General features: G+C 37.1%; 4 protein-coding genes across 6 annotated transcripts; 2 read left to right on the top strand and 2 right to left on the bottom strand.

Annotated features, from left to right (window-relative positions):
• Positions 1-9094: 9094 nt before the first annotated feature.
• LOC145780992 (heat shock protein beta-1-like) lies at positions 9095-12968 on the bottom strand. The gene is made up of 4 exons (XM_082592684.1): positions 12813-12968; positions 12380-12535; positions 11478-11655; positions 9095-9994 (listed from the first exon to the last, which is right to left on the bottom strand). The coding sequence occupies exons 1-4, from the start codon at positions 12921-12923 to the stop codon at positions 9831-9833; spliced, it is 609 nt and encodes a 202-aa protein (XP_082448810.1). The 5' UTR covers positions 12924-12968; the 3' UTR covers positions 9095-9830.
• Positions 12969-15492: 2524 nt separating this feature from the next.
• On the bottom strand, positions 15493-20216 carry LOC145781118 (adenylate cyclase CyaB-like). Its single transcript, XM_082592874.1, has 3 exons — positions 19956-20216; positions 18549-18785; positions 15493-16522 (listed from the first exon to the last, which is right to left on the bottom strand). Exons 1-3 carry the CDS (start codon positions 20115-20117, stop codon positions 16376-16378), a joined length of 546 nt encoding a protein of 181 aa, XP_082449000.1. The 5' UTR covers positions 20118-20216; the 3' UTR covers positions 15493-16375.
• A 5652-nt stretch (positions 20217-25868) lies between these two features.
• LOC145781004 (uncharacterized) lies at positions 25869-32551 on the top strand. Its single transcript, XM_082592701.1, has 9 exons — positions 25869-25886; positions 26042-26239; positions 29291-29441; positions 29558-29682; positions 29776-29942; positions 30068-30224; positions 30303-30450; positions 30595-31252; positions 31366-32551. The coding sequence occupies exons 2-9, from the start codon at positions 26061-26063 to the stop codon at positions 31977-31979; spliced, it is 2199 nt and encodes a 732-aa protein (XP_082448827.1). The 5' UTR covers positions 25869-25886; positions 26042-26060; the 3' UTR covers positions 31980-32551.
• Positions 32552-36211: 3660 nt separating this feature from the next.
• On the top strand, positions 36212-61476 carry LOC145780522 (heterogeneous nuclear ribonucleoprotein U-like protein 1). 3 transcript variants are annotated; one of them, XM_082592148.1, is made up of 21 exons: positions 36212-36247; positions 38194-38313; positions 39098-39144; positions 39322-39346; positions 39832-39878; positions 40991-41060; positions 41175-41282; positions 47511-47580; positions 50220-50325; positions 50748-50864; positions 51449-51661; positions 52092-52250; positions 52972-53088; positions 53651-53773; positions 53945-54061; positions 54476-54647; positions 56212-56355; positions 56690-56809; positions 57407-57509; positions 57857-57977; positions 58529-61476. In XM_082592148.1, the coding sequence occupies exons 1-21, from the start codon at positions 36235-36237 to the stop codon at positions 58679-58681; spliced, it is 2265 nt and encodes a 754-aa protein (XP_082448274.1). In that variant the 5' UTR covers positions 36212-36234; the 3' UTR covers positions 58682-61476. The 3 variants fall into 3 exon arrangements, with proteins under 3 accessions (XP_082448274.1, XP_082448273.1, XP_082448272.1); XM_082592147.1 differs by lacking the exon at positions 36212-36247 and having other exon boundaries at positions 38139-38313; positions 39101-39144; XM_082592146.1 differs by lacking the exon at positions 36212-36247 and having other exon boundaries at positions 38139-38313.
• Positions 61477-72089: the final 10613 nt, after the last annotated feature.

Raw genomic sequence — 72089 nt, 5'->3', positions numbered from 1 at the left:
GAAATTTGCTAGGTCTCCGAAGTTTTTATTGCCATTACAGCTTTCCATAAAACGTCCTAGATAGATTGCGCTATTAGGCTATATTGCAACACTTTATTTTCCTTATAAGCTACATTTGTTTAAATTCTTTTCTTTTTTATACAAATAATTTGCGCCACAAGTAGATTTGTAGAACTAGGCCAACTTATAAATTTCTTTCTATAGCTTGCCAAACGATCAGCATCTATTACTATCATATTAAAATGCCTAAATTATTATAAGCCTACATTTCATTTTATTTGTTTTATTTTTTCAATATAACGTTTTCTTATAAATATTGCCATGACTATAGCTAAGCATAGACTCACATTTTTTTAATGTGGGCAAAACCTAACCTAAAAATAATTTTATCCCTTAGAAGAAAGATCATAGACAAAACTTTGGCTGAGTCGTTCGTTAAAGAATATTGTCGTTTAGATGAATCCTTTTTGAGTAAATATTAAATTGCTTTATCTGGTCTAGTAAAGTAATAAAGTAATCAATATACACAGTGCACACCGTTTCGGCCTTCCAGCCTCCGCAGTGCAGTAGGTACACTGAATACGGCCACGGAGATAGATAACGTTTTCCCATTTTTGAAACCCAAGCTGTTGTGGAAACAGTGTGCACTGTTTGCAGTTATGTATGTATGTAACAATAAATATTATTAATACTACAAAAAGTGCTCAATGCTAAGCAGAACGAATTACATCAAATATATATAGTTACTGTATTACTTTCTTAAACCTCTACAGCCTGTTTCACCTAAAAGGGGGATCCATCAGAAGGTCCTTATTTAAATAGAAATATTACGTATGTATGTAAAATTTACGCATCCCTGATACAATGTTATTCTGGACGTACACGCCTGATGTGTCTGCTTATTTATGCTGAATTTGTTGAATTGTTCTTTTCGCTTCATATGAATTGCAAGGTCTGAAATAAACGCTTAATAATAATTAATATTAGGCCTATTATAATTCAAAAGCAATGAAACAAAAACTATTATCTACAGTAGCTCAAACACTGATATAAATCAATCTAACCAATGCAGACTATCATTGAATCAATGTAGGCAAAAAGCAATGACATAGTTTTTAATTCATGAACATGAGCGTTTGAGCGTAAAAAATTCCATGACGTAGTGCATGACCTCACGATGTCAAATTCTTTTGCTGACGCAGCATGGCCGGAAGGTCACTGCTTTAGGTTTGCGAGAGTTGATTAAATTGATTGTGTTTTTGAGTTTGCTAGGCAACTTATTAAAAATATATTATATAAAAAGGCAAACAGAAAAAAATGAAAGAGTTAGACCAATTTTGGGTATTGATTTTAGAGACGTGGTATGATCCATTGAAACATAATCAAAATTGTAACCAGTCTTACTTGTCACATTAAGCCTAAACCTTGGGCAATTTTTATAGGAAGACTGTAATGTGCAAGTAATCTAAATACTAGGTGAAGGTGGTCACAATTGTGGCCCCAACCTCAAACATCCAGGTTGGTGAAGCCTGCACATCATATTATTCTCATTAGTGTTATTATTATTTTCATCATCATCACACGTTTGCTGCCTGGATCTTCCTTGCCTGGGTCTACGAGTAGATATTATTGAATTCATTAAAACTCATTAAAAAAAAACTCCTACAAAATCTTAATTCTGATCAGTTCAATAGGTGGATTTTAGTTGAGTAGAAATACTTATGTTGAATTAAAAATAGATTGATTAAAATCTAATTCGTATTATGATTACTATTTATTTTCTTAATCCACTTTGATAATGATAGTGATTTCATTTATTTTCATAATTAATCAATCAATGAAGTTTTTTTTTTTTATCATTTTGTGGTAGAGTACAACAAAAAAAGCAAATCTATTATGGCATTTGAAAACTGCAAGCTGTTTGAAACAGTGAAACCTAAAGCAATGTCTAAATTGCAAAAATTGTATCAGCAGCAAATAAGCCACATCAAAATATTATAACTTCAATCTAATCTTTTTTTAAATCAGTTTTTTTGTAAACACCAATGATGAATACAGTTTAAAACATTGCTAAAGAATAACCATTTCGCAGCCTACGAAATTTTACAAGATTTAGATAAATAATATTTTTTCAACCATTACGCTTAATGCGCACCAGTAGCTTTTTAATGCAGTTACCTTTCTCTGAATTATTGTGTATGATGTGGACTGTTGAACTGTACAAGCCTTGATAATCATTTAACAAACAGTTTACCAGCTTGGTTTAAAAGAAAATGAAGCGTGGTAAATGAGGTAAACTGTTTGTTAAGTGATTAACAAGGCTTATACTACGATATAGCCTACGAGACAGTCTACCGCTTCAAGTAGGCTAAGGACAGTTGGCTGGGTTGGTTTACAGAAATAAAGAGGTTTTATTAGACACTCTAATTATTAGAGTGTTGAACTGGTCAGAGTATAGTAGCTTATTAATCACTGTAGCCTACTGTCTTATTCTTTTTGGTAAATTTAATCTTAACTATTATTTTTTCATAAGATGTAGATAAAACTACTGTATATTTTCTACAGTATTCAAAACTTTCAAATTTATTTTATTTTTTATTTAAAACATTGACATATAGCCTACATGCGATGAATTCAGAATGTAATTTCAATCAGAACAATAGAGAGCTAGGCCCGAATAATCTAGTCTTGCAACTGAAGCTTTGGGACCCGGAAATTATTACAAATGTTGAGGTTGTTTTGGAACTTTTATAGCGTTGGCTTTTTAACATCAAATACATTGTTTACATTAGACGGAGAAATCGGTTGAATGTGACAGACAAACTTGGCTACCTCAAATTGACAAATAAACGCCCCGAAAAGTTATCATATCCAACCACATGATCCCAGCTTCACTTTCATATAAGTGTCTGGAGTAGAACATCCATCTCTTTGCCATCCCAAATTGATTACATCGAAAAGCTATATGGGAGCACAAGTTTGTGAACTTATTCAAGACGCAAAAGCCTACTCAGAGCCGTTGAGAGGATAATTTGGGCCGGTACCAATGAGCTCCAAAAGTAACCAAAGAGTGTTTAAAACAGAGAGAGACTGTTCACCAGGCATTTGGTAATAAAATTAGTTTGCGTTCTTCTGGTGACTATATACTAGGTTACCTCGTGATGTTAAAGATGATAACTAGCTTTTGTCGGAAATACTAAAGCTAGTTATCATCTTTAACATCACGAAGTAACCTAGTATATAGTCACCAGAAGAACGCAAACTAATTTTATTACAAAGAGTGTTTTTTATTTTGTTGTATTGGTTGTTAGGTTCAGTCGTCCCCGCATGGCTTCATCAACTGGCACACCTCCAGTTGCTTTAGGTATGTGGGGTCAATTGGTTCTTTCAACTAATTCATCTATTTTAAACTGTTAGATTTGGTGGTTGTGCTTAATTTACTTTCATCTACGCAACCTTTAAAATCTGCATCGCATGCACATTTTAAACGTCTGTAGTTTTGCCATCTTTTCCTTTTGTTGGTTTTGTTCCCGTTCACTATTTGTAACTTTATCATTGTTGTTGTTTTCCGACAAAGAAAAATAAATTGAATTGAATAATATTTAAATAGCCATAGACATTTAAATATTTTTTCACCACAAAAATAAAAATTTGCTCCATACAATTGTTTTTTTGACCACGACGCCATGGGATCTCAGCTTTATGTAAAACAGTTTGATGGAGTTATTTTATTTTGGAAATATTAAGTTCACATGTGTTTTTAAAACAATATGTGCCATGACCGCACCTGTCAATCAACTTGTCATATTTCACACGCAATCTGCAGATTACAGGCTGCCGGCACAGCACAGCTTTATTTTATTGAACAAAGGAGATATTCGTTCTCCCAGTCGTTCAGCATTTTGCGAGAAACGTTTGGTGACCTATGTCCTATCGTAGGCTACCCAATACCCATCTTCCAACACAAAAGCATCCGAGGTCTACAAATGACATAACTTGAATTAATTTATCCTCTTAACCTTTCACACAAGAAATTATTGATACAAGTTCTTGAGGTCACTGATCTCTGGGTACTGAGGTCGTTGGCCAGACATTTGTAAATACGAAGTAAGAATTGTCTGAGTGCATATTTATTGTACAGGGATTTATTTATTCGTCTGGTCTGAAAAATCAATATTAGATCAAAACGATATTAACGGTATTTTGACAATGGCGAAAGGTTTCAATAACTCTGCTAGGCAACGAAAAATTCATTGCAGTCTGGCCTTTCTCGTTTTCCCTTGCCTGCCTAGAAGTAGTGTAAAAATTAAAGCAATAATGGTAATAATTTAATTGTAAACTTGAACCTTATTCTTGTTTATTTTCAATAATCTTCACACACGTATAGCCTGTGGAATCGACCGATATGAAACCACGTTTAAATGTAGATAATGAAACTTAGTTTCATTCACTATTTTATTTGTTTATTTGCATCAGACGAATGTCTATGTTTGCAGCACAACACGCAAAACAATGTACGACTAATCACAGCAGTGCAATTAACAGGCTTGCATTTATGAAAAGTTGTAAAGAGATTTGCGAAGTAAATGTATCAATAGTCAAGGTCAAAATATTTTCTTCAACTATAATAGTGCGAGCACTTCCATTACGTGGCAAGCCATGCAACAAACGAAAGGCACCGCTGTTTGTAAATCGCCAATGATTAATGGGGGCACGAGAAAAATTGCACCAAAATTATCCTGCATAAAAACAAACAGAATGAGCTTGCGAATCTGTGACAACACGTTTTTGACAGAATTTGTGCACTCCGAGAAGTTTTCTTTTAATTTATATCTAATACAATGAAGGTGTCGTTTGAGGCTCACTTCGTGTTTTCTGAGCGCTTCGTGTTTTCTATCGCTCAGAAAGCATGCCTCATAGCTGAACCATACATACTATAGATCAGGGATCACCAACCTTTTTTTCACGCGGGCCATTTTGGCACTAAGGAGAGCTGTGGCGGGCCGCACTAATAAAATTTTAGGTAGGAGTATGGTGTTGTTACTTCGCTTCACAAAAGATATCTTGCAAGTTGCAATTAACAGCTTCAGTACACAAGGAAATGTTTGACACGTCGCAATACAGGCAACACTAGTGACCTGCAAACATATCAGCGAAAAATAGGCTTCAATAACAGGGAGAAAGAAACCAGGCACCGTGAAACAAACGCTTGTGGAAATCACCGAAAAAACGCTTCTATCGTGACTCATGAACAGTGGTTCCCTCTAAAAAAGCAATGAGTTGGTTTTTCATCCTTTTTGTGAGAGTCTATAACAACGTCTTTCTTTGATCATTAGACAACTGTCACTTGCGGTGCTTATCCACATGGCAAGAATTGTTGATTAACAACATTTTGCAGTACTAAGCTAAATATTTTCATAATACAACCAGAAAAAGTCTCTAAATTTATACACAATATTTTGCCAATTTATTATAAATTGAGTTGGCACACCGACCTATTTTGCCAACAAAAACTTGCATAAAGGGAATACTGCTCGTGAAACACAATAAACGTGAAACGCACACTAGTGATTACATGACATTTACAAACTTAAAATAAGCAACCTTATATGCTCACAGACAATTTCGAAATTCGAAAAAATACGTTTTAGTTAGCCACTGGGACAGTGTGGCTGGACATCGCATTGGAATAACTATAAGCGACCCCCACCTAAAACAACAATCTGATTGATCGGTCGGTGAAATCGTATGCAAAGCAAAAATATGCTTCCCGAAAAGTATATTTTGCCTTCATGCTCTTTAACTCCTCAAGAAAAGTATTGTTGGTTATACTTGTGCGCTGATACCTTCCGCGGGCCGCATTCGGCCCGCGGGCCGCCAGTTGGTGACCCTTGCTGTAGATAAAGGTGTCCTTGGCATCGTCACAAGAACATATGCGGTGGGATGGCGCAATGGATAAAGCGTTGGCTTTCAATTATGTAAACCTGGTTTGACTCCCGTCTTAAGCTGGTTGTTGAAAACACCGCTCACCTCTATCTAAGGCAAGGGTCTCAAACACGCGGCCCGCGGGCCGCATGCGGCCCTCGAGGACTTTTGGTGCGGCCCGCGATGCCTTTTTAAACTTTGAAATAATTCATAATCACAGTAAATATTTTTCTCTATAGAAAGATAAAATGCTCAAAAAACCTGAAAATGCCCATCAAACTTCAGACGACTTTTTAACACTATACTGTCGCGCCATTTTTGCGTACGGGAAACTCGTATTGTTACATCGCAATCACATTGCTTATTCACTCATTGTGTCATAATTGCAATAGTGTAGTAAGTTTGGCACTTGCTGAAGTCAATTCTTGAACAGTTTAGTTCTTTCCGCGTTTTTGAAAGTTGATTGCAAGATTTTAGCTCTCCAAGTCCGTCGTTTCGTTTGCGTGTTTTTTGTTTCTCTTTTTCGTTTTTTTTTGCGTTGGTACAACGTTTTTCATCTCTTTGTTCTTACTAATTTTTCTTGCAATCTAACGTTCTTGGTGTGTTCTTACTACTGTACAGTATCTGTTTTATTGCGTTTTCACTGTGTTATTTTGTTTATTGGTTTGTTTTGAATCTTTACCCTCGGACTAACAAAGCCTTGATAGGTTATTCCTGGTAGTTTCGCATACTTGTAAGAGGCTCTTGACGCAGGGCCGGTTACCGAGATTGTCAAAGTGAAGTTTTTCGATTGTTGAAGTATTGTTGTCGGAAATTGTTTCATCCATTAGGTGCCGCTGAATGGAGAGCAGTCCTGAAATGTGTTGTTTAAGTGCACACCTCGAGAGTCGAACCTGCGCCGCTTGATCTTAAGTGGAGCGCGTAACTACTGAGCTAACGGAGAGACAATTGACTTCTTATTGTGTGGTGCGGCCCTCGAGTCGATTTACAAGTGTTCATTTGGCCCTCAGTGCAATTTGAGTTTGAGACCCTTGATCTAAGGTGTAATAAATTGGGTGGGCGTAGTTACTGCAGGAAAGGCGGCCGAGAAAAAGGTACCGGTCACCCTACTCTCCTTAGTGCCAAAGGCTTAGTATAATGAGAACCTTATCTTTTCATACCCGACACTTGAATCAAATATGGAACCACGTGTCCACCTTTACCTTTTTAAATGTGTCTTGTTTGTTTGTTTGTTTGTTTACGACAGTGGGGTAATGATGTTTTGAATAGATTTCGCTTTTCTCGCCTTTTTTCCTCTATTTGACATCTTCTTTCTTTTTCCAGTGCTATCATCACAGGCCTATCATTAAGAATTTTCATAAACAAGTTTTCTGGGTTATTTTTTTGGGTTTTTTTTGTTTTTTTTATCTTAGCCATGTAGGCTAATAGCCAAATTCAGACCATGCTTAAACCAAAACTTCAGTAGTCAGCATTTTCATTCTTTGGCTCGCGAAGCAGATTAATCAAGTTAACACCAAGTTAGCCATCTTGGTGTATCAGATCATTTATTTAAATGTATAACACTTCATACGCAATAGGCTACACTTAATCTTGTTTCATACAGTATTCAAATAGAATTACGGAATTTAAGGAATGCAAAAACAACAATGGCGATTTAATATAACAAATTCACAATTCAATAAAAACGTTTTTGTTTCTAGTAGGCTAAGATGTAACCTACTACTGACAGTCGTTGTGCAAAGTCTAGCCTCCAATAGCAAAATCTTGAGTTTAGAAATTTATAAGTTTTATGTGCTCCCTGATGGTTGGGATTAATCGCCTTGATTGTTGGAAAGGTTGCTATTGAAATTTAAGGCATATTTAATCCTTTTATTTTATAAATGTTTGAAATATTTTATTGCCCGAATTACGTAATAACAACTGATCAACTTTTAATTGTGCACGAATACACCGCAAAACCAAGCAGTTGTGATTCAGCTCCCGGGATGTGCCTATGAGTCCCTCATTTCAAAAATTATTCTCCATTCAGCGATTCCTAGTAAATGAAATAATTTGCAGACAACAACACTCAAAAAAAAAAAACAGAAATTGCACTCTGTCGACTTCGGTGATCAGGCCTGCAGCAGTGGTTCAAATTTCAACAAGTATGTGAAACTACCAGGGTTAAGCTCTCAGAGAAGCTTTCTCAGTCCTTAGATAAAGATTCCACCAGTCATATCAGAGTGGTGCCATTGTGTCAACTTCAAAGTCAACAACTTTCTGCCGATCGTTTTCTCAGACGCTTTCTTTCCATGTGTTTGTATTTGTGATAGGCTACAATTCAAGAATGTCCAAGACGTGGCGCGCATGCCCAATGCGCATTGGGCACTCGGCACCAGTAGCGTGACAGAGGATTCAGGGGTGGGCCTACCTTTTGACTTGGGCCCGAAATGATTTTAGGGGTCCGGAAAGTATTCAAAAACCATCAAATTGTTTTCTTTTGAGTGGTTTGGTGACATGATGGATTTGCTTTCGTTCCAGATATTTTTGTTTTAGCGGAAAACTATCTCTTTCCTTGATGAACTTTCTAGCAATTTCCTCTTTATTGAAGTGGTGTTCTTTTTTTTGCATTTTTTTTAAATTATTCACTGTAGGTTAACTAAAATTGAAACTTTATTTCCGTTAGTTCAAACTGTAGCCTACTTTTCATATTGTAATTAACTCATATTTAATACCAGTGGCGTTCCCAGGGTTTTGCAACGAGAGGAAGATCATTTAATTCAATTTTAAATTTTTAAAAGAAGAGTGACACTATCTACTGTGTCATACACATTGCACAGGTTAAATAAAAAAAAATTAAAAAAAACATCAAAAAGAATTACAAGGGCTAGGCCATGGCCCATGACCTTCTGCGTACACCATTCTGTGATACCATGTCAGCCGGTATGGGATAACCAAAGATGGCTATGACTGCTCGACACCAACCCTGATGTCCATCTCAAGTCATTGCCACCGTCACAAGAACGTTAGAATTCACAGTTACTCGATCCTTGAACTAACAAAGGAGGAAAGTTTCACATAACTATACAGTAGATAAAGCTGGGTTTTCGGTCCAGCATGTAATCTGCATACCTCACAATATTTCAATAATCGGATAAATTAATTGCTGGAAAAAGCACAATCCTTTTTGTTTGTCTGATTTTTATTTGAAGCTGCAAATATTGTAAAATCACCAAAAAAGGTTGATATCGCCAAAGATTGAATACAATTTCAAGCTAAAATGGTATAAGTCATGGATAGCCAATGCAAAAAAAAGATGAATCCAAACGCTGATGATGATTCCTTGGTTGATGGAATCAAATAAAACATTTAGGTTAACTTTAATCGGAGTAAATTGCTATAAAAAATTGCATCAAAATTATGTAGGCTACTCCAGGATGCAGGCTAGAATGTCGTAAATTAATCTGAGGATGCTTATGTGTTAGAACAGCTGGATGTACTAGCAAATGTTATCACAGAAATTGTTATACTTGTTTTTGGTAGCAGAACTGAAATATTAAGCTTTAGTGTTTTTGATACTTTTTTTAAAATTAGTATTAAAAGCGAATTTATGCATTTAAAATCCTGCCATGATTTCTATACTTTCAAAGATTATGAAGCAAACTTAAATTTACACTTGAGTTAGGCTACATTATTATCAAATGGGTTAAGTACAGTTACAACAAAATGTTCTAGTTGGCTAAATTAGACAATGAGAGTTGTAAAGGTTTCGTATTTATGTCCTTGCAATTCAAAGCTACTGGAAAACTAACGCAAGTAGACAGTATTTCTATGACTGGCAAATGACAATATAGAAAGTGAAAAGCGTTTACTTATATCGCAGCGAATAGCTGTTAGATGTTTTTCAACAAAATGAACCTCCTTCCTTATTTTTTGGCATCAACGCGAGCTGGAGCTGATGAAGAATCGGTCTTTTCATGCTGAACTTGCAGCTTAACCGGACCTTCAATGGCTTGTTTTTGAATTGGGGCTTCAACCGTGAGAAATCCGTCAGGAGACAGCGATGATGTCACAGACAAAGGGTCTACGTCTGGAAAAAACAAAACGTTGCATAGGCTACATTTCGGTAAAGTTTGATAGGAATACAACAGGCTATAATATATAACAGGTGGATAAAAAGCTAACATTCTTTACATTGAAGCATTTTTATTGTTGACATAAATGTTGTCCGCTTTTTTTACTTGAGTCATTTTGTAAAGACATTGATGAGTGTTGAATATGAATACGAAAAGAAAACCACGCACTAGGTGATTGATGGGGCTTGTTGAAGTCAAAAGTTGAACATGGGTTCAAAGGGTTATAGGCGAATTCTTCGTAAACAATTCTTCGTAAAGCAATTCTTCGTAAGCAATTCTTCGTAAAACAATTGTTCGTAAACAATTGTTCGTAAACAATTGTTGGTGAAATGAAATCCGTAAAAGAATTTTTTGTAAAGCATTTCTTCGTGTACATCAAATCTCCATTGCATGCACGAATAAATGCTTTGGGAAGAATTGTTTTACAAAGAATTAACTTTACGAAGAATTGTTTTACGAGAAATTGCTTACGAAGAATTGCTTTACGAAGAACTGTTTACGAAGAAAACGTCGGACACCGGTTCAAAGCATTGTTGCGTTATCAAGCAGTGTATGTTAACAGCCTTGTCACGTTTTTTTTTTGAGTAAGCTAAGTTTACTAGGTCAAAGGTAAAGTCCAAAAGTTCTCTCACTAAAGTTTACACACAAAATAAATAATTTAAAGGTAATTGTAAAGGATCGATTAGAATAGATAGGTCGCTTATCTAGAACAAATGGCCGGTGGTTATAAAGGTGGCCGGTGGTTAAAAGGCTTGACCTTCCTGGACTCGGAGATCACCTTCTTTACCCTTTTACTTATTTAAACCGGATTTTCAACCACCAGGCGTAGCCTAAGTTTTGTCGCCACAAAAAATAGAAAATGATGAAAAAGATTATGGGTAAATTTTTAGCTTATGAACAAAGGTATATTTTTCTTGAATTTGACCAATAAGTTGTTTCTGATAAAGTATGGTTATCTGAAAGCTCCGTCGCTTTTTGCTCCTGTTCATTATTTAGGCCTAATATTTTTCTGTAAATTCGAGTGCCGTGATGTTTGAAATAGTTTTAGTCATTTACAAACACTGCTGAATTAATGGATTTGAACCCGATGATGAATTTTGTTCGAAGTCGAGCTCAATGACTTTGTAATAACATAGTTTTGGAAGAGAGTTTGCTTTTTTGGATCAAAGACAGGCAAGACACAATAATACAACAAGGTTGAGCATTGTAACAACATATCTTACATATTTACAAATAATGTTAACAGTCGAACGTTTTCGGCTTTACCTAAGCCCTATTCAGGAATGGGAAAATATTTATAAAAATGCTATGCCAAATTTTTTTTTACTTTGTTAATAAACCATGTTTGCTGACAAGCTATTGTGCCTGTAATTTTATATTTTGGCTATTCGATAGTAGCCTAAGATACAAGCTACAAGTAAGGTAAGCATCACGTACTCGACGGAATTGTATATTTTCGGGTGAAGTCACGTGATATCACTCCGTGGTCGTCTTTCTTTTCCTCATGCTTTCCATGAATTTCGATAAAATTGCCAACAGTTTTAACCGTGATTTGTTCCGGCGTAAAGTGCTTCACATCAAGGGAGACTTTGAACTTATCGCCTTCTGTTGTCACCTGAAAAAAATCACACCGTAGGCTATCATTAAAAATTAAAATTATTAGTTTTTGCCAAGGGGCAAGCATAGCTGAAATCACACCACTAGCCATATTATACAAAATGTTTTGAAGCAGAATAGGCTATGTAAAATGAGACGCTTGATTGCACCATTTTCAACCCACCTAACGAAGCCGAACGTTTACGTGTTTTGGATGATGAAACTAATTAAAAGTCTGGCTCAGTCTGGCTGCAGTCTTTGTATAGCCTCTTAACGTAGGCACTAGTACGGTAAAAATATCGTCAACCCTTGGTGTAAAAAGAGGAGAGCCTCAGCCACAGAAGATCAGACGAAGAAGAATAGAGACCCTAATTTATATAGTTTTCTTACCAAAGGGCGGCCCTCTTATACGTCAGACACGCCGTCTTAACGGCTATACCAACTTAATGCAGCTTAAACGCGACGAGGTAAGCCATCATGCATTGAAGAAGATACAACGTTGACGTGTGTTCCATAGAGCGTCAATGTGCCGTATATTACTCCAATATTGCAATCAAGTCTTCTTTACAGGTTGTACCCGCTAGATATTTACCTTACTCTTTCCATTAGTTGCAAAATCGTTTAGTAAGCCAATGGTGTCATGTAGTGGAAAATAAATTTCGTGCACAAGCCACTAAAGGCGGTAAAACTGCAAATAGAATTAAAATACGCTTTCTCCACGTGCTTTCAAAGTTCAAACTCACCTGAGACAAGCCACCACTCAGCTGTCGTGTCAAAGCTGGTCCTACTCGAGGCACAACCACGGGTGACGGCACAGGAGTAACTCTGCTGCTCCAGGGATCACGAAAAAAACGTTGTCTCGAAAGCTCGACATCTGGGTCAGATACCATTCCAAAGTCCTAAGAGGAAGTCCAGTAAGAAAATCTGTTCGTTTTTACTTTGTTAACCATCTACAAACGTTAAATCAATGGTCAAAAGGAATGATTTGCAGGCTAGGAAGGTATGCCAAGATATCTTTTTCGAAACATTTAATGTTTACGAATGATATCACAGCTGATGCTATGCTATAGAGGAGACATGCAAAACGATCATTGTAAAAAGATCTTAAAAACCACTAATTAATGTGCTATAAACAAAATATCGCATCCACAATGTAATCGTTTATAAGTTGCTAACCTGATCGAAAACTGTGCTTCTGGGCCAATCATGGAATGGCTCCCAACTTTGTCCTCTGTAATATGGGTTAATTTGGACGTGCCTCTCTGTACGCTGCCTTTGTTCAGACATTTTTTGTAATGTTTCTCAGATTTTTAACAAAGTATATGAACATTAGATTCTGAAAAGTTAAATTCATTTTCCTTTAGTAAAGACCATTAGAATATATATACTTCTAATGCCTTTCGTTTTCATAATGTAACCATCGTAGCATCCGATAGCTCAGTTGGTTAGCGCGTGACTTCGTGAACGAAGAAGCTTCAAGATCAAGCGGCGCTGGTTCGACTCTCGGGGTGTGTGCTTGAGCAACGCATTCTAAGGACTTCTCTCCATTCAGCTGCATCTAATGGATGGAATAATTCCTCGGCAACAACACTTCAACAATCGGAAGACTTCACTCTGTCAATCTCGGTAACCGCCCTGCGTCAAGAGCCTCTACAAGTATGCGAAACTACCAGGAATAAGTCATCATACTCATCAAGGCTTTGTCAGTCCGAGGATAAAGATTCATAAACCAACCAATCAACCTAGCAAAATCAATACAAGCCGAAAGCTAGTAGAGATCTACAAAAAGATCGAAGAGACAAAAACACAAACGTTAGACTTGCTGGAGATTGATATAGGTTGCTAAGTAAGAAAAATCCCGCGTTCGCAACACTTACCCTTACAACACTTACCCTTACCTTGGTACATAGTGAACACGTTTTGCGAATTTGTGTAGCTTATCAATACAACATTACAAACCAAATCAATTTAGAGACGTAAGCATAGCCTATAGTTTTTATGGGGGGGGGGGGGGGGGGTGTCAATTTCATATGATTGCATTTTGGTAGGTACTTTCGTATGCAATTATGGCACTCATTTTAATGCTGATAAAGCGCTTCGACAACTGTGTTACTACCAAAGTTATAGAAATATAGTTACCATTCGATACTCTTTCACTCGTTTCGTTATGAGATTATTTTTGGGTTAGCCTAAACATCGTATTTTTTTCTTCAAAATTTGGGAATTTAGCCAGTATAACAATTCAGAAAAATCATTGATATGACGATTAACTACGACACATCGGATGCACAAATCATGAGCAAAAGTAACGTTAATGACTTCAAAATCAAATGTGTCTTCGAGTGATTGTGTTGGCCTTGATTGTTTTTTTTTACCAGATTTGCGTTTGCTGGACTGCTGTGGAAAATCTCATCACTGGTATTTTGCTTTTGTTTGAGTTGGAGGCTTCTTAGAAAAATTCTTCTTCTTTGTATAATTTTTATTTTATTTTGCATATTTTTACGTTTTTGTTGTGTTTTTTTTTCGTTTTATAATTTTCTTTCCGGTTTATGTTTTCTGTAAAAAAGCAGGCCAGCACTTAATACATTCCAAAATATCTTACAGCCTAATTTATCCTTTTCCATTAGAAAATGAGACCAGTAGGCCTATTTTCATCATTATAAATCAATTTCAAAATCGAAGAAATACGAGATATGAAATGAGTGACTCAAACGTTTACACTTTGTTATAAAATGTTAAACATGTAACCATATAGTTTGGCATTCTACTTATTGTTATTTTACGTCTCAGCTTTTATATCGTGATCTTTTGAAGGTCAAGGAGTAACTGAAACTTGTTTAACATGCTTGTCAATCAATGCTGTTTTTGTTTGAAATTGCCGGGTTAAGGCTAACTGTATTGATTGTATCATAATAAGACGCTATACTGTATACAGTCTGTTCTACATAGGCCTACAGTTTAATAGTAACTTGCATGCTAATAAATCACATATTTGTAAAACTATTGAGGATTATAAACATTGAATTGACCAACCATACTATGCCAATATTTGCTTGTGGAAGAAACCACATAATCGACGTTCAAAATATATGATTGAAAACAAATTCTCAAATGTTATCTAAGCAAAGATAAATCTACAAAATTCTATATCGCCTGCCTTTCTCTAATTTCAAAAGTTATTCAGTTGCATGGGTAGGTTTTGTTATTTTAAATTCAGCTATTGAAATTCAAGGCCTCACTTAAATTGAGTCAAATGCTCAGATAATTTTCGGGAATTCTGAATAGCACCTTTTATCGGGACAGTAGTCCGTGCATTTCAGCAAAATTAATCCTGGCTACAACCAAAGTGTATTATGCTTTCACTTAGCCTACAATCTCCAGCCTCAGGAATAACTAATGATAACACACTCTGCAGTAAGCGATATGATAATTGACCGGCACGCCGCAAATCGATGTTTTAAATAGCTCTCAAAAACCCAGAGGGTCTTGTTCATCGCTTTAGCAGCTATGATAAGAAGATGACCTCATGCAGCTGTTACGTAGTGTTCTTGATAAGGCTCTTTTGACGCAAGGACGATGACATCATCGACCACAAAGTGATTCTAGAACATTGTGAGGAGTGATGGCATTTTTAAAATCTAATCTTTCAAAACTTCTAATAAAAGACAGCCTTTTGAAAACAACAAATATACAATGAATTTTGGATTAACATTAGAGGCCCGCATTGCTTGTAGGTTAGAAAGTAGGTTAATCTGCTGCTGTGCGCTTTATGTCTAAATACTATTTCGAGACTTTAAATTCTAAAATTATATTCATGTTTTGTGATTCATCTTAAAAAAACAATTGACAGTTGCAAGGCTATACAAACAATTTTATTTAAAGCGATTTGAACATTAATAAATGGAGTAGTGAACAGCATGGCAGGCTACGTCAGAAAAAAATGTCTCTCAACACCAACAAAGAATTGCACCAAATAACTTTTTCATTCAACAATTTTTACATAAAAAAAACTTTTAAATCATTAAAAAACACAATTTTTTATAATCTGACTTGAATTAACTTTGGAGATTTCAGGGTTGCTTTTATAGTAACGTTTTTCTAGATAGACAATTTTTCAATCGCTGAAATAAACAATTTTTACAACTTTTAAAAACACAAATCTATCCAACTGAATTTAGACATTTTTGGGCCTTTCAGTGACGCTCATCTATGTCGGCTACATGGCCGAGTGGTTGGAGCCCTGGTTCGATGTTCCAAAGGGTGCTGGTTTGACCCCGCTCAAGAGCATGTGATTGTGACTTTGGCAAGACATAAATCTGAATAGGGCCTAACGACCGTGAAATTGAAAGCTAGAAGCCAAATGGAACGAATATGCGCGACAAAAATTAATAAAATTAGTTTTGGCTTGTTTATTACTGAAGTAAAAGGTGTAAAGCTCAGAAAGATGGAAATCGACACACGATACCGTAACAACAAAACGTTCTAACACACATACATAAATCTCATGCAAATGAAACAAATCTGAAGCAATAGGAGCAGTTTTTTTTTTTCGAAACTCGTAAACAGCTGCGTTAATTTCCACGCGTCTGTCTGCATAGTGAATTAATAGGTAACAATCTTAACCATTTGATTACCAACCACAAACAATTATTGAAGTATTATCATGAACTGCTGAACAACAACAACAACGTATGTTGAGCGTGGCTTAACTGACACACCGCTGCAATGAAAAAGAAATGTCAATGCGGATTGACTTGTTCATTGTTCATCAGCAAATCAAAATATGCACCAGTAACAAGATCGGCTGGCTCAATTCCCAACTTTCCCATCAAATCATCAGCAATGATAGCTCCATCTTCTGGTGTTTGTTCATCTTTTAATACAACCTACAGAGAGCAATACACTTGTTTAAAAGTTATGAAAAATAGCTACAATACACGTTTTTAATTTATTTGTGACTTGGTGGAAAATTATTCCGAGGAGGTTTTCTCTTGGACATAAGAAATGCTTAGATATCTTATTACAGCAAATAGCCACGTAATCGTTTTTTGAATTTCGAATTGTAATTTATTAATTTTTTTACTTTTATGTGTCAGATATGTTGTTTATCAATGTCTATCTTCTAAAACTAATCAGACAAATTTCCAAAAACTTAGCTGTCAGAGCGAGAGCTTGCTCGTAGAGTCTGAAAACTTAAAAAAATACGCAATAAAATAGAACCACATGAACAAATAAACCCAAACTTAACCCACACGCAACTGATACGCTGAACTTACTGAAGACTATGATGTTTATACTGTTAGCTTGTTTATTTGTGTTTGTCATATATGTCATCTGCGTTGTTATGGTTGTCTAATAATAAAAAAGAAAAAGACTAAATTTTATATAATAGTTGGTTAGCACGTGACTTCATAAACAAAGATACTTCAAGATCAAGCGATGCTGGTTCGACTCTCCGAGTGTGCGCTTGAGCAACGCATTACAAGGACAGCTTTCCATTCAATGGCACCTTTGGATGGAATAACGAATAAGTCACAGACAACAACAATCAGAAACTTCACTCTATCAGACTCTGTCACTGGGCCTGCGTCAGTGGTTTAAATCAGTGGTTCCAGACCTATGGGTCGCGATCCAAAGTTGGGTCGCCTAAAAAGAAAAAAAATTTGGGACGCTTGTTTTTTTTCAAACAAGAAAAATGTTTAGTAAAAAGTAGCTGTTTGTGTAATATATTGCAATAAAGCCAAATCCTACAACAGGACTCTAAGCTGTTTAATTTTCCGACGACCAAGCATAGACTACCAGAGCTTCTTCTCGTCGGACAAATTCTCGCGTTCGGCAACTAAAATAGAAAATTCGTAAAAAATTTGTGTTTTTAAAGATGCATTGAACTGTTGGTAAATATCGTGTTTTTGCATTAATTTAGGAAAAAAACAAGGCCCTGAAACATATTTGCAGTTGTAGCCTATTTAAATGCATTGCTTCCAAAGTAGGTGTAGCCAAGAGCTAGACTTCGAGCATGGACTTCTAAATAGTAGCATCTGGACTGGAAACTCAGTGGGCAACATGAGGCCAAACAGTTGGTACAACAGTTGGCCAACAGTGGACCAACAGCCAAGTAACTAACCCTGTTGGCCCACTGTTGGCCAACTGTTGTACCAACTGTTTGGCCTCATGTTGCCCACTGAGTTTCCAGTCCAGATGCTACTATTTAGAAGTCCATGCTTCGAGTCTTCATGGGTCGATGCTTTGCCTTATTGCAGAACTTTTTATCAGCAATATTTTTTGACGGCGTGTAAGAGATTTGGCCTTATTCAAATGTCAACAAAGTGCAAAATGTCGGCTTGTGGAAGCTAGCGACCAAACATCACCATGGTCTACCAGCGCGGTAGTTCCGAAGGCAATTTAACGACTTCTCGGCGGCAATGGCCGCCTGGAGCTTAGAGGTCTGCTAGAAGTGTAGCTGCGTTTATCGATCGTTCTTATTTTGCAAGTACCTTCTTTCATTCTTTTGGCCGATCTAAAACGCTATCAACACGTCGTGTTGCCATCCATCATGTTTTTTTTTCTGGATGCCTTCAAAGGAAGATATTAGGTGATGCTTGGGTTGCAAAGTTTTCTAAACTTCACTTTTTAGAAAATTTTGGTCTCTTCAAAAAAAGGTTGGGAACCAATGGTAAAGCCTTCAGGTATGTAAAACTGCCAGGATTAGGCTTTCAAAGGAGCTTTCTCAGTCCGAGGATAAAGATTGCCTCAATCAATTGACAAACTGACTGTAGGCTATGATTTCTTAACACACAACTCATGTGGATCCCAGACAGCAAATCAACCGTTTTTTACATTGATTCCACGTCTGCAGACGTTGAATCAATGTAAAAACGGTTGATTTGCTGTCTGGGATACACCACACTATACCTCCAGTTCCATGTAATTCCCAAGACCTTCAACCTCGTCAATATGCAATCGTGTTTGTCCAATCATGAATAAAATTCTCTTTTTTGTAACGGTTCCTTTCCTTCCGACCGATGCCGAAAGTACCCGATCCATTCCATCGGGATCGGTAACTTGAGCAATTTCACAATCAGATGTTTTCGGACCAGAGTGATCATCACGTCGATAAAAAATTAGTTCACTGTATCGTCTTTGATCATCCTAATAATAATAATAGCATTTATATAGCACTACACCCATGATAGGCTGAATACCACTATGTGTTACTATTCGGAGAAGCCGACTAGGAGAAAACCCTGTTCGGAGATAGCCTTTTTCGGAGAATTCTAAAATTCCACAATGGCATCTGTTTATTCAAAGGAATTACGTTAAAATAGAGGTTAACCAATTAAAGTGCCAGCGAAAAAGTCTCAACTAAAGTTATCAAACGGCGTTTCATGATTAACAACGGTGGTTAATTAAATCGGTATCTGGGCAAATCAATGTTTAGAATTTTTAACATTCTACCAGTTTAGTAACTTTGTATATTCGTTTATAGTGTTGTATTTTGTATGAAACACATTAACATTTTTCTTTGCATGTAAAAAGTAGCATCGACAATTTTGGAAAATTTTGTATTGCAATTTGGTCAGAATGTTAAGTGTTTCAATTCAATATCTGCAGAAAGATGTAAAATAATGCAATTGGCGAGCTGAGGTAAGCTTACTACCTAGTACCTACTTATTAGGATATAGCCTACAAACTAGCAGAAGCGTGGGAATTATATTTTTTCTCTAACTTAGGAGGGGGGGGGACTGAAGCTGCGGCAGTGTTAATTGTCAGCTTCTGAGAAATAGTTCCCACGCCACTGGTTATTAGACTTACACTACCTCACAGATTGTGATTAATTTTGCGTTTGTGGATACATATTTGCAAAGACAAAATCAGGGCAAATTTTTAAAAAACATTGGGCACATTTTGAAAATTTTAGGTAAATTTTGTTTGCCTCCCCAAAATGTTTTTGTCTCCCACGGCTACGTCAACCGCTACTGTCGTTGTCAAAGCCAACCAAACACGGTGCCACTGCGCCATCAAAGCAATCCCACAGAGTATGGCCTAAGTTGTCATTTTAAATCGTTACAACACAAATGCCAACTTTTGCTGGCTGAGATTAGGTCTCTTTGCAAAAAAACTTCTTCATTAGCTTACCGTATGTTATCGCTTAGAATTAAAAAAACTTAGTAGTTTTCATAATAATGCACAGTGCGTAAAATTAAATACATTCCACGTAGGCTAAGCATAGGGGAAGCTTGTGCTCAGCTCAGCTAAGGCCACTGTTCATCCTGAATGAAAATAAAAGTGTAAACTTTCTAAAATAATTTTCGTGTTTACCTCTGTAGTTGTCGTTCTTAGCTTTAGTCGTCCCTTTTGACAATGGTAAAATATATCATGTTGACGAACAACAGCAGGAGATTCCTTGCTGAAAAGTTTAGCTATTTTCATCAGTGCAGGTAAATCTTCAACCAAAGCTTTTATTTCGACGTTTTGAGGCATCTTTAAGAAGCTTTTCGTACCTCAATGGTGTTCTTGCTACAGTCCCAGAAGTTTACAAATAAAGATCAGCTAAAATCAGTGCTGTAATCGTAAAGTGAGCACAGGGTATACTGTCAAATTTTCCAAAATGATAAATAATACACAACTTGCAAAATACTAATCTTTATTCTACCATAACATGAATTATATCAACATCAAAATTGGACGAGAGATACCAAATTGTTTGTTTTTCTTTGAATACATTCCAAACAGCCTGCCGAAAGGAATCTACATCTTTTTTCTCTTTACAAATTTGAGATCTAGTATCCTTAGCTGATCGGTGGTTTAGCAGCCAGGATCTTACATATTTTTAGCGGTAAATTGAGCCACAGGTGGTCCATTGCAATTAATAAATATTAAACAGCTCACATTATCAATGAGCATTGAGCAAAGATGCTCTTAAACCTGTGATAATATTATTCATTAAACTGAAACCACGTTAACATTCTGCTGTCGAACAAGGTAAAGTTAAAATAGCTGTCAAGCGAGACTTCAAATTATTGGGCACAATTTCAACTTTTTCACTAAAGTCTCTTAATCCTTGGATTGACTGTATTTCATCAATGTCAAAGCGTTTACAAATTCTTCTCACCTCTGCTTCTTCATGATGCAAATTTCCTTCTATCATTTTTTTCAGGTTGCAAGTTAGCAATATCAACCAGTAGCTGACCAATGACCATTGTCAGTGTCGGCATTAGTGCAAAGTCTCATTTGCATTCTGCTAACAATGCTCTGAATGAATTGATTCGCGTTAACTGGCACCATTTTAGAATTCTGTATCAGAGGAATATTTCTGAACATTAAATTATCCTTCGCAGCTAAAGCCAACTGTGTTTTTCTCCAGGATTTTCCTTGAAACTCTCAATAATTCGTATTGTCCTTTTTATTACAAGTTCGGCTCTAGGTAAAGTTGTACTTAGAGACTGAAGTTCAATGGATAACATGGATAATTCTTGCAGAACATCATACATTAGAAGAAAGGATAGCATAGGCACTCTCTTTGGAAAACCAGAGGGTATACTATTAATTGCTCGAAAAAGTAGAGAGTATACTGCGTATACCGCCGTATACCCTCGAATACAGCACTGGCTAAAATAAAATATTTTGTTTCGATAAAAAATTTTAGCCATCGTTTCCTTTCGAAAAGAAAAAGCAGTTTCGTTTTATTGTAAATTTAACACGAAACTATTTGACGAATATTCAGGAAGCCAACTGCCCTAACTATTACGAAAATATTCAAATGTTTTTATTTAAATTACAATCTTATTGTAGAAAATTTTTTATCGCTTCTACCTTAAAAATACCAAAGGAATAGAAAAAGGACCTTATCAGGAAAGCGAACCGCCCATGTTGCCGGACATCACTATGTCTAATAAATTATTTTAACGTTTTCAGACAACGGTTTAATGCGAAAAGAATGCCATTTCATTTGCTGGTGATGCACTCACTGGCAGTCTGCTTCTGACATCGAGTTGTGAATAAATAATGCAAATAATACAATCTATTTATCATCCAATTATCATAAATGTTCGTTGTTTAGCAATTGTCATCACAAAACATAAAAGAGAGAGAAAACTTTTATTTTGTCTGTTGCAACAATAGCAAGGTACAATTATACACAACATGAATAGAATAGAATAAAGAGTTTGATATACTCAAGATAGAGGATATTCACCGACTAGAACTAGGAAAATTTATGTTTAAAATTCATCATAATATATTACCGAATCATTTTGAAAACATGTTCACAAAATCTAAAGACATTCACAAGTATTCAACCAGAAGTGCGAAGAAAGAGTCTATTCAGCAAATAAATTCCAATTCTGGGAAAAAATGCATCAAATATGCTGGAGCAACCTTGTGGAATAATATCCCAAAGCAAATCACAATGTTGTCGTTTTCTTCTTTCAAAAAGGAATATAAAAAACAACTCATTTCAAATTACTAAAGCTGATTTTTGACATTATTTACATCTTAAACTGATTTAGGCTACTACTTACTGACCCATTCAAGTGCCTTTCTGTGATTATATTGTTGCTTTAGGCTACTGTTGTTGATAACTTCTCTCCTTTTTTGTTGTTGTTGTTGTTGTTTTTCTTTGTGTTTGTGTTTTGTTTGTTTTTTTCCGTACTATTAATCCAATTATAGCCTATATTGTATCCAGTAAAACATCCCTGGGGAAAGGCCTGTGACAGTGCACTGGATCCATTAATAAAATTACAAAAAAGGTTATAAGAATAATTACGAAACAAAATTACTATGCTCACACTAATTTTTTATTTTTCAAAATGAACATCTTGAAACTAAAAGACATACATAACATTGAAATAAAAAAACATATGTACAAAGTTCATATGAATGAGTATCCGTCTACGTATTGTGATTTATTTACAAATGCTTCATCTATTCATCAGCATAACACAAGATATCAAACAGGCAACAATTATTTTATAAACAGATCAAACACAGAATTTGGCAAGAAGTCCATGCAGGTATTGGGACCAACGCTCTGGTCAGAGGTTCCAAGTAGGCTAAAAAACTTATCATTTCATTGTTTCAAAAAAGAGATCAAAACGTTAATTTTACAAAGCTACAGTGCATCGTAAGTGATATGTTATGGAAACCAACTTGTCAGTTGCTTCGGAAACTTTATTATTCTCTGCTTGCTTCATGGAATTTTGTGTTTTGGCCTACGTTATCATCAATATGTTTTTTTTTTGTGCATATGCTGTTGTTGAAGCGCGGGAACGTTTCAATTATTATTTTTCTCTTGTAAGCTTATTTTAAATGGCAAAATCATAATTTCCGTAGGGTGGCAATTGACTAGTAGACCGTATGGTCGTCTCGTTGTCTCCCTGTCGGTATGGGAACTTGTGTAACTTTTGTACTGTGTATATTGCATATTTCAAACATGTACCTATGTTCCTGTTACTGACAAATAAAACATTGATTGATTGATCCCATGTGGGGGGCACCTTGACTTAGATAACCGCATGGTTTTTTCGGTGTCTCCATGGTGTAGTTTCCATATCAAAAAAGCGATTTGTTATATCTACTGATGTGTACATTGAAAATGAATGTGGAGCTATACCGAAATAAACTTGATTGATGATAGCACCATAGCCATCTAGGTACCACAACAGACAGGATTTTATAGTTAAAAAGATTTATAGTTCTTCTGTCTTCCAAAACTCAAGGGAGTGTCCTTTTCCAATTTCATAGACTTATTGTTTAACGCCTTAAAGATGGTACTGCTATTTTGCGTTCATCAAATGCTGGCATTTGCACAACAATCTAACCTCTTAGTGTTATTTATTAAGTAAGAATCGATTTCGCTATAGTAATAGCAGTCATGTGTGTCATGCGTATGATCGTTGCATGCAAAATAGTTATTTCCATTTAACTTGAACCACTGATATCATTTACCGTTTATAAACCGAAACTATGGGCGTTTCAAACCAGCGCATGAGGAACTAGGACATTTAAATTTAGAACATTGTTTACATTTTCAAGGTTCCCCCTTTATTTCAAACTGCTATTCAATACCAATGACGTCATTGTCACATGACAAAATTGAGACTTAGATATTCATCCACGCAATGGTAGTCAGAAATTTATTATTTAAAACAAATGATTAAACATATTTTTAGACCTTTTTTTATTCAATCAATACAGATGGATATGTCTAACAATTTCATTTTTAGATATTTACATTCATTTGAAAATAAAAGAAAACTATTTTCTTTCAGCGGATGAATATCACATGATGAATGTTAGACTGAATCGCCACGACGCCATTTCTCAATGAGAACTCAACAGAAACTAGTTTCAGAAATCAAGGATTATTAAGAAAAGAGAGCATAGTTGCTCAGTGAGAACAAAATTTAACACTTTTTTTAAGCTCGCCTTACCTTTTCTATTTTCGACTGACTGTTAAATTTCTATATTTTGGACTGAAAACGTTGAATTGAGCGAATTTCTCCACAAAGTGCTGACATTGGACAAACTGATTGTCCGATGACGTCTCATCGCTAGGGGCGAGTCAATTTTAAAAAAGTGCGGGGGTAGAAAGAATGATAAACCAAATAGCCCAGTGCCAGAACTAGCGGTTTTGTTTTTGAATCTTTATCCTCGGACTGACAAAGCCTTGATAGGTTCATTCCTGGTAGTTTTGCATACTTAATCAATCAATCCCTTTTAACGCAGGGCCAGTTACCGAGATTGACAGAGTGAAGTTTTTCCGGGGATGAAATCGGGGTACGGTACGAATTGTTCAGGGGATGAAATGAGTTGCATCCCTATTTCATTAGTATTATTTGAAATGAGTAGGGTTGCCAGATTGGGTGCTTTTACGCCCAATTGGGCTACTTTTTTTTAAGTATAATATAACTTTTTATGTAAAAATTGTATCATGTTTAAGATTTTTACCTAATTCGTAGTTATTTCATTCAGGAGCAGCATTTTTGGAGGCCTCGGTCAGGCAGGGTTACCAATTTGGTATAAAGATGCCAATTTTCAAAAATGTGCATGTTTAGGCTTTAATATCTGGCAACTTGAAAATGCAGTGGACATCAGTTCAGATTTGTTTTTATTTCTGACCATCACAACGAAAAACAATATATATATGTCAAACATAGCAGGGGTCTAGAAAAAAGTAGAAGCGACACAACATGGACGCTATAACGTGCATGATGCCAAAGCAGGACAATCAGTTACGGCATGGTTTGCAAATGTAGAGAGATGAGAAAAAAAAGGCTAGTGAAGGCATTTTTTGTGTTTAGTTACCGGTACATGTTTGTAGTTATTTAACAAACAGTTGATTGATTGATTGAATCTTTATCCTCGGACTGGAAAAGCTTCTTGAATAGCTTAATCCTGGCAGTTTCGCATACTGGTATAGGCTTTAAATTACTGACGCAGGCCCGGTCACCGAGATTGACAGAGTGAAGTTGTCGATTGTTGAAGTGTTGTCGCCGGGGAATTATTCCATCTATTAGGTGCCGCTGAATGGAGAGCAGTCCTGAAAATGAGTTGCTCAAGCGCACACCCCGAGAGTCGAACCAGTGCCGCTTGATCTTGCAGCTTCTTCGTTCTTGAAGTCACGCTCTATGGCTATGCGCTAACCAACTGAGCTATCTGGTGAATGCATGGTTGCCAATCTGTTTGAAAGATGTAAAAAACTGGAAAAACACTTAAAATTTGGGACTGATGATCAAGCGTTCCAGAAGAATTTTGTATATTAGCCTATCTCTTTGCTTGGGCTCCATTTTAGAACCCCCCAAAAAATTGGGCTACTTTTTGCATAAGCTTGGGCTCTTTTTTATATTAACCTCTGGCAACCCTAGCAATACGAAGAATGTCACTAAAGCGTTATATTTTGGCAGTGGCTATTTGACTGGCTCCGGTCTTTGAATCTGAAACACTATTTGACCGGTCATGACGTCACTATATAGGCACTTTTTTCTTTTTCTCCTTCAAAGCAAAAGACGAGAAGAGTGCCTATATAAGTTCTAAATTCGACAATTATGTTCAACTGATTCGGTGGCGCGTAGGATACGTCTCGGGCTGGTGTTCAAATGGTGACAACAAATTCTTCATTTTTGACAAATTGTGACAAATTCTTCATTTTTTTGTGAGCGACTGAAGTACCGCTAAAAGTAGTTGCAAAAATTCAGATGGATACATGAAAAATAAAAACAGTTATTACTAAAAAACCGTCAGTGTCCGCAGGTTGGTGAACCCACTGTAGGCCTAATGTTTTTAGTTACCGTTCATCAGAAATTTATCAAGTTATCCTAGTAAAATGAGAATCTTGAAAAGGGTTCATTTTAATTTGCTTGATTAATACAAAATATTATCCTAAGTTTTTATTTTTTGTATTTCAGGTGATTTTTAAAATTAATAATGGTAATTTCACAAATGACAAGTGGAAATTTTTCAATGTTAAAGCCTGTTGGCCATTCTTCTCGTTATGCATCTTCAACAAATATGACAGCACGTGAGCTTTGTGAAAATGATGATCTGGCAACTTCGTTGATACTTGATCCATATTTGCGTTTTACGACTCATAAAATGAATACAAGGTAACTACAGATAATTTAAAAAATTTTGCCTTTCAAGTGGTAAAAACTTTTTGGCAGTGGCTATGGCTATTTGACCAGCTCCGGTTTTTTAATCTGAAACACTATTTGACCGGTCATAATGTCACTATACAGGCACTTTTTTCTTTTTCTCTTTCCAATTTCTCTTTCCAAGCAAAAGAAGAGAAGAAAAAAAGTTCTAAATTCGACAATTATATGTAACTGGATCAGTGGCGCGTACAATACTTCTCGGGCTGGTGTTCCAGCATAGGTGCCAACTTTTCAAAAAACCTTGGGGGTTGAGAAAGGTGATGACGTCATAACCGTAACGCTATTTTACTGATATAAAATAGTCTTTGATAAAGCTTAGTGTCTTGTTCATATTAACCATGTTCATATTAACACCTAGGTCGCAAACCGAATTTATTAGAACCGCTGCTTGAAAGGATTAGTTTTACGCATGCAGTAGGCTACGTCTAGTCGAAAATTTTTGATATTGTTAGCTCATAATTGGAACAGTTGGAAAACAAGCTGATTTATTTCCTTTTTGTGCGAGTGAATAACAACGATCAAGACAGTGAAGTTATCGAAGTAAAACGCAAAAAATCATGATCTCAAGCAGAGTGAAAACCCGCTGTCAGTTTCGTTTCGCTTGTTTTACTAATTACTTTCAAAGTGTTAACAACGGCGAAGTGTTTTCTCTTCTGTTTTTTATCGAAAGTCTTTATAGTCTTTTATTGAATACAGTAGGCTATACTCCAGTAAAAGTCGAGATGTTGGCAAGTGATTTTCACCTCAAAAGACAAGTTCAACTAACACGGGACAAGCTGTTGTCTCCAGCTCTGCAGTTTTCAAAATGAACGCACTTAAAATCATTGTCGACGTAGATTATCGAGTGTGAAATCGCATCGGCCAAAGTAAAAGTTTTGAATACGTTTATTTGCAGTGATTCAAACTTAATTTTCAAATTTAATGATTTCTTGTCAATTCTAAACTTTATGCATTTGTTGAGCAATATGCAAAGCTCACAAGACAAAACAACGGAAAGAGCTGTTTTAAGAGATCACTTTATTAATTTTTGCGTGTAGGATATAATCGTTCTTATTATTACGTAACATTCCATGATCGTTAAAGTCGATGTCAAACCTTTGCGGCCGCATAAAACAATGATGTCAGGTTAGCTAGGTCATAATAGCGGTAAGAGACGTCATTAATGCAGGCAATATCTGCGACCAAGACCATTAAACACCTTTTCATTTATCGGTCTTCGATTTAATTCTCACACATTGTGAAGAAAACAATGCGTTCTGTTGAATCATAATTGTCTCACAGCGGGAAGACCTTGAAGACCTTGTTAAAAATAGCGCATCTAATTTAGCTGGTTTGCTTAATATTGCTGTGAATAGTTACGTGACCATTCCAGCAGCGTAAGTTACTCTACCATCTACTTTGAAATTTCCATACCGAATGAGAAAGCCATGCAATCAGCTGAGGTTTTGCGGACAAGAGCAATGTAGGCTGTTTTTTGCTTTCGGCATTCTTTATGTCCGTTTAAATTATCTAAATGTCTTTCGCAGAGTGTTTTATCTTTGAAACACCACTTGAAATAACCATTTTTGTTGCCCCTCAACCATAAATTTACAGGGAGCGCCGGTCCCCCCGGAAGTCGGTGCGTATGTGTTCCAGGGGGAATGAGTTTGCTACTACACGGAAGCGTTCTTTTTTTTTAAACTAAACTTTACCCGAAGTGACTCAATCGTTAGGCTGCTGTATTTTTGTGGTCAATTTTTAATTTAGGTAGCCTACAGCCCAATTTTTTATGTCTTTAAATTACATTTTTGCTCTCAACAAGTTAGAAATTCAATAGCATTATTCAACTGAATTAGCGGCGCGTACGATGTTTCTCGGGCTACTCCACTATCCCCAAGGGTATGAGTTAGATACTATACTACCCAGAAGCATTTTACTTCAAACTAAATTGCTTGCTAAAAAACACTGCCTAAAAGTAAAATTGTCATTGATGAAACCATTTTTTTTTTTTAAGAAGTATTCTATATAACTTTTTACAGCCATCAAACTAACTTGTTGAGAGCAAAAATGTAATGCGTCGTTCGGCAAACACGGAATATTGTCGCCAGAAATAAGCTTAGGTAGGCCGTGCTTGGCTGCTTGCTGCCTAAAAATAGTGAAGTTTAGAGACCTGCCTTCATAACTAATCTATCACTTATATCTAGAGAAGTGATTGATAGTAAACAACATAAAGTTTTACCAGGGTTGTCAACTTCCCACGCATACGGTAAAGTAAGGAAAGAGTAGAGAATTTGAAAACCGTTTTCCAGACCGGAAAAAGGTCTGGAATTTTGTGAAATCTCCCTCTTGGTATTGAAAAAGTATGAAAACTTTGATAACTAAATTGATAAAAAATCATGCAATAGGAACTGGATTAAACCGGTTTCAGTTTCGATCTTTTGAAAAAAACAGTTTTTTGTTCATACAGGAATCTTCTATCTACATTATTACTTTTTTCATACTGATTTGAATCTAGTAGAGTTTAGATATACAATTTTAAACCTGTGCATGATCGTGTTTAAAAATAATACAGCACAGAAATTACAATAATACAGCACAGAACAGCCTCATTCAATTTTCAACAGAAATTTTCATCGATTAAGCACTGTCAATGCCCAATTTTGATCGAAATTAGGTAGGGAATTTTTAAAAGTTGGTATTAAAAAGGTAGGGAGTTTGTTTATAAAAAAAATGTGTGGGAACCCTGTTTTACTTGGATCACCGCTAATTTAGGTTATATGTGGATTAAGCTATTTTGCTTTTTATTAAGCTCTCAAAGTGAGTTGCTTTGGTAGATGCAACACTTTAACCATTTTTTTTTTAGTAAATTGTCTAATAATTTGATACATACAGTAGATATTGATCTGTTTCATTGTATTATGTTTGATGACAATTGATGCGCTTTTAGTTGCTTTTGTTACATCACATTTTATATTTAAAATTGCTGATTCCTGATGATGATTGTTTGGTATTGATAAATTTTAGATTTCGCCCAGTCAAGGGAAGAACAGAAGAGATGGCTCACATCATTACGGAATTTCTTTGTTTATATGACTATCAGAAATGTTATGAAAAATTAGTATCAGCAGATTGGGCAAGAATGTATTTTATGAACAAAACTTCCAAGCAAAAGCGAGTAAGTCTCAGTTTGATGTTTATATATGATATGATAAATGATAATAATTCAGTTGGCCTTATTGCTGTCACAGTAGACTAAAATATATCATGATTTACTGAAGCTTATGTGTGCAGGTTTTCAAAGATCATATTTTTCGATATCTTGGTATGTTTGATCCGGAATGTGGGTTTGAAATTCAACCATGCAAACGATACACATTAGAAGATGGTGGAGCAAAGATCGTTTCGACTAGACAATGGTAAGACAAGAAGTCCTGCAGCATGCAACTTTTTGCTACAAATGTAGTAGGTTGTGTTCAAGCGGTTTTCTAACCCTGATGAATTTTTGACAGGTTTAAGAATGACAAGATGAATTTGTTGGTTGGCTGTATAGCGGAACTCACACCAGAAGATGAGGCTACTTTATTGGTGCCTGGAAGAAATGATTTCAGTGTCATGTTTTCTACAAGAAAAAACTGTGCACAGCTGTGGCTCGGGCCAGCTTCTTTTATCAACCATGGTAAAGTTGCTATTTGCTTTGTAGTAAGAGCCATTTTACAATGCAAACTATTAGCCTCTCTGCCTATAAGATCTTTGTTTTATTTGTATCAAGTAGATTACTATTCTCATGTTTTGCGTATTTAGATTGTCGACCCAACTGTTGCTTTTTATCCACTGGTAGAGATACTGCTTGTGTAAGAGTTCTTCGAGATATTGAAGAAGGTGAAGAAATCACGTGCTTTTATGGAGAATCCTTTTTTGGTGACAAAAACTGCTTCTGTGAATGTGAAACCTGTGAAAGGTACCTCTATTAACAACACTGGATTATATAATGTTGTTTTCATTGTACACACTGTATAATTCATCACACCTGGAACAGGCGAAAAACAGGAGCGTTCAGTCCAAAAGATGGCAGCGCAAGAACATCTGAGATTCCAATGACTTTTTCCAACAAATACGGTTTGCGAGAAACGGATAAACGATTGCATCGCTTGCAAAGGAAAAATGCTTCCAAGAAAAATAACAAGGTATTGATGCGCGGTTAGTTCGCATTGTACTAAACGACGCCTAACACTGATTGAACTCATCAAAATGTACTTGTTTGATGCTCATGGTGCGGACTAATTACTTACGTAGTGGTGAAGGGTTCTAATATGTTTCTATCCTTGCAGTTCAACAGTATGTATTTGAACGACCATCGCGGAATACACATCGAATCCACCCCAGAACGAGAATCGTCACCTGCATCTAGTGAATATTCTTTGAGTTCTGTGGATAGCTCGGAATACTTTTCATGCATCAGCGAATCCGGGAGTTACGCCGACTCTGACGTTGTGTCTGTCTCTTCTGACGACAGCAACAAGCAACAGATTGAAATGATATCTTTTTCGTCCATCTCTAATTTCAACTCAAACTTAATCCCACTACGGACGGCAAATGAGAATCGTCCAGTCTTGAGGCCGCAAAAGAGAAGCACAACTGATCTCAATTTACGAAGTAACAAACGCCTGAAATTAGACCAGCAAGCTTGTTCCAATCTATTTGACCCATACTATAAAGCTGGATGCGACAAGAAACCTTCAGTCTTTATGCAAAGTCATGTTCATCGACGTAAAAACACTGCTCCAGTAAAGCTGATTTCTCATGCTCGCAATGACAGAGACCGAGTTAACTTGTTATCAAAGAGAGTTAATTTTGATGCAGTATCAACGAAATTGCTACAATATGCGTCGCATGCCAAACCCACACAAAACGAAGCAGCTGAAACTTTTAACATTCGGAGGAGTCCTCGGTTTTCCCTGCACCCAGAAACGCAACGCAAAACCACTTGTAAGTATGGCTCATTTCTAAGTTTTGTTTAGCTTTGATTGTTTCCAAACCTGCTATTTTTCATTTTCTTACAGCGTTGGGAACTTTAACGCTCACGTGATTCTTTTTCACAGTACAGCATTCATCGGAAGAGGAAGATTGTGGCCAGCCGAAGTTTAAAACGAGAGGTCGGAATACATTTCCTGCACAAAGCACGTCAAGTGATTTTACACGAAAGAAGGTTTTGTTGGATTATGAAAAGCGTGGTAACAAGTTGTTGGAAGACGTAGGGCACACGTTTCAAATGAAGCTGCGAAGTGGAAATTGGTTTGAAAATGAGGGAGACGAAGAAAAACCATCCAGAAAATTGAAAACTGGACCAAGAGGAAATTTGTGGAAAAGCACTCGACTTTCTGCGCAACACGGTGATGACCAGCACTGTTTGGACAATTTAAACAAACACGACTCTTCTGTCACTGCTCCGGATTTCACGTATCGCGATTGGGTGAAACAGTTGATGCAGGTAAACAGTTTTACTTTTTGGCACGAACCCCATGACAAATATCTTCAGTCATCTGAACAAGACACAAATGCCCAAGTGGTTGGAAAAGCTTTTGCTCGCATGCAGACCCGAAGTAGCCAGACAAAAGTACAAACCAGTTTTCCCACGTTAGATTACGACTCTTCGATCTCAGATCTTTCTCGTGGTGGAATTCCTAAACTAACAATTCGGAAACCAGGCGGTTGAAGTTGATTCTAGGCAAAGAATCTTTTCACATAAATTTAGACAAGTGATGTGACTTCATGCTTCCATTACGACAAAAACAAACATCAGACAATAGATAAAATATTCCACTTGTTTGCAGAAAGACATAATTTGGGTCGCAGTCTTCTATCACTGTTATTGTCCTATATTCCACTTGTCACTGTAAACCTTATGCAAAGGTCATTAGCCAATTGCGCGACCTGTTCCAAACAGTTAATGTCCCTGATTGTGGCTTTTTGTTGTTAGCATTGTATTTTCTTTAAGTTACCAATTCTTAACCACTCAATATCTGTATTGAACTACTAAACTTAGATGTTTTTTTATAACCAAATCGCGTATCCTGCTAGTTTTGCTTGTTGATTCCAATTGCACAAGATTATATTTCCGTTGTAAAAAAATTGAACCAAAGGAGCTATGTTACTTTTAGGTGCGAAGGGCGTGTGTACCTGATCAAAAAATTGAAATCATAACTCCATTTGTAAGGCTGGTGATCATCGTGGACGTGATTCTATGTTGTGCTGTGCTTACAAAATAAACGTTATAACACGACGACAGATTTTATCATCGGTTCCAGCTCGTGTTGTCCGAGCATTGGTTTGTGACGTCGGATGTCGCTTTGTTTAGAGGGCCAGTCTGTGGTGGAATAGACTTGGGAAAAGTCACGTTGTATATAGAGTGAAAAACGTGGTTTATTAGCTTATCTAGGGACGGTACATTACGGGACGCGCAACTCCGTTGTTCCTTCAACATTAGAAGGGTCAATTGCCAATTTGACATTTTTTTACGCTTTACTGCAGGCTTGCTTTCAACTAAAACCCTTAAATTACTTTAAAGCCAACTTAACTCTTCTTATATAACCCATAAAAAGTAAAATATTTTGTAAATTAGAAAAAAACGTAACCCTTCTAGTGTTGCGGATAAGCCAAAAGCGGATGAAGTTTCGCATCCCTATGATCTACAATCCCTAGCTTATCTTATAAGAAGCTCCGCCATCCCTAGTTTTCTTCAGGTTGAGTTTTGGTGTTGCTTGAATAGAGGTCGGGAGGAATAAAAGCAATATTTTTCGATGAAAGAAAACTCCCGACCCAATGTGTGATCTTGCTCAGAGAATCAGACGATGAAGCACATCCTCGTCAACTGCCCCTTTAGCTCTCCCTGCGACGGCAATGACTTAAAAAGCATTACAGTTCTTGCATCCGGCTTGCACTGGCGTGACAAGCTATGAATGAATCTCTCGCGAGTTATTCCCATGATTGTTACCAGGTGGCCTAATTTTGTAAGCAGAGGCTAACCCACATTTACCACGTACAGTAAAGATAGGCTTCTGTTCACTTCAAGTGAAACAAAACTACAAAAAGATTGCCACCAAACGTGGCGAAACAGCATTGACCAGAATTCATTTTTTTTCTTGAACACAACAACAATGATGAAGTTACAAATAGTGTACGGTACGTGATCAAAATCACAGAAGTGTTGTGACTTGCATGCGATGCAGATTTGACGGTTGCGTAGAATGTAGATGAAAGTAAATTAAGCACGGCTACCAATCCTCACACATCGGAGAATAAAAAGATAGGTTTTGAATCTTCATCCTCGGACTGACAAAGCCTTTAGATTATTCCTTGTAGTTTCGCATACTTGTAGAGGCTTTTGGCGCAGGGCAGAATACCGAGATTGACAGAAGTTTTTTCGATTGTTGAAGCCGTGGAATTCATCAAGCATGAATCCCGAAATGGAAAACAGTTCTTAGAATGCGTTGCTCAAGCCCACACTCCGAGGGTCGAACCAGCGGCGCTTGATCTTGAAGTTTCTTCGTTCACGAAGTCACATGCTAACCAACTGAGCTATCGGGGACAAAAAAATAAAGCCTAGCCTGGGAGAAAAATAAGGTTTATGAAAACAAGAAAATAAAATGAGACTAACGTTTTAGAAAGAGAAGCAGATTTTGCTTTTGCCACGTTAACTCAGTGGTTAAGCGTTCGACTCGTTGTGGCTTATGGGTAATTTAACGTCACTTATGGGGAATTTGACGGACTTATATGAGTAGCCTAATTCGACGCAACTTTTGGGTAACTCAACGGACTTAGGTTATTGGTAGCCTCCTTATGTGTGATTCGACCCGACTTATGGGTAATTCGACGTTTCTTATGGGTAGCCTATTCGATGGCCTTTTGGGTAGGCCTAAGTCAAAGTTAGTCTACTTATGACTACGCATGGTGCTTATCGGTAATTCATGGGACCGCAAACGTGCTCAAGTGCAGATTTTTGAGGTAGTAGGCTAATAATAGTCATTTCCTTTATTACGTAAATTAGAAAACACGCCTAACTTACTAAAGAAGTGTTTTGTAGGCTAAGTAGCCTACAATAGGCTACTACATTTGTTCAGTTAACCTATCAGTCAACAACACTTCAACAATAAGCAAGAACTTTATCCTCTCAACAGCACAGTAGTTAAACGTACTGGCTATATCGTAAACATATAGCCTCTGAGGTTACCCGCATTCTCCATAGGTCACTTGAGGGCAACGCACTTTTTTCTTTCGTCTTCTTTGCTGTTTTTATTACTTCTGAACGAATAATGTTTGGCATGATATTTGTGCTCATCTCTTGTGTTCGTGATTCATGTTCGAAGAGTTGATTGGTGATGCAAAACTTGAAAATTGCAGGTAGAAAGTTGCGCATAATTCGAAGGTGCCGGTTTCGTCTAATTTTCTTCAGGAGTAAAAGTCAAAATAAAATAAACCTAAATGTGGTGAAGTATTCAGAAGAAAAACGAAATGGAAATTTGGCTAATCAGAAGAATGCGAATTAACGAAGGAGCTTTAGGGCATAAATTCCTTTTGGCAGCATGAGACTGGATCGAGATTTGTTATAAAATTTGCTTTCAGTAGCAGTAGGCTACTGCAAGGTGGAACAAAGAAGGACCTTTAGCAAGAATTGAAAGCATTTTGAATTTAAAGTTCAAAGGACATTCTTCGATATCTAGCGGGTGTTGTCCAGATGTTTTTGTCATGCATTTAAGATTTTAGGCCTACAGTTTTGCATGCGTGATTTGTTTGGATTCTGGTTGTATTGTTTCCTTCTGTATAATTATTTTCGGGACATGTTGTTTGATTCGTTCCTCCAGGCATTGCGATATGCGGCTGACATACCAACTCTCGCAGTTGCGCAGCACTTAAATTAGTAAATTGCGTTAGTAAATTTTATGGGAGGCAAGCAGTCTTTGTTGCTGAACCGGATTAGTTTTTTGGTGCTAGGTGGTTTGATGGAAAAGAAACATTGCTTGACGTTTTTTTTAATGTGATTTTCAAATTTTCTGAAAATATGGGACCTAGGTTCGACACCGCCCAAATGTGCTTTTTTAAATCCGAATTGGCTGATTCGATGATATTGCTTTTTTGTTGCTTCCAGTTGTTTTTTGTGCCGCATAAGTGCAAAAGCTTTTTTATTGCGTTGATTTTTATTTGCCCAAGGAAGGTGTTGCGACCGTGTCAAGGTGTTGCGACCGTGCCAAATTTTTTTCAATTCAATAACTTACTTTGGTCACAAGCACGTTTTAACGTTCGCGTTTTGTCGCTTCTACCTTTTTCTCGACCTTTGCTATGTTGACGTGTATTGTTTTTGATATGATGGTCAGAAATAAAAACAACTGAACTGAACTGAAGATGTGACGGTTGTGACCAATAACCATGTTTGCCGAACGAACTTGAATGTGCCGTTAGTTTTTACAAATTGGCTCTAGTTTTCAAGATGTTCGACAATGAAGGTATTTTTGAAGTTTTGCAAAAGCATACGCTTGTGTCCGTATGTCATGCTCGAGTAATGTATGTATGGTAAACTAACATAGCGTCAGTATTTGCAATATACGGTAAATACAGCCTCACATAGTTAGAACACTTGACACAAACTAATGTTGGAACCTGGAGTGGAAGCTAGTGTTAGCGTACAAGTCTCTGCCTTGGTAAAAAATATCATGACGTCATAGGTAGGAATCGACCAAACAAATAGGGTGAAACTACTTTACCTTTGCTCTACTGTTCACACACTTCAACCAGCTTCAACCCTTGTGTCTTGGTCGATTCCTGTCTATGACGTCATGGTATTTTTTTTTATCTGGGCGGAGACTTGTACAGCAGCTCTCCAACGCTGAACTAGCCTACATGTATTAATCTGCTGAAAAGAAATTCTGTTCTAATTTTTTGCTTCATAGGTAAGTGTAGCATATTTGACTAACAGTATGGTAAAAACAAGGAAGTGGCTACGTTTACGGCGCCGTAAATACAGCCGTTCCATGCCTGTTTTTTTAATCTTTACGTCGCTTTTACTGCGCATGCGCGCTGTTGCTGAAAAAAATGCTGATATATAACTAAATTCAACTGCTTTTGAAAAGTGATTCAGTGGCGCGTGCGGTTATCGTCTGGTTTGAACTCCCAGGATATGAGTTCGATACCTCCAAGAGGTAATCTATTTTTTAAACTAAATTCTCACCCGAAGTGACTCAATCGTTAGGCTACGCATTTTTGTGGCGGTTTAGTTTGTTTTTAATTCTAACGATCACAACGTAATCCTTTTTTTAAACTAAATTCTCACCCGAAGTGACTCAATCGTTAGGCTACGCGTTTTTGTGGCGGTTTAGTTTGTTTTTAATTCTAACAATCACAACGAAAAAACAGTATATGACAAACATAGCAGAGATCTAGAAAAAGGTAGTAGCGACAAAACTCGGACGTTATAGGGTGCATGATACCAGATATCCGAGTGATGAGAACGTCTCTCGGATATTTGGCGTTCGAAAGGACGCGGCTGTGTCTCGGTAAAGACACTTAGGCCTAATGGCAAGCCAAAATAAGGGGACCAGCTGACTTGAAGACTATGTCACTTTTGCTGCTTCCTGTCGTCTGTTGTATCGCATCTGTGATCGCAGTGCACTGTATGTTATCGCAATGGATGCAAATAAAAACACGATTATTATTATAAAGCAGGACAATCAGTTTAAAATATGACGTCGTCGTCGTGTGAGCCTCTGGGGCCGAGCCGAGGGTCTATCCTTTTACCACCCCAGATTCACGATGTTCCCGGACTACGTCTTGTAGCCTACTCAAATCTTTAGGCTACGCTACGACTCAATCGTTAAGCTATTGTGGTAACATTTTATTTAATTTATAAAACATTTTGATTGCTTTGTTACGACCAGTGGCGTAGCCAAATAGGGGGGGGTTTGGGGGTTACAACCCCCCTTTGGCACGCGTGTGACGTTACGATATTGAGAATGATGCTATCAGTCTAAAAAAAAGTGCCTAATTTTAAACAAAATTGCATTAAAAGTGCAAGTTTTGCCAATACCAAACATCTCAGCCAGGAATTAGCAACAAGAAAACATAGAGACTTAGCTTTATTTCCGAAAAATGCCGAAGAAACTTTTTTTTCTTCGTATTGTTTTATAGCTTGGGATACTTCATCGAAATTGCGAAATGTTTCCCCAACTGTAACTAATTTTTCCCCCATTTTGAAGATAAGAAAAAGGAATACAATACACTTAGAAATTTTTAACGCCTATATCGTCTTCTCATTAGCCTACGTATGAGAAAAAGGAATACAAAATGGATGATTCGAAACAGAATAGGCAACCAATTAGGCCTACACTTAGAAATTTTGAACGCCTATATCGTCTTCTCATTAGCCTACGAATGAGAAAAAGGAATACAAAATGGATGATTCGAAACAGAATAGGCAACTAATTAGGCCTACACTTACAAAATTTTGAACGCCTATATCGTCTTCTCATTAGCCTAGCATTTTCAAATTAAAGGAGAATTCCTTATCTGGCAACACTAGTGCGGAAAATTTAGCCATATTGCTGCAGTATAGCCATATCCTATAGGCTATTGCAGCTAAGCAAAATTCCACAATTGCTACGCCTGCCTGTTTTCAATTCAACCTAATTTTCACACTCATCAAAACAAAAATAATTTTAGCTACCACACTTTAGAATTCCTTATCTGGCAACACCAGTGCGGAAAATATAACAATGTCCTAATTGTCCTATGCTGTCAAGCTGAACTGAACTGCCTGCTTTCGCGCGTGACGTGCGCAGCACCAGCGCGCATGCGCAGTAAAAGCGACGTAAAGATTAGAAAAAAAGGCATGGAACGGCTGTATTTACGGCGCCGTAAACGTAGCCACTTCCTAAAAACAAACCCAATAAAAATGAAAATTTCTGAATTACAATCCGAGCTAGAATCAAGAAATATTAATGCATCAAAGAACTTGGAAAAGCAAGAATTAGTTGTCTTGCTATTATCTGCCCTTCAAAAAGGTAGGCTTATTGTATTCATTATGGTACACTATGGCTATGTACAATTTAAAAATTGCAATTTTATTATCCTCACCTCTTTCAGTCAAGCCTGATTCTTTAATCACTTCATAACTTTGATATTATACTCCCCTATCCTTTATCTTCTTCAAGTTTAATGTAGTACCGTAATTTTTAATCCAAATTTGATGTCTAAATAATGTGGTTTTGCTTCCGATAAATAGTCCTAACTGGTTTTTGCAAGTAAATTAAATGTGTGATTTGTTCTGAATGAGCTGGGATAATGATCAAAGATGCACAGATGCAAGTTTTTGCTTTTCATTATTGGCCAATCTTTATGGCGTCTCTTGACATTTAGTAAGCGCTACATTTGTATTTGATTATATTATTGCAGACGATTTACTTGTATTGAAATGAAGTTCACATGAGCTCACAAGTCACATCATCTTACCATTAAGTTTTGAAAAGCCAGTCTTACCTGTATATTCTTGATGTGAAACAATTTCTAAAAGTATGAAAGCAAAGTAAATATGCAATGAGAATTTTTCTGGAATGAATGATGAATAAATGTAGGTTTGGAAAGGAGAAACAGAACTATTAAGTGGTTGATGTTATTGATTTTCTAACTCAGCATATCAAGTAGTAGGCCTGCATCCTTACAATGCATCATGACATTAAAAGAATTTAAATATCGGTACATGGCTTTCCACTGTATTTTAAAAAATGTGGTTAAGATAATATATTCTAAACAAGTGTTGTAATAATAAAAATATTCTATTTTGTACAGAAGGTGTTTTAGAAAATGATGGAAGCTACCATGAAAACATTCAGGATGTATGTAAACATGCTTTTGTCTTTTTTGTATATAATTTGTAAGATTAAATTATTTGTAAATTAGTACTGTTTGTATATAATTTAAATGAATTCTTTTTACAAGATAAAGTTGGTGAAGTAATTTTGATAGACAATTATTTTTTAAAATAAATAATATGTTTGTGATTTGCTTTGCAGGTACAGTGTGAAGAATCAAATATGAGTATGTTGCATCAATGTATTTGTCTAAATTGACCCTTGTGTTTTTAAAAAACCTGCTATCAGAGTTAGTTCTTCCAGCTGCTCATGCTTGTTAAAAACTGAGAAAAGTCATTGAGATATTCAACAACTGCAAATTTAATCTTTGTTTGCTTTTGCATGGCGACAAAGCTATGTGTTTGTTCATTGAGACATTAGCATTCAATCAGTATATATGGTAATTTCAGTGCTATTTATACAAATTTTGTTGTAGTGTCTAGTCTACCCTGGCAACTTATTTTATGTTGGTACAATGCAAGAATACTATTTAAACATTTGTTGTTAATTTGGAAAAAGTGTGCAGCGTTTTGTGCTTTTTAGTCTATAACACAATTAACATATGGAACCAGGCAACCGTATTGGTTGTGTTCCTCTTACAAAAAAAACTGTAAACATTGTGAATGTAACAAATTAAGCTGTCAACTAAATTTGTATTTTGGTCTCTTTTAGACACTGGAGAAGAAATGCAAACCGAAAATTCGGCAGTTCAACCAATTGTGAGTTCAGCTCACGTCATTAAATATTCCAACTCTTACTAGTCTCTTTGAGTAGAACAGGGGTCACCAAACTACAACCCACGGGCCGAAACCGGCTCGCGAATTGATTTCATCCGGCCCGCCACATGCTGCGGAAATAACCACTGCACTACAACTGTTAAGGAAAAAAGTTACCAAACTTTTTGTAAAGGACTGACGTTGCTGTTTATCATTAGGCCACCACAAATGGGGACAGCCTAGGCCAAATTTGGAAAAATGTAATGTTTTTTCAAGAGCACGATGCCCTGTGGGCCTAGTATATCACAGCAGGGGATAACTTTTCCAGCAACCTTTCGATTCTCATCACAACTTTGCTATTGAACTGCTGACTTTGCTATTTATTGTGCTCAATTCAAGTCAATAGAGATTCTACATGGTTGTATATCTTTTCGCAATTTGCATCCGGCCCGCAGCTGTTAATCTCGCAGCAATCCGGCCCTCAGAGAAAAGAGTTTGGTGACCCCTGGAGTAGAACAAGAAAATTTAGGAACCACACATAAATGAATTGTTTGTTGATGACTTGTATTTTTACAGCTCTGTTGTTTCTGCCTCCTGTCAAAAACAGAAGTTGTACACAATAGCAACTAATTATATTTTATAATTGCATCGTTTTTGCTTTGTTGCATATACTGCAGAATTGTTGATTGGTACATAATGAATTGATACTTCGGTTTATAATTATTTAAAGTAACTTTTAGCATTTGTCGAGGTTTTAACAGTATTGCTTGTCTGTCACCAACCGTCTTTTATTCATTGTAAAGATACCACTGGGTTGTTTTGTACTGTATATGTAGGCCTATTTACGGGTCTGCTACTATTCGGTGAGTCCGATTCGGTGAGTCCGATTCGGATAGTCCGATTCGGTGAGTTCCTAACCTCTAACCTCTAACCCTAAAACAGCAATGATAATTAGGCTACGGTACCCGATAATTAAAAAAAAAATTGAAAAAAATCACAGAATAGGGATCGGACTCACTGAAACGGGCCATTCCGATATGTAGGCCTATTTACATATAAAACTTGTAATAATACTTCTTCAAAGGCGATTGGTAGTTAATTTTGACGTTTTTTAGGTTGAAGACAAGAAAAATAGCAATGCTCTTCAAATAACCAAAGTTAAAAACAGAAAGGAAGAGCAAATGGGTAGGCCACATAATTCTTGATGTAACTTGAAACTTGTATTGTAATCAATGAGCACATCTTATTTCTAGTAATATTCAATTTCTGCCAGTCGTTAATTTCAAGTTGGATTTACAGAAAAAGAAACAGCGTTGAATAACGAAAGCTCAAGGGATGAAAAAACTACCAAAGAAGAAAGACCAGGAAATGACGAAGGCAAAGAAAATCCTGATCTTTCATCAGATGGTATGCTTTTGTTTCACAAATTGGCTAAACTGATTTTTGCGTTTTCTCATCTCGTGATCAAACTGAAAACATGCGCAAGGTACCATGCTTTGTAGGCGAACACCGAACAGCAGAACCAGGTTTCATACGAACACTTGTTTTATTATCCCAAAAAGCATTCTGTATTTATTTATGTTCATGGTTAGATCTTGTCTGTCAATCATGCAGTGGGAAAAATTCTGCTTGAAGATTACTGTTCCGTATTTTGACTCTGTGGTGTACCAGGTGCGCAATTCAATGCTATAAGGATAAGCAATAGAAGCAGACTATTGTTCAGGGAATGCTGCTCATAGTTTTTCCGTTTTTAACACAAACTGTGTAATCGATCAGTCTGATGCATTGCCTATAAATTTATACGGAATGGCCCGTTTCGGCGATTCCGATTCGGCGAGTCCGATTCGACTAGTCCGATTCGGCGAGTTCCCTATTCGGCGAGAGCCCTTTTCGGCGAGTGCCCTATTCGGCGAGTTTTTGAAATTTTTAAAAGGAAATTATCGGGTACCGTAGCCTAATTGCAATTGCCGTTTTTACATCGTTTTAACGTCGCTAAACGTTGAAATCGTGCAGAAAGGAATAAAAATAAAATGTTTGAACTATTAATTAAATAAAAATTCGTCATGTCAGTTCAGTTGTTTTTATTTCTGACCATCATATGAAAAACAATACACGTCAACATAGCAAAGGTAGAAACGACAATTCACGTCAACATAGCAAAGGTGTAGAAAAAGGTAGAAGCGACAAAACGCGAACGTTAAAACGTGCTTGTGACCGAAGTAAGTTATTGAGTTGAAAGAAATTTGGCAAGGTTGCATCACCTTCAAAAAAATTTAAGATATGAAGGAAAAATAAAACAAAGAAAATGTTACAAAAAAAATAATGTTTATGTCTATAAGTTAGTACTTTTGAATAGTTAAAATCATAGGCGCCTAACTATTTTTTTGGCCGTGGGGGTGAAAGCGTGTTTCATCAGCAGCAACGTAAATTCAGCGAAATGTCACGCAGATGGATGACGTAATTATGTCGTCACACTAGGATTGCTTTTATTGCCACACTCGGAGTTATCGCTACGTTCGACCTACCGTTAATTATTATAAACAAAGCTCGACCAAAACACATGCTATGCGTCTGCGTTGGCTAGCGGTTGATGGACTGCGACTCTTTAAGCCAGGGGTCGGCAAACTGCGGCCCGCGGGCCAAATGCGGCCCGCGGACAAACTTTTTGCGGCCCTCGAACGATCTTACTTTTAGTGCATACACTAAAGTTTCATCATTATGTACGCATGAATTCATTTTATATCATAACAATGTCTACTGTTGTTAAAATAATCAACTTTGTTTTGGCAAGAGGCCTTAACCACAGCCAATTCAAAAGTTTACTTGGAGTGATGAATGCTGTATATCAAGATCTGGTGTATTTTGCGAGGTTAGATGGCTAAGTCGCAGTGCTATGTTACAACGGGTTTATGATTTGCGAAACGAAATAGGGACTTTCTTGAAACAAAAGAATGCAGGTTTCGGCATTGATGAACTGAGTGATCCTGATTGGTTAACAGATTTAGCCTTTCTCACTGATTTCACTTCTCATATGAACAAGCTAAACTTACAACTACAAGGAAAGGAGCAATTTATTAATCAGATGTATGATCATATTAATGCCTTCGTAAACAAGCTACGTCTTTGGGAAACTCAATTAATCAATTCCAACTTTGCTTATTTTCCCAATTTTGGCCTTTGTAAACCTTCCAACCCTGATAAGTAGCCTACATATCACTTATCGTTTCCACTAAAACTAACTTTGAATCTCGATTTTGCGATTTAAAAAATCAAAAAAACAGATTCGATTTATTTGCCTTCCATTTTCAATGGATGTCAATACTATGCCACATGAGATGCAAATGGAAATAATTGAACTTCAATCGTCTTCGTCGTCGTGTGAGCCTCTGGGGCCAAGGGTCTATCTTTTTACCACCCCAGATTCACGATGTTCCCGGACTACGGTGGAAGGCTACTAGAGAGCAGCCAGTCTTTGGTTGAACATTGAACTTCAATCATCCAACATATTGAAGGCCAAATACGATTCAGTTCCAATTGCCAACTTTTTTAAAGAATATGTCCAGAAATCCACCTATCCTCATCTGTATGACAATGCAAAACCTGTAATGTGCATGTTTGGAAGCACATATTGCTGTGAGCAGCTTTTTTCAAAAATGAATTACGCAAAGAATAAACTTCGCACTCGCCTGTCAGATCGTCATTTGAATTACGTATTGCAAATATCATCAACAAAGTTGCCAGTTGATTTAAACACCTTGGCCATGACACAGAAACAACATCATCCTTCACATTGATAAATGATAACTAAATAAAAACAATGCATTGCGTTTTAATATGTGTTTGACAATAAATATGAAACGGCAACAAACACGTCTCATTGTGCAATAGACACAGGAATAGGAGTTGATTTTAAGGATAATGCGCCATGATTTTAAGGATAATGTGGTGATTGTTTATAGGTTGAAATTTATGCGGCCCGCGCGTTACCGGAAGTTTGTAGATTTGGCCCAGTAGTACAGAAAGTTTGCCGACCCCTGCTTTAAGCTAAGCGCAACATAAAGTTTAGCAACAGATTTATTAGCATGAAACAAGAGACGAAAAGGTTTACTAAAAGGTATACTGTAAATGGAATGAAAATACTAACTTGATCATATGCTTGAAAATATACCTGTTGAAAGCAAAATCATTCATGTTTACATCAATTCAACAGCACGTCACCTTGAATAAATTTAAAAGTTTCTGACATCCGTAAACAGCCCTTGAAAAATAGTTACAGAGAGACGTTTGATTAAGTTTTCGACTTGACATTGCTCCCTTTTCACTACAATATCGCAACTTATCGCTGACCAACTTTCAAGTTGTAATATTGCCCGTTTTCAGCTGTAATACGCCCGTTTTCGTGTTGCAGATGAAACAAAAGATACGCATATTCCCCGCCTTTGATCGGGTTTCTATGGCAACGGACGTGTGTGCGCCATGCAGTTTGCGCTAGTCCGTTGTTGTGTTCAGTGGCGTATTTAGAAAGTTTGTTAGGGGGGGGGCCAAGACATTGTGTCAGTCAGCCGCATAGCGGCTGACTAAGCGGCTGGAGGCCAATAGGGGTAGTCTCAACGGTAGTACATGGAAAACTCAAATTTAGTGAAAATGGTTGTTAATTGTTTCAAATTTTTTCTACTTGGGTAAAAATTAGACTTGTTTGATCCTTTAAATAGGGGGAGTAGGCTATACCAAAATGTCATATGATGCGTCAAAATGGGGGGAGAGGGTTAGTTGAAGCCGTCAGATAGGAGGGGAGGGGGTCCAAAATCAAGAGCGAATCCGTAGAAGTAAGTTACTGTTCCAATCAATGAACCAACAAAAGATATCAAACACTTCAGAATATAAACAATAAGTTAGTCCTTCCGACCTCGAATAGCCTACCTTTTGAACATTCTCGGCGATTCGCAATGACAATTTATAGTTTAATGCGATGGCTGCGCTTGGCAAATATATCAATGACTGCATCATACTCGAGTATAATATCCTTGTTTAAATACATCTGAGCTAGTAGACCATCCAAACGTGGCTCGGTCATGGTCGTGCGGTAATAATTTTGCAGGTAGGCTACTTTAGTGAACGGAAACATCGCTCATTGGAGGCAGTTGTAACTGGAAGCGTAGCAAAGATTCGAAGTAATTTATGGATAATTGCCGAGTTATTCAACAGCTTGACACGCATCCACAAAAGTCGCATGTCTTTTATCCACAGAAACTGCAAGCCAATTCGCTTTTAGTAATTTAATAGTAGCTGCAAAGCAATTGCTTGGTTCAACATCCAGCATTTCATGGTAGGCATGGTAGAAGTCGAAAATCTCGTCGATCGGGCAGTTCTCATCTTCATGAATCAATGAAGGCAGATATATCATGTGCTGACTTTAAAAGCTAGCGAGCAGTGCTCATTGGATCTCTCGTGAATTTGTGCCATGGAATTGTCAAGAAAAGGAAGAAAAACTGTTTGTTTGAAATAGATCTCCGCGGTTTCAGCTGGAATGTTAGGTCAATGTTGTTGCCTAGGTGCTCTCCGCGGCATTCGGATTTCTTCGCCAAAAACTGAGCAAGTCTTGCCAAAAAGCCTATTATCGCCCCTTAGGTCTTGTGACACAGTTGCGCAGGATGAATCACCCAAGCAATTATGTCTTGTGCTATACAACTTTTTTTTGCAAAATTTATGATTTTTTTTACCTGATCATTAAGGGGAGGCCATCGCCCCTTATCCTCCCCCCTAAATACGCTACTGGTTGTGTTGATTATGCCACGTGTGCGCAATGCGGTTTGTACCAGCCCTTGTTACGTTGGTTAGTGGTTACCTCGGGCCGAGACTTCAAGTTCATTTTCACAGCAAGCGATTCACAGCCGCGACAATTCTCTGCAGAGGTTTCGACTTTCGAAAGCGACAGGAGGCTGTTTGCAAGTGCATTAAGTTAAACGCACGCTGCGTCAACGTAGCAAATTATGTTGTTTTTGGGTGCATTCAACATCTGATGACATTGAATCGACGCAAAATGGTAGATTTTTGCTATGTCACAGGCAGCAAAATCAGTCATTTTTACATTGATTCAACGTCTGCAGACGTTAAATCAACGTAAAAATGACAGATTTTTTTGTCTGGGGTGGGATTGTAGCATCGCTACTCGTTCTAGTGATTATTTACTGCGAAGCTGTTGCGGTTTGTATTTAAAAATGTTTTCCTGCTGCCGATCGCTAGTTCATCTAATGTTTTATGTATCAATGCCGCATAAAAAGTTGCTCCCACGCGGAAATATGCGTGGGGGCCTGGCCCCCACGGCTTAGGCGCCTATGGTTAAAATGATTAGTTTGGATCAACAAATGTGTGACCTACACTCCTACAGCTTAGATTGAAAGGAAATTATCAGGTAGGCTACCGTAGCCTAGTTATACCGACCAGCAAAAATTTGTTCCAAGAACCCAGTTAGCCTAACAGTTCATTTTTACATTGTAGTAACAGAATGAAAAGGCTAACCAAATGTGTGGCCTATCGTTTTAACGTCGCTAAACGTTGAAATCGTGTAGAAAAGGGTGCTTTTGCTGACTAGGATACGTTGAAACTGAGAAACATTCACAGAAGCCCTACGATACGTTGCATTTTTAAGATAATGTATTCAGACGTTGGATCAATGTACAAATGAAATGTTATGCTAAATGGGTTCTTGGAACAAATCGTAGGGCTTCTGTGAATGTTTCTCAGTTTCAAAGTATCCTAGTCAGCAAAAGCTCCCTTTTCTACACGATTTCAACGTTTAGCGACGTTAACACGATAGGCCACACATTTGTTTAGCCTTTTCATTCTGTTACTACAATGTAAAAATGAACTGTGTTCTTGGAACAAATTTTTGCTGGTCGGGATAACTAGGCTACGGTACCCGATAATTTCCTTTCAATCTAAGCTGTAGGCCCCACATTTGTTGGTCCAAACTAATCATTTTAACTATTCAAAAGTACTAACTTATAGACATAAACATGATCTATTTTATTTTTTTTTTTGTAACATTTTCTTTGTTTTATTTTTCCTTCATATCTTAAATTTTTCTGAAAGTGTTGCGACGGTGCCAAATTTCTTTCAACTCAATAACTTACTTCGGTCACAAGCACGTTTTAACGTTCGCGTTTTGTCGCTTCTACCTTTTTCTACACCTTTGCTATGTTGACGTATTGGTTTTGATATCATGATCAGAAAGAAAAAAAGCTGAACTGACGTGACGAATTCAAGCACGTTTTAACGTTCGCGTTTTGTCGCTTCTACCTTTGCTATGTTGACGTGTATTGTTTTTCATATGATGGTCAGAAATAAAAACAACCGAACTGACATGACGAATTTTAATTTAATAGTTCAAACATTTTCTTTTTATTCCCTTCTTCACGATTTCAACGTTTAGCGACGTTAAAACGATGTAAAAACGGCAATTATAATTAGGCTACGGTACCCGATAATTTCCTTTCAAAAATTTCAAAACCTCGCCGAATAGGGCACTCGCCGAAAAAGGCTCTCGCCGAATAGGGAACTCGCCGAATCGGACTAGTCGAATCGGACTCGCCGAATCGGACTCGCCAAATAGTAGCAGACCCAAATTTATACTAGGAAAAAAATCTTCGGAAAACGACCACAGCTCACGCAAACGTCACCATGAAGATCACAATCCCGATGAAAGGTGCGTTTCACGTTGACGTTTTTTTATTTAAAATTATTTTAAACTTTGTAGTTGCTTACTATGGTGTATGACCAATCGTATGTTGAGTTCTCATCAGATGTTGACTCATCACGAGTTGCAATTCCTCATCTAAGTATTCAACAACCTACTCACGCGACAAACGAAGTTTTGAATTGGAAAGTTATTGCCAAGAAATTTCTGATTGTGTGGAAAAATTCATGCCTTGCCTTACGGCTATATCATCTGTAAGTCTAAACGATAAATTCTCCGAGCTAATTGAAATAATCAAAAATGTAATAGATAATCATGCACCCCTTAGAAAAATCTCGCGTAAAAAGGCTAAATTGTATAGAAAACCCTGGATATCTAAAGGAATTTATGTGTCCATTAAAAATAAGCAAAAGATGTATAAAACTCATTTCTTAAAGGGCAATGACATAAGTAGGTTCCTTTACAAAAAGTACTCTAATAAACTAACAAAAGTAAAATCTTTAGCAAAAAAGCATTACTTCGAACAAAAACTATATACAAATCGTAATGATGCCAGGAAAACATGGCAAACTATTAACTCGCTTTTACCAAATAAAAAATCATCCCAAGCCACTGTTGGTACTATTAATGTAGAAGGAACACAGATCTCCCAACCAAATATCATAGCTGATAATTTCAATAATCATTTCTGTAAAATTGGAAAACACTTGGCCGATAATGTTGAACCCAGTAATGATGATGATTATCTCAGGTACCTAAATAATCGAGTCAAATCTTCCATCTATTTCGAACCAACGGATGAAACTGAAGTAGACAATGAATTACGTCTTCTAGATACTAATAAAGCGTCTGGTTATGATAATATATCGCCATATTTTATCCGACCTGTAACAAGCATTATCGCACCTCCTTTGACAGCTTTGATCAACTATTCATTCTCATATGGCATTTTTCCAGACAAGTTAAAAGTTGCCAAAGTTATACCAGTTTATAAGTCAGGTAACAAACAAGATGTATCTAACTATCGACCTATCTCGTTGTTATCGTGCTTCTCAAAAGTATTCGAAAAGATAATATTTAAACGGATTTCCTGTTTTATTGGTAAAAATTCTGTACTCATTCCTACGCAATATGGATTCCGTACTAATCGCTCTACAACACATGCCGCTCTCGATATCATCAGCACTTCCTATGATCAAATGAAGACCAAAGATTTTACAGGGCTTGCTTTCTTGGATCTAAAAAAGGCTTTCGATACTGTTTGCCATAAACGACTCTTGCGCAAACTTGACCACTATGGCATCCGGGGAGTAGCAAACGACCTTGTCGCATCCTATTTGAATGACCGTCAACAATATGTTGAGATTAACAATTACTCTTCCACTCATCAGCTTATTGAGTACGGCGTTCCACAGGGATCCACACTAGGCCCACTGCTCTTCTTGTTATATATAAATGATTTGTCCAATAGCATATCATCAATACCAAGATTGTTTGCGGATGACACTTGTCTCATTGTCAAAGCTGAAAACTTACGTCTGTTAGAAAACAAGCTCAACTCGGATCTAGTCGAAATTAATAGCTGGATAAATGCCAACAAGTTAACTATCAATGCTTCCAAATCAAACTTATTAGTAATTCCGCCAAAAAAAAACTACAGTAATCTTGATAAAATCAATGTTCTCTACAACGGTGATAAATTAGAAATAGTTGACCACGCTAAATATCTTGGAATAACTATTGACAATCAACTTTCATTTAAACCCCACATTGATGATATAAAATTGAAACTTGCTCGGTCCGTCGGCATCTTGTATAAATTGAAATCTTTCATTCCTCCGAAAACAAGACTTCAATTATATCACTCGCTTGTGCATCCTCATATACAATATGCAATATCAATATGGGGTTCCACTTTTAAGACGCATGTCGACAAACTCCAAACATTCCAAAACAAAGCAATAAAAATAGTCGCGGGAGGTCGATGGTCCGATCACGTGACTCCATATTTTAAACAACTAAATGTTCTTAAAATAAAAGATTTGTTCAAACTCGAAACTTCAAAATTAATGCACAAATATGAAAACAATTCACTACCATGTACTTTTTCTAATTATTTTAAAAAAGCAAAAAATGTACATTCTCGCAATACCAGAAATGCAATTGACAAGGATAATTTTTATGTTCCTCAATATTCATCTTCAATACTTCAACGTAGTTTCAAGTATACAGGAGTGGAAATTTGGAATTCAATCCCATTGGAAATAAGAAAAAAATCACCTAATTCATTTAAAAAAATTTATAAAAGTTTACTACTATCATTTTACCAATGATGATCTTCAGGACTATGTAGAACTTATATTACATGATGTATTTTGTGTTCATTCAAGCAATTATACCGTAAATTTATGTTTTAGATTCTTTTGCCTCGCTTCATTGATGTTTAATTTGTTACTTTTTCTTTTGTTGAGGGTGGCTGCTCGACTAGAAGACCTTCCAGGTCACTTCGCAGCCACCCGTTGCAGTATCCACACATAACACATTTTACGTTATCGTTTGTTTTATCCGATTTTGTTGAATATGTGTGTTTATACTCGCAACAAATAAAATGTCAATCAATCAATCAATCAATATGTTTATATCGACAGTTCTCGTAAACCTTTAAGGTGCCCACCGGTTCCTGATGAACCAGAAGAAGATTTTGATGACTCTCTTGTTGTGCTTGACAAATACAACAGCGACCTGAATATAAAGGTTTGCCGTTGTTTTCTTGATTTTTGCATAAATTCCATGCACAGCACACAAACTCTTCACACTGCAATCATGACAGCAGCCTCAAGCCAAAGAAACTAGCCCTCATAATACAACGACACTCTGACTTCAACATCACCCGTCAATGCGCATGATTAAGAAACTGTTCCGAAAGCTTGTGATCAACGGCTATTACCACAGCGAACCTACTGCATCAGGCTGAGACAGATCGTTTTTTTCTGCGCTTGTGAAATAAGTATTTTTATTAAGTAACGATCATGCTGCTAAAAGCGAAACTCAATTTTTTTCATTAACATTTAGCGCAATTTGGACTTCTTGATGCTTTGTGACTACTTTTGCATTCTTTTTGCTTCAAGTAACTTCGTCAATTTTGATCACATTTGCATTTCTGAAAACATTTTCAGCTTCTTAACAACCGATGTACTGGCCAGACCTTTTCAATGGAAGGGTTTGCTTACTTGTGGGCAGGAGCAAAAGCTACGCATGGTGTGAGGTCAGGAAGAGTCTGCTACGAATGCAAAGTACGAGTTACTGTTAATTACGCAAGTTACAGTTATTCTGCACAGCGCTTTTCAACGATTTTTGTCATTGCAGAACCCCAGATTTACTTTCGTGTTTGGCACGGAATCCCACCAACAAAAATTTAGATTAAAACAATAACGTTCTCGTTAATAGCATAACAATGAACTAGTGACGCAATAACTGTCATTTTTTTCGGCTTACTGATTTCCCTATAAAACGTGGAACCCTCACGGAACTCCTGTTGAAGGGCACTGTTCAGCATCAACAGTCAACATCCAAATTCGGTTTTGTTCCCGCTGGTGGGGTATCCAATTTTTTTCCTTGGAGCAATTGTATTCAAGGGAACCGAATTGACTAGCACATTGACATTGCCCGACATTGACTAGCACATTGACAGAACCTAATTGACTAGCACAGCAATTTGTCCACTTTGCATCACTTTTATACAACCAGAAGGCCGAAGCAGTGTGTCACTGTCTGCAGTTGATATCTTTCGTCATATTTATTGTTATATTATTATTATTATCGATCATCATTAGTCTACAGCAAACCTTTAACCACAACCGTCAACAAAATATTTTAGTTGTTGGAGGACCATTCAGTGAGGCACTTGTCGTCTGCCGAGCCCAATCGACATCTAGTTCGGCTTGGCTGGTCTTCTCAGTTGTGCGGGCTGCAACTTGGCGAAGAGGAGTGCTCGTATGCTTATTGTGGCACAGGAAAAGTTATTACTGACAAATTAGCGGAAGAGTACGGTGAATTGTTCAAAGAAGGAGATGTTATGGGTTGTTACATCGTAAGAAGAATGAACACACTTGTTTAAAATAAAACGTTTTTTTTTTTAAGATTGCTTACATCTTAGCATTATTACTACGGTAATTAATTTGCATGATTCTGGGACTGAAAAAGGCTGTTTGATAGCTTAATTCTGGAAACTTTTTATCTGTAAAGATGTTGAACCACTGACGCAGGCCTTTATCTTTCCAGGTACCTAACCGTTTCTTTGTTTAACTAACTGAGTTTGGAGTAACTTTGGCTTTTTATGATTGAAAACAACAGGTGCTTTGAATCGGTTGAATCTAATGACAAGTTGAATTTTGATGACAAGCTATCACGATACTAGCGTAATATTTCGAAGTATAATAGCTTTTACTCAATGCAGCTTGTCTTACTAGCTGGTCATTGTATGATGCAGATGTTACACTCGCGATTTCGTTTAACTACAGGACTTCACTGGGAACAATGACGTCACGATAAGCTTCACCAAGAACGGCATTTCCCTTGGAGTTGGCTTTACCGTCGAGAAAGCGAAATTGAACAACAAAGTCTTGTTTCCTCATGTGCTGTGCAAGAACATGACCGTGGAGTTGAACTTTGGGCAAAAGGTTAGGCTGTCTGTCGATTTTGTGGTGTAGCTTTGAAACCCCGCTGAGTTAATTGTTGAAAGACAATGCTCTCTTTGCAACATGGCAAAATACACTGAGTTGTAAGGCAAAGAGGTTGCAGAAAGAGGCGTTTCTTCCTCGCTACCAGCACTCGACTGAACACTTCTTGCATGTTTGCATGCGGAATCCATCGCTTTTATGGGATGGGATCATCTTTAATGTCCACATCTTGTAGAAACAATTAAACGTTGTCACGTATGTATCGCCATATCTTCGATTCTGTCTCTATTTTTGCCCTAACACAGTACAAAGCGCTAAGTGCACCACATCTACAATGGGTATAGCGCTGTATGCAAATAACACAATCACGTTCTATTATCGTCAACTGATTCTAGAAAAAGCTTCATGTGATTTGTGACATTTCTTTCATAGTCCTTATTTTTTTCCGTTTTTTTTTTCTTTGAACTGTTTGTTTTATCACATTTATTAGTTTGAAAATATATTAACCGAATGTTGATTGAGAGCGCAATTTGCATTCAGAGCGTCTATCAGTTTGTGTTCAGCCAATTCAGTTATGTAATTTTATCGGTGAAGTCCTGTTCTATCGACGTATTTTGCTTTTGAAATTTACACAAAGTAATACCACTGGCTTGAATATTGTAAGGTGCGAATTTTTATACTTGAAAAGCGCCAACATTTTGCTTACAATGAAACCACGCAGGAGGAACCATACTTCGCTCATCCTGAAAACTTTAAAGATTATGTTTTTCTTGCTTCTGTTCCTGAAGAGCAGCGGACCAGAGGAGCTATAGGTGCATCCACATCAAAAGAATGTGAGGTAAGTCTTCATTGCATCCAGAGTGTTACCTCTGCCTGTTCCGGGCACTGCGAGTTTCATTGATGCCATGATAAACGTTGTATGGCGTTGCCTGTATATTATATATCTTATACAATACATACGTATTTCATAAACAATAAATGCTGTTATCACTTAAAAAAGTGCTCAATTCCAAAAGAAAAGCCAAGCAGAACGAATTACACCAAAATTTACCATGAACTAGCAAGTAATTTTTAAGTAGATACATACACATTACATGCAGAAACACTGTCACAAAAAGTTGAGTGCTATTCCATTTTTTTTACTCAGCGATCGTCAGACGTAAACTAATGCTCAAGTAGAGCAAAAAGAATTCCAGTTGGATAAACTTATGAACGCTTCAGCAAGAAGCCTAGGGTGCGTTTTGCTGTTTTGTGAGAGTTTTTGATTGCATTGTTACTCGTTGCTGTGAAGCATTGAGTACTTTTGCTTACAATTGCGACATCTTGTTACAATATCATCAGTTTTTTCGTAAATGAACATTCTTTATGGATATACTTTTTCCTAAAAATCATTTTCTTAGGTCTTGATGTTGGTTGGGCTTCCTGGCGCTGGAAAAACGCACTGGGCAAGAAATCATGTCGTTGAAAACTCACAGAAAAACTACAACGTTTTGGGAATGAATGCGATCCTTGAAAGAATGAAGGTTTGAGTTGCTTTCTTATTGTAATTGGTTTTTCAAGCACAGCGAGTTCAGAAAAAACGCGAGAGCTTGTTAAGAATTCGAATTTCCTTTCCAACATTTTGGAAAGCAATATTTTTCTGGGAAACTCAGCTTCAATTTTATTGTACCGTTAAATATTGCAACTTGTCGCAGGTGAGCGGGTTGGAAAATAAGACACCTCGGGGGTTACTGATGGCGCATGCTTTCAGCTGCTTGAACAGATTGATGCAGATTGCTTCTAGGAAGAAGAGAAACTTCATCCTTGATCTGGTAATCTGAAAGTAATATTCCCCGTCGATTCTTTATGATTTAAATGGAAAAAAAAAACTTTTTAGAGGAATACCTCATTTTACGCTTTTTTTTTTATTGAAACGCAATTGCACGGCAATGCTTGTTTTTCATGATTTATAAAAGCTTTTATTGGAAACTCTTGCATCAATTTTGACTTTTAAGCACTTGGCAACGTTATTTGCATTATTGATTTCTGTGAAGCTTCGCAACATTACATCACCATTCAATCACGCCCTCATCCAGTCAACGTTTCACAGAAAAATTAATAATAATAACTAAATAATTTCTGTGTCTTCGTGACTTTCATTGGAATAAATTTGTCATTCCGATCACGGAAGTTTATCCTGTAACGCATCATGGTTTCTATTGTTTCATGTATCGCTTGGCTACAAGGATGTCAATGTGTCCTCGTCTGCGCAACGACGGAACATGCAGTATTTTGCTGGTTATCAGCGCAAGGCCATTGTGATCGTACCTTCCGATGAGGAGTTTAAAAGTCGCCTTGAAAACCGCAGTAAACAGGACGCAGAAAGAACATCTGATGTTGCGATGTATCAAATAAAAGGTTGATCTAATGATTGTAATCAAACAATAAAGAGCCCAAAATGTAGATACCAACTCCTATCCAGCAAACTTTTGCTAAACATGAGTTTCGTATTTACATTTTGGGCTCTTTTTTTCGATTAGAAAGGTATTTCCTTTCTGAAGTCACGTGGTCTAAGCTTATGATTGCGAGTGTTTTGGAGGCTTTTCGGAAGTTTCATTTGTTCAATCCTTGACCGTTTGTGAATACAATTATCAGCTTAATACATGTCGGCTGCATAGCCGAGTGGTGAGAGCGCTGGAACGGCAATCAAAAGGGCGCCGGTTCGACACCGCTCAAGAGCATGCGACTGTGTCTTTGGCGAGACACTTAAACTTAATCTAAATCTTCAACTGCCGGGTGTAAGCCTGGATACGACAAACAAAAAAAGCTTAATACAAATTTGACTGAAACACCTCTGTGAAGTCACCAACCCATTTATACGCTGACTATTGTGCCAATAACATCTGTGTCACTGCGAAGGCTCTATTCTATGCCAAATTGAAGACATGAGTTGAAAAACTGCTCAAGTCCAAAGTACTTTTGACATAAAGCAAGTTATAGTTCTTTCATCGCTGTTTAATCTTTTTATTTCTATGCAAACACCAGCGTGTGTTATATTAAAATAAAGCCGTTTTTCAAATTAATTTTTTTTGCGGGCACGCACATTGACCATTATACAACATATTTTTGATGAAAACTCAATTTCTTTAAAATGTAAATTAGTTCTACAAATCAGACAAAACAAAGTAACTTCAACGGATTTAACATAATGTTTTTCACACAAAAAATACAACATAATTAAAATAAAATAAACTCCAACGTTTTCGACACGTACTTGTGTTCTCATCAGGAAGTACAGTACAAATCTGCAATATACATAAAATGAAAATTAACTGCAGACAGTGCACACCGTTTCGGCCTTCCGGCCTCCGCAGTGCAGTAGGTACACTTAGTATGGCCACGGAGATGTATACCTCCGTGTGACGTTTTTTCATTTGTGGAACCTAAGCTCCAAAAATGGTACTACCGCCAGCTTTGCCAAATCTGACTATGCACTGCAACTGTAACGGCACTCTGAAGATCATGGCAGCCCTAATCAAACGTAATAATTCGTCTTAACAGGCAATTTTTTGCCTGTGGCTCGTCTTTCCTTCTGTGTGTGTTCTAATTGTTATCACATACTTGTATTTTACACTTCTTGTGATCTGTTTCCCGCCGTGTTATTTACTCGTAAAATCATTCTTATCACTTGTTGAGTTTGTGGTTTTCAGTTCGGAATGTCGTTACAGTTATACTACATAGTCAGATTTATATTATAATTTTCATTTTGTGTATATTGCAGATTTGCACTTCCTGATGAGGACACAAGTACGTGTCGAAAACGTTAGAGTTTATTTTAGTTATGTTATATTTTTGTGTGTAATACGTTATGTTAAATCCGCTAAAGTTACTTTGTTTTGTCTGTCTGGTTCAACACAGCGAACTCTCCACCAAAGCTTTATTATTCTACAAATCAAGTCTTCAATAATATTGCTCTTGCTAGGAAACTTCGCTATTCCGGAAGTTGGCGATATATTTGAAGAAGTCATCTTTCCTGAATTAAATAAAGAAGATTTGATTAAACTGATTGAACAGTACCGTGAAGAAGCCAAGGATAAGGGTCCTCCTCCTGAAAAAAGGTTCAGAGGTAAGTGATGAATTCTCCAATTGAATAACCGACTTGCTGAACAAGTTTAGATTTGAAAAATATACACAGATTGAATTATTGTTGACTTTTTAAGAGGGTCTTTTCCAGACATCTGTCTGCTTGTAGATTTGGTAGTAATAAACTCTATCAGAAAACATGATATTAATACTATGAGATGAAGAGCGGAATCTTTGGAGGAAACCGAATGCTATAAGAGCTTCCATGCAAACGTAGTTCTCCACAAGCGCAAGTTATACAACGTTCAAACTTATATCACACGTACCCTAAAGTAAATTCCGAATCCTGTCATTCTGAAGAGCATTTTTCCTTCCAGGCGGTTTCAGTGGAGGATGCCGGATAGATAACCGCGCGATGGGAGGGAGATCTTCATCCTTTGGAGCTGTAAACGTGAGAACACCGTCCAACCAACGAGCTAGCGTCATCACATATGGAGGTTAGCGAAGTGTCTCTTGTGGTGCTATTAAAGCAGCGTTTCTCAAACTGTGGTCCGCGGAAAACGTGTCTTCTGCGAGTTGTTTGTGCGCTGAACAATGAAAACAACACATTGGGAGTTTTTTTAACTCATGGAAGACAGAGCAATCAGTCAAGTTTTGGAGCCCGGAGCTTTTCAGACACCACTGTCTTGAAATGCATGCGTTTTATCAGTGGTACGCGTGATAACATTTCTACCACGTGTCATATTTGTATTTATTACGTCACAACGAGCGTGCTGATTTTGGCACGTCATCATGACGTACTCACCTCATAGAACAAGATAACCTGTTTCTTTCTTCACCAACCGCTTTACCCCGTTGTTGTTATTCGAAGTTTATTTTTTCTGAGTTGGATAAACATTTCTTTTAGATTATAATCGCCGAGGATCTAATCGGCAAGGGAAGGCTCCGATTGTGAATACTCTATTTAAGCTCATCATTGCAGCATTTTACTTTCGATTCAAGTCAAACGATAAGATAAAGCTTTAAAAATCTTTTGCCTTCTTATGAAGGGAAAGATATCTGTTTAAAACGTTTCAAAAGTATTGTATTTGCAGGAAACTGGCAGCAGAATCGCAATTTGGCTAGTCCTCGAGGGGGTTTCAAGGTTGCCAACCGTATGGGTTACGGGGGGAAACAATCTGGAGACTTTAATAAAAGGTACAGGACAAGCTTTGTAATTAAGTACGTGCATAAAAAAAAATCACTAAATAATGTAACTGACTGTAGTAGAGTTTTTCAATTGGATTTCTTTATTGTTGAAGTGCTTGGTTTGATATGGTTAACAGCTTGAGTTGACGACAATCTGGTTCAGAGCGATGTCCGTTAATAAACTTGAGATTCCGTAGCTAAATCTGGTTCAATTAACAACTCACAATCAGTTAATCGGTTTTCGCGGGAAGGTTGTCTTTGTTGAGGTAGTCATTACCAGAAAGATTTCATTTGGTCTACGAAATAGCTGTGGAAAGCTATGTTTGATTGGTAAATTTGTTCCCACGGATTTACAGACTCGGTCACAAAAGTTGCACGATTTCCAACCAAGATCACGATCGAAATGGCGATGATGACTCGACAGAAGAAACATCATTGTCTCCACAATATCACCAAGGTTATAATGCTCATTCACAGGTGGGTTGTGCAATTTTTACGTAGTCAAGTAAATTTTTTAAAACGTGAGTCAAATAGAAAATCTTACCTGAAAGTGTGTTTCTGAGAAAAGCCCACACTTGTGTCCCAAACGCTCTCTTTCTCTCTATTTTGCTTTAAAAAAGTCTTCATCTTGAAATATTAAGCATCGACCAGTTGTCTGCAGCCACTCCTTCACTTCTTTTTGTCGTTGGTATCTTCGATTTTTAACTTTCTCTTCATCAGATCATCTTTCACTGTGTCTTTCCATATTTTCTTTGGTGAAAATAAAATAAAATTAATTCATTTATTGTACTACTTTTTATTTATACAAAATGTAAAACAAGTGTTCTATTATTGTGAAGAAAGGCTATCGGCTATCAGCACAAGGCTGAGCACTCACTAGTACAGTAATTAGTAATTCTTGCTACAAATCGGCTGCCGAGAAACACAAGTGTTCTATTAATTATTATTATTTATTACTTCAGGAAAAGCCGTAGTTTTAACATGCTTACTTGGTGACAAATTACTGACTATGTCGTCCTGTTTTGCAGCCTGATTACAGCCAGCAGTGGGCACAATACTACCAGCAGCAGACGACAATTCAGCAACAGCCAGCTACTGTGGTGGCAGCAGCTCCGCAGTATCAAAACCACTACACCAGTTATCAAAAGGTCTGTGACGACTCCTACTCTGCAGTAATGTAGGAGATGGTTCATGGAACCCCAAGAAGAAGCTTTTTAGTTTCCTTGTGTGAGGATCACCTGTTCAGCTTACAAATTCGACCAGTATTGAAGAAGTCGTCTTGTCCCAAAGAGAAATGACTCAGAGACTTGGTTCTTTTTCTTCGTCGTATGAGCTGTTCTTCCGGACTATATGTTTGGGCAAGAGACTTGGTTCAAAGAAACTTGGTTCAAAGAGATATACATTCCACGAGGTATCTTCCTGTGGTGTTGATGCAGTTGAGGGAAAACTGACTTCAAAACTAAATAGGAAATATTGTTGTCACAGTTTCTAAACCATTTCATGTGACACGAAATGCTTGCTCTGCTCTTAGCATCAGCCCTGCTCTGCTCTTGGCATCTGCTATTGGCGAGCAAGTGGTGATGTAATATCCACGCCCATATCGGGTGGATTCCCTTCGCTTTGTGATTGGTTTCGTGTTGCTAAGTTATCATGCACTCACCTTATTCATGTGCTGGTTATCGTGGTTTTGTATTTGCAAATCTTGGGTCGGAATCTCAGTTTCTCCTATTCCTGCTCAAGTTTTCTTCATCTCCGAATCTCATCAGCTACGTGTTCTCTTTCATGCAATCTTGAAGACGTTGTTTAAGTCCTCCTTTGTTCTGCCCTAGCCTTTTCTTTTCTCCCAACTTTCCAAATTGTAGTCCATTTCAGTCAAAAGTCAAAACGATAGGCTATATCAACCGGGTTTTGTTAAAACTATTTACGCAGTAAGCCCACTGGCCCAGCCTACCTATTGTGAGTAATTTAACGTAATAAGTGGATTATGATGTTGTCACGATTTCTTTCTATCTCTTACCAGGAAAAAGACTTGGAAAGGTTCAATGACGTAGTTTAATGGGTTATAACCGAAAAGCAGTCAATTAAATGTCGAATAGTTCTACTAGTGAAATGATATATATGAAAACGCTTGACGGACTCCAACGAATGGTTCACCACTTCCAGCAATTAATCAAAGTAACAGTAAACAGCAATAGATTCCAACGCTTGCGGTTTTTGATCGAGTTTAACGTGATCCACTCACAGCTTCTCATACGATTCTAATTTCAATCAGAAATTTTATTAGCATCAACTTTGCTTTACTCGTATTCAATACTTCAACTCTCGATCAACAATAATCTTTGCGTCTATTAACAACTGCTACTACTACAACAATGATCTCTCATCACCAACTCATCATAATAATCAACTCATCATAATCGTTACGCAAATTACACCACTATTTATAGAAGGTTTTTTGGTATAGTAACTTCGAGAAGGTTACGTAATGTTACATCATAGGACTCATAGTTCTGTCAAGTTGCACTAAATCGTAAACAAGCCGAAGTTTCTAGATTGTCACGTAGGGAAAATGATTCTAGAAAATACATTGCATAATAATGATTTCGCAATCAGAGATCCATTGGTAAACATCCTTGTGACATCATGACAAACGATATTTGGTGATTGAGAAAACAACAGAATGTTCGAGGTTCGCATCTTACAGAATGGTCCAGAACTACGTTACATAACAAAGATTCGCAATCAAAGGTTACTTCAGGTCATAACCGATAATAACACATCGCACCAGAATTTTACAATCAAAACAACACGCTCGTTGAAGATACAAAGCAGCCCGTCGCGGGACCTCGCACATTGATTGTGACAGATGTCAATGCCAGTTTTGTACGTTTTACGGGCACTGGCTACCCAAAGGGGCCAAGGCCTAACCTGTGGTCAAATCCGTAAAACAAGTGGCGAAATACAAATAATACAATAATCAAATCAGGCAAAAAAAGTAGCGATGAACACAAGAGTGCAAGTAGGTAAGCCTACGCGAGAGTATTCAGACTTGCACAAACTCTCTCACGTAGACTATAGCCTACATTGGAGCGTATTGTTAAAGCGGTTTCCATTAGAATTGTTTCGAATTAGATTTTAGAATTTTTTCTTGTAAATCTGGTGGTTGTAATACAAAGATTGTTCGAAATAGTCGTACCAAAAAAATCAAGATCAACTCACTGCAAAAGTTTAATCTTGGTGCGATAATACCTGTTTTTTTTAGGCGAAACATTAAAAGCTAAGCATAAATCAAGTCATGTTTTTGGGGTTTTTCCTCTCTTGGCCTACGTGTGCTGATACGAAATTCAACTTTTTCAACAATGACAAAGTTCTAACCAAGTTCAGGTAAAATTTGAATTAAATTACCTAGTTGATGTGTCTAGTGTTTGCAGATATTCACAAAGCTATTTATAAGGTTCTAAGTTACAAGATTTCTAAGCACGTGAAGAATAACAATCTGTCGATAGGTTGGTTTTGAATCTTTATTCTTGGACTGACCATTATTCTTGGTCTGGTTCTACTCTCGAGTTGTGCGCTTGTACAACGCATTCTAAGGACTGCTCTCCATTAAGCGGCACCTAGCGTAATGGACGAAATAATTCCCAAGCAACAACACTTCAAAAATCGGAAAGCCTCACTCTGTCAATCTCGGTAACCGACCCTGCGTAAAAGCCTCTACAAGTATGCGAAACTACCAGGAATAACCTAGCAAGGCTTTGTCAGTGCGAGGATAAAGATTCAAAACCAATCCATATGTGGCGCTATTGACTTGACTTATTTTTTAATTTCTATTAAAAAAGGTTGTAACGTTATCGTTTTGTCGCTTCTGTCATTTTGTAGACCTCTACATTTTGTAGACCTGTACATTTTGTAGATTTTGTTTTTGGTTTATATTGTTTTTTGTTGTGATGGTCAAATAAAAACAAACTGTACTGAACTGTGTCTCATCTTGTTACATCATGCCGGTAGCCTACCCTTTGTCTTGAGCCCCCGTAACTAAAATCACGTTCTTTGCTGAACAAAATTCTTTGGTCAAAATTATTCTTCACAGAAAATCAGCTGAAATTTCTATTCGGTATAGATAGTTTTTTTTCGCATTTAAATGTTACTGACAGGAAGAAACACGAATCTTGGAAGGAAAAAAAGTTTCGTAAGATGAAAATGTTTTGCATTGCTTCTAAATTATTTTGGTTTAGTGAAGCCAGGGATAGTAGATTAGTAGTGTCAAGATATCCCTGAGTGAAGCGCTCAACTTTATAAAAAAGCATACTAAAAATCATGCAGAACTGATTTAGGCCTACATACTGTCCCTAGGCCTACATCTTGACGTAAGCAATTCCCTCAGTAGCGGCGCCACGGGGTGGACTGAGGTGGACATGTCCACCTCACTCCTATTTAGGGTCAATTTTGTAATTCGTCGAGATCCGATGAGAAAACTTGGGGGTGTATGCAGGGGGTTAGGGGGCCTAGTAACTGCGTCATAAATTAATTTCAACTTCTTACGTATGAATTATTTTTTCAGCATTGACGTACGAAGAAATAAAGAATCTTCATTGTTATCGCTCTGTTGTATTGATTGATTGTAGTATAATTTTACCATTTTGAGGTGATGGCTTTATCACAGCTGAGACAGAAGCTTTGTAAGACCTTATAGGCAAAGGTTTTGATGGGGCCACCAACATGTCAGGCAAGGATGAAGGTACACAGCAACACCTAGTTGCAGCGGGTGCCAAACTGTCGGTATATTTTCATTGTTTTGCACACCGATTAAATCTTGTGCTTGGGCAAGGTGTTGAAAACGTAGCGACAGTCAAAACAATTTTTGAAACAATTGGTAACATCTACTATACTTTATGGACTGTTCTCCCAAGAGACATTTTTTGTATAAAGAGCATTTGAAAAAAGAGGGAATCACATCTGGAAAAATTGCATTGCACTCGTTATCTGATAGGCTACTAGGGGAGATGTGGGACCAATGAAACAAAATGGGTATTTTTTCCGTTGTCGCGCGTGATTTTCGCACTACAGGGCTACTTAAGCGTTTGAGGGAAGCACATCTTCTTACTGTATTTATGCATAGCTAAGGCTTTGGATTGGACCACAGATTAAAAAATTATTTCACTTTTTAAAAGTTCACTTTTTTGTATCATTGGTCCCACCTGGGTGGGACCTTTGCAACACACCAATGGGACCAATGAGACAGGTTTACTACTTACACGAAAACTGTACTTTTTCTGAAGAAAGATTGCATTTCGTGTAAAAGCAAAGAACAAGAAGTTTCTAGAACGAACATGGACAGATGGAAGAACGAACAAGCTGATTCAATACAAAATTGTTTAAACAGTAACAGTTGGCTGGGGAGGGGTTGTCACAGACAGCAATGTGATATTGTGACAAGTTTATTGCAAATTTCAAAACACCAGACAAGCGTTTCGTTTTGGCAACAGAGGTTGGGTCTGGCAGAAGACATACAATATCACAATGAGACACATAAGCCACATTTTCATTTCCTGGGAACACAAAACAGTCCTTCATTTTGTCCGATGTTTTCTCAATTTAGTTTTAAAAACTCCATTTCATAGTCATTATCTTGATCAGGTCCATGTGCTAGCCGGCCGATGAAATGTTTAAATTTAACATCTGCATTTGCATGAACTTTGGCCACTACATAGGTTCCAGTAGAAAGACAATCAGGAATTATATTTTGCAATGCATTTTCTTCACATGAAACATCACTGGTATCGGTGCAAACACTCTCAACGTCAGTTTCTAGATGAACTTCCACAACACTGCTTGTGTTAGATTCTGAAGATTTTCACAACTGATTTACGTCTTCGTGATTTTCTCTTTCTTCCCTTTGCAACTGCTTTTGGATATGGCCGTATTGAAGATAACAAAATCGAATCATTTTTTTGTAAGGAAGCTGAGGTACAAGGCTCAGTTTCTCCTGTTTGGTGATGCTCATCAGAAGTTACAGAATTCTCACATTGTAGGCTACGTTTCCAGAAATACCTAGATTGATTTGGAGAAATTCATAAATTTAATGAAGTGTGACAACACTTCAGAAAATGGCTCATTTTTCATCCATCCTTCAAGTATCTGCCAAGAGTGGTATGATCAAATTTATGTTTTTGGCAGCTTTTCTCACAGATAAGTTATATTAAACAATGTCATGCAAAGCATTATTTGAAGCTTCATTTGAAAAATTTCTTTTTAAGCCTTCGGATGGCTTTAACATAGGCATTTTCTGCAAAAAATACTTTCAAATTCAGACAGGGACCTTTGAGACATGGTCTCAATTAACAGTGTCTCAAAACTCCCCCATCTCAAAAACTTTGAATTAAACGATGGTTTCACAAAACTCGACTTATTATTTCTCATAAAGCCTACCAATATTGTAAAATACCTTCCTACCTAGTACATGAAAAACTTAGCATTTGCTATTTAAACACTTGAACATAATATTGAAAGTTTTCCAGAAGTACTACATTTTACTTTTGCCTGCCAAAAACATACTTTTGTCTCTCATTTCTGCATTTGCAACAACCTAACTTTCAAACCTCGTGGCAAAGAAGGTTTATGTAATCTCGTTCCAATAACTACCAAAAAAAAAGTTAATTTTTAGTAGGGATCAAAAACGAGCTGTGTTGTATTGGTCCCCTTGTATCATTGGTCCCACATCTCCCCTACATGGTCTGCACGTTCAGATGATTTGGATGTTGTTATTAATGTAGCCTATATCCAGCATTGCTGTAAATGTTCCAACAAATGTCAAACGAAGGTAATGGTGTATCTACTGGTTTGTTGTTCCGCATCAAGCAAACTGAATTTGTTACTGCTAGTCTTATTCCTCATAAATGCTTTTCGTTAAGTAAACAGGTTTCAGATTATTTAAAAAGTGAAGAAATGGATCTCACTACTGGGGTTGCTGCTATCAACGACTTGACAAGAGCATTTGACTCACTGCGTTCAGAGGAAGATTTTAACAAATTGGTTTTCAACTCATTGCTGTTTGCGGATAAATACCACCACACCGGCTAAGCGATACCGCTACCCACCAAGCCATTTCCGAGGTGGTCAGATATTATTGATAGGTTGCAACAGTCTTCCGTGGAGTGAATCTGAATCCATTACAGAAAAGTTAAGAGATTTTTCTTTATCCTTTTACAAAATGCTAAATGAACTTAAAAAGCGTTACTCGGATCAAGCATGTCAGTTAAGGTCAAATGCAGCTGCATTTTATTTCACGCACATGACTCCATCAAATTTGCCTAAAGTTGAATATTTAGTCAAGTTCTATAATTTCCATGAAAGTCAGGTTGGGCAGCAATAGGATCTTCTTTTTTTAAGCACCAGCTAATTGTCACAAGTGGAAACTAGAAATTGAAAGCACCAAAGCGGATTGTGTGCTAGTCTTCACTTTTGAAATTGTGTGGACAAAAACGATCTTAAATCATTTGTACAGCGATTTGTTTCAAATTATTATTGCTACTGTTGCTACTTTTCCCATGACTGTGGCATCTTGTGAACGTATCCGCAGCAAAGTTAAGACAATAAACTATTATCTGCAACCTGACATGTCATCACAAAGACTTGAACATCTGGTGCAGATCAGCAGTGAGCGAGACATTGCCGATAATACTGGCCCTCAAAAATTGGTGAAAGCCTTTAAACTGACCTGCGAGCACAAAATAAAACTTTAGTGCAACGATTCTTAACCTATGGCTATGGGTACTATTGGGTAATAGGCTATAGCCAGGTTTTTTAAATTCTATTTAAGGGGCCACCCAATAAATTTTTATGAGGCCGCCTATCATTGCAGCAGCTCCATGACATAAAATAACGACAAGCTTGCTAACATCAAGATCGTAGTGGGCAATTCTATGGACCGCAGAGAAAATGTATGGGAGCGTTTGGCCCCATTCTATTCTTTTGTTCATAATTTAGAGTGCGCTCAATGGAAAACGAGCTTTTGCCCCCTTTCAACTTCCTTTGTTTATTTTTCAATAAATTTCACAAACGAGCTGCAGTGAGTCACATCGCAATCGGTAATCTTAGTGACCATCCTTTACGGTAGTATATTACCTCGAAATATTTTTGTCCACCCCACTCATTTTTGGCTGGCGCCGCCCCTGAATTCCCTGTCAACATCGTTCAGTCGGAGCAGTGCCGGTGTTAGGGTATTTCGGGCCCTGTGCGGAATATGCTTTGCGAGCCCCAATGGCAATGATCCAATTCAGTAGCATAACTAGGTAGATTGAAACGGGAGGGGGGTTTGACGGTCGGCGGGCGAAGCATGACGGCGTGATCGCCGAAGGCGACACCTAGCGGCGGGGTGTCTGGGGGCCTCCCCCAGAAATTTTTGAAAAATTACTTTGAATTTGGTGCATTCTGAGAGCATGTTCAACAAAAATTTGGGTATGAGTATTACTGTAAAATGGTGCTGTCCGGTGGCATAGCAACAGGACAAGATCATGCTTTCTTTGGCATTTTTCGGAAATAAAGCTATGTCTCTATGTTGAGTCTGGATGCAACCTATTTCGTCCCCTGAAAAATTCGTACCCTGAAATCGGAGTAACAAAATCAAATTTCGACCTATTTTGTCCCCTGAAAAGATCGAGAGAAATTTTGAAACATTTGCGGCAACTCCGATCAGCGATTTCGGCTATGTTGTTTTTTTTTTTCTTGATCTGTTTGGGTACGAAATGTTCAGGGGACGAAATAGGTCGCTCTCTATGTTTTCTTGTTGCTAATGCCTTTGTTGAATTTTTCCATTGGAAATGACAAAATTACTGCATTTTCTGAGTAAATTGCGGGCCCTGTGCGATTGCACGGTTTGCACACCCCAAAGACCGGCACTGGTCGGAGTAAGGGTGAAGATTCACAAAATCAATCAACCTTTTCTTTCAACCCTGTTTTAAAATGAGTTTGCTCTGCTGTGTTGCATTGTTGTCATCTCTGGCAACTCTAGAAATGTTATACTTCAGAAATATAAAAGTGACGTCACGTCAATAAAGACTAAACCGGATGATCAGAGGAAGACGATATGTCGAAAAAATGTAGCTCAGCAAAGTGTAGTTTATCGACTACCTTAAATTGATTTTGAGCTGGTCAGAATATAGTATAAAGTGCATTATTATTTAGGCTAGACGTAAAGCTCTATATTAATTGGGCTACAACAGTGTAGAAGTAGGCTATATATATAGTACTGCACCGTGCAAAAATACACATTTAGAAGTGTAGCACTGACATATTCAGTTATTATTTGACGCTGGAATTTGTTGTTTTATCTGTATTTTCGATAAATGAAAGAATATAAACAAATGAGAGTTTTTAAGTGATTAAAATTTTTTTTTCCCTGTTGAAAGTTCAGCTTTCTCTTTTCAATCTTAGCCTACATGACGGCATTTTGCTTTTTTTCACTAAGGTTTTTGATGCAGTACAATCTGAGTTTAATTTGAGGTACCCTAATTGGTACAACCACCTGTAAATACTTCTCTGCTAAAATTCATTCTAGTGAAAAAAACCAGGTGATCATCTCGCAGACGTGTCAAGATTCTCTACAGCTGTATATATTTGATAAAACTTCCATTCAGATTGTAGCCAAAGTCCTGCAAATGGCTGAACTCGTGGAATGAGGTTACATTGGTAAAGGGGCCCAAAGTTAACTCATTAATCAATGATCTTGTTCATGAAAGGTGTTATGTAAATGTACGGTACCGGACTACCGGTACATCTTTAAAAGCCTGTATTACTCATCGCCTCAACTTAACATATCTTGTTTCGGTAGCAAACAAATGCTTTTTGTTTGAAACACATTTACAAGGGTAGATGTTTCCCTTTTTCATTAATTGTAAGATTATGTGTTTTTTGTATCGCTTTAGCTAATAGCAACTTTTTAGATGACTTTTAGCAACATGGGAATGACTGCTGAAATATTTGTTTCAACTAAAGACGATAGATAAACTAGTTATGTTTTTATTTAAGATTTTAATTTTGGTAACTACATCATAGGCATATTTTGCAGTAAATGATATGATATCATTTGTTTCCACTGCCATTTCAATGTTGTTAGCTTATAGAAAGCACATTTTGGTTGAAATTGATCATGACCTATCTTTCAAAAACACAAGCATTTTAAAATACGACTTGCTGAGTACTGATCGCTTTGGCTTTAGCATGTCTTTGACAAATAAGAAAAATCTCTCCACCACAGCACTGGAATGAATAGGGTGTTGCATTCAGGGTTAAGAAAAACCCGTTTTTTTTTAAGAGATGCAAAAAAGGTAGATTCATGTTTGTTTTACCTCAAAATTACTTTTTACCAATGAAGTGCCTCTCACTCACAGTACATGCTGGCATTACTCAATAAAAAATGCACTAGGGCTGTTTAATTATGAGGCCTTCTTGCATTAAATGAGTTTTAGTGTAATTACAAAGTGGCATTACTTGATTTTGTGTACAGAAATATCCAATGTGTTCTCAATTTATCCTTGGAATTCTACGTCACAACCACATGATCCACATCCATAAGTCCTAATTTGAAGTTTGTTTTAAGTACCTTGTACTGTTTTTGATCATTTTTTCAATTTTCTAATAAAAATTGGACAAATATGATGCTCTGGTTTTTTTTTTTTTTTTAAGTGGGTCTTTAAAAAAAACACCTGGTTTTTTTTGGGTTAGGTAAAATACCGACAACCCTGGTTGCATTTAATAAAGAGACATTGTAAATAGGCACAGGAAAATTTAAAGGGCTTGCTTTTGTCTGAAAAAAAGTCCTCCACAATTGATTGTTTATTTCATACCATTATGTGATGGCACCTCGGAGTTGTGATTGATGTTTTTGTCCATTGCCCAACTATGAGCATTTTAGTTTTGGGTATATTAAGTTGGGGTGGTGTTACTTACACTTGTTATGAATAATTTAGTCTACCCTAGTTAGTTGAGTAATAAGTTTAAAGAATTTTTTGCTTTTATTTTAATATACAAGTGTGTTTAATGGTGTTCACACAGTTGTTATCACTTGCCTTTTTAGCACTGCATGTCAATTTTTTTTTGCACTATCATTGCATCAATTATACGCTATTACCACAGCAAACTTGCAGCATCAGGCTAAAACAGGTCATTATTATTTACATTGTAAAGTATCAATTATATATACTGTTTGTATTACATTGGTACATTATGAAAGTTTTTTAACTCTGTTAACAGTTTTTTGTATCCAATGTGAGTTAATTCACAGTTAGCTTAGATAAATTATTAGGATACATTGATGCTCCCCAATTTAAAAAAAGGCAACAGAAAGCATTTTGAACAGTTTAGCTTGTTACTTCTAAAATTAACTAGTCTACCTAATTTTTGTGGATATATATATCACTCATACATGTTATGTTAAGCAACTTAAGCATTTATTTTACGTGTTCTGACTTGACCATACAAGATTTGTCGTTTGTCAGCCAAGTACTTAGGCAAAGCTTTTCCATAGTTTTATGTTAAATAATAAAAAAAATTCATTGGCATTTTTTGACAGCACAAAACAAGTGATAAATTGACCAATTTTGATTGAAGTTTTTTAGTTGAACATTTATTACAGTAATATTTATCACTTTAATTATCATTCTCTTTCTATTGAATATTTGTATCAGCTTTGCGAAGCATCAATACAGGAAGTAATTGATGTATTTTTTATTCCTGTATCACAATGCTCCATGATTAACGAATGGTGTTATAAAAGAAAGTTGGTCTTGACCTGGATTTTGTAATACACCAATCACATCATGTACGGTATATCAATCTATTCTTTGGCAAAACACCAAAAGCATGCCTGAAGAGTGAAGATTGATAGACACAAAGATTGGCTTTTTTTCCTTTCGTCCACTTAATCTAAATCTTCAACAACTGAGCATAGGCTTGAATACGACAACAATCTAATTTTTCACACCAAGCCAAAGTACAAGTTTGCAGAAAATTCTAAGAACTCACATTTGTTCCAAATTTGATATTTTTACTGTGTATTACAACCACATAAAAACCTTTAACAAGGTAAAATATACTTTCTATGTGTGTAAAGCACTTACAGGGCTCTACTTTAAAATTAACAAAAAAATTTGGAAACTTATAGTACCTTGCATCAACAGAAGCCCCCTGCCAGTAGTTCAAAAATTTACATTTCTAATTAGTAGTGAATTTCATCATCATCATCATAATCCATCGTCGGTTTGTTCCCCACTAGTGGGGGTGGCCGATTGTTTCCGCGCAGCAATTGTTTTTATCCCTCTTCTCCATTTCACCCTGTCCCTTGCATCTTCCTCCTTCAGTCCGACTTTTTTAAATTCATCCTTCACTTGTTGTTTCCACGTTCTTCTTGGACGACCGCGTTTCCTCTTCCCATCCACCTTTAGATCTAGTGCCTTTCTAAGAAAACTTCCTTCCTCCCTCCTTATCACATGTCCATACCATCTTACTCCATTTGCCCTTGCCATTTGGTCTATGGTCTCTCTCATCTCTAGCATATCCAACAATTCTTCAGTCCTTTTTTCCCTTCTCGTTTTCACCCCACACATTGCTCTCACCATTGACCTTTCCGTTCTTCTCAGGATTGCCAGTTCACTCTCTCTCAATACCCATGTCTCGCTACCATATAGCATTGCAGGCCGCACACAGCTCCGATATACTTTTCCTTTCATCCTTAGTGAAAATTTTCTGCCATACAACATTTCCCCACATTCCCTAAACTTTGCCCAGCCCAATCTTGCCCTTGTTGTCACCGCTGCTTCACATCCACCACTTCCATCTATCCGATCACCCAGATAACAGAAGTCTGTCACTGTTTCGATGCCATGGCAGAACTCATCATCATGGCCTTCCACTTCATTCCTTCCTTTACTGCATTTCCCACACACAAAACACTTCGCCAATCTTGTTGCGGCTCTCTTGACATTAGCACATCTTGCATGTACCCACTTTCCACATTCCTTGCATTGCATTGAATTTCTCATCACTCTCTTGCCACATATTCCACAGGGATCTACTTTGCTCTCAACAACCGTTCCTTCTGCTCCACTCACCATCACTTTTGTTTTTTCAAGATTCATCTTTATACCCTTGGTTTCAAATGCTTCTCTCCATTTCTCAAACTTTCTCTCCAGTCCCTCCATACTATTACTTGTCAAGACCAGGTCGTCTGCATACAAAATTTCACTCAATAAGCCCTCCCTCACTCCTTCAGTTACAACGTCAACCACAATGGTAAGTTAGGTAGGTGTGTGGGTTAGGTAGGTGTGTGGTACAAGTAGCACCTTTGAACCCTTAGCACCTTTGGTGTGTGGTACAAGTAGCACCTTTGAACCCCTATTGAACCCTTACCACACCTACCACACCTACCTAAATTTAAGAGGGTAATTGATTATTATGTGTCTTTTAAAGTATTCCAAAAAAACTTATCTTTGTGACCAAGACAAAATTTGTAAAAATCTTTTGGGTACTATTCGGACACACCAAACGGCTGCCGAGAAACATTTACGCTTTTAAGTTAATGTATTTATTTTTCTTTTTGCAATGCTTAATTTGGATGAAAAAGTGTATTGCTTTTCTTCCAAAATATTTTTCTAGATCCACACTACTGCTTCCATATTCTCTTGTTTTTGTAAACCTCACCCTTTTTTTCTCATTAGTTACTTTATGTTTCTTTTTGTTAAGTCTATGACCATGTTAAAGTTTTTACTGCTTCTCCACATGCCAACATTTCTCTACTTATGGTTGTACTTAAAACTTGTTTCTCTTCATTTGCATTTGCCACATTTTTTCACAAACAAGGCAAAGTTTCTCACACGTCGACGAGAGATATTGTTGATAAAAGTTTTGCAAACAGTTTAAACCGTCTTTTAAAACTTAGTAGACACTACTTAAGAAGCAGTGCATTCGGCTGCATTGCCGGGTGGTGAGAATCCTGGATTGGTACTCGAAAGGGTGCCAGTTCGACACCACTCAAGAGCATGTGACTGTGTTTTTGGCAGGACACTTAAAAGGCATGCCTGAAGGGGTAAAGGTCTGAAGCTTTAAGATATTTCTTAAATTCTAATGAAAAAAAGTAAAGAAGTTTTTTATTGAATGGACGTCTACTTTTAAAATATTTGTTTCAAACACTCAAATAGTCCCAGCAACAACGCTAAAATACTGTAATGTGAACATGTATAGATTTTTATTGTAATTTTTGCACTGGTCATCACAAAGTTTTAGCAAACCACTCTATAATAAATTATTATATGTAGTGATTGTATTGTAGAGAGGTTGCAATTGTAGAGTGAGGCCAGATTGTCCTTTGAATGGGCAATGCTTGCAGAAGGCCGTTGTTTACAAAGCTACCATTGATAACAGCCCGAAGGTTCTTAATTACATTGGTTGTTGCGAAACTACTTTTAAAAAACGTTTTTCCAACCATAAATGTACCTTCATGGATATGTCTAAACGAAACAGCACCGAACTATCCAAGGCAGTTTGGGACCTTAAGGACAAGGGTGTTGATCCTAAAATAACTTGGTCCATCCACAG

Source organism: Aplidium turbinatum, chromosome 12 (assembly GCF_918807975.1).
Source record: "Aplidium turbinatum chromosome 12, kaAplTurb1.1, whole genome shotgun sequence".
Classification (NCBI taxonomy): domain Eukaryota; kingdom Metazoa; phylum Chordata; class Ascidiacea; order Aplousobranchia; family Polyclinidae; genus Aplidium; species Aplidium turbinatum.
This window is presented reverse-complemented; position numbering and strand designations above follow the sequence as displayed.

Excerpts from the sequence above, each read along its gene's own strand:
- LOC145780992 (XM_082592684.1), bottom strand. The coding sequence starts at position 12,923 with ATGTCTGAACAAAGGCAGCGTACAGAGAGGCACGTCCAAATTAACCCA. Across the intron at positions 12,536-12,812 it reads GAAGCACAGTTTTCGATCAG|GACTTTGGAATGGTATCTGA; the intron begins GTTAGCAACTTA and ends ACTTCCTCTTAG. Across the intron at positions 9,995-11,477 it reads AAAATATACAATTCCGTCGA|ACGTAGACCCTTTGTCTGTG; the intron begins GTACGTGATGCT and ends TGTTTTTTCCAG.
- LOC145781118 (XM_082592874.1), bottom strand. The coding sequence starts at position 20,117 with ATGCCTCAAAACGTCGAAATAAAAGCTTTGGTTGAAGATTTACCTGCA. Across the intron at positions 18,786-19,955 it reads TAAGAACGACAACTACAGAG|GATGATCAAAGACGATACAG; the intron begins GTAAACACGAAA and ends TATTATTATTAG. Across the intron at positions 16,523-18,548 it reads GGAATTACATGGAACTGGAG|GTTGTATTAAAAGATGAACA; the intron begins GTATAGTGTGGT and ends TGCTCTCTGTAG.
- LOC145781004 (XM_082592701.1), top strand. The coding sequence starts at position 26,061 with ATGGTAATTTCACAAATGACAAGTGGAAATTTTTCAATGTTAAAGCCT. Across the intron at positions 26,240-29,290 it reads ACTCATAAAATGAATACAAG|ATTTCGCCCAGTCAAGGGAA; the intron begins GTAACTACAGAT and ends GATAAATTTTAG. Across the intron at positions 29,683-29,775 it reads ATCGTTTCGACTAGACAATG|GTTTAAGAATGACAAGATGA; the intron begins GTAAGACAAGAA and ends AATTTTTGACAG.
- LOC145780522 (XM_082592146.1), top strand. The coding sequence starts at position 38,142 with ATGGAACGGCTGTATTTACGGCGCCGTAAACGTAGCCACTTCCTAAAA. Across the intron at positions 54,062-54,475 it reads GAAACTTCATCCTTGATCTG|GATGTCAATGTGTCCTCGTC; the intron begins GTAATCTGAAAG and ends CTTGGCTACAAG. Across the intron at positions 57,978-58,528 it reads GTTATAATGCTCATTCACAG|CCTGATTACAGCCAGCAGTG; the intron begins GTGGGTTGTGCA and ends CCTGTTTTGCAG.